Consider the following 71,875-nt stretch of genomic DNA (forward strand, 5'->3'; position numbering starts at 1 on the left):
CAGTCCAGAAGCTTCCACTCCAATCACAGGGCAACATATATAAATAAACAGCCGCAGTCTAGAATGAGTTACATGCAGAGAGACCTATACAAATAATGGGCCCCGATCACCCCCAGAGAGAGTGGCAGCTCTCCTGAATAATGACTGAGTCATACCCTGTAAGGGACATCATTGGCCCCTGGGGCCTGCATCTTGGCCACAGTATCCGGCAGGTTGGCATCAGTGTCTCTGAATAGCTTCAGATCCACGGACCATCCGAAAGGCCCAGAGGAAGAACATGCCGTGTGGAGGCGAGCTACAGTGTCAACCAGCTGCCTGTGCCCGGGCAGCCCTGGTGCTCTGAGTGAGCTCAGAGAGAGGAACCCCAGCCAGGGCTGGACAAAGCCTGTGAACTGATGACCCAAAGGCTGGAATGTTTGCAAGAATCTATTTTTGTTTCAGATAAAACTGGAAATGGAGCCACATGGGGAGCCAACCTCCCAGAGATTAATGGTGAAGGAGTGAGCTGCAGCTCACCGGGGAAGTATGAGTGTGAGCTCACCAATATATTTCCTTGCAAAACAAAGCTGGGCAATGGAGATGGGAAAGAAAACTCCAGTCTGGGCCGAGGCAAGGTCTGCAGAGACTGGGCCCCCTTTCCATCCATCTGTCTGTGTCTGCCCATCCTGTCCCTTGGACTGCAATGAGATCCAACCAGTCCATCCTAAAGGAAATCAGTCCTGAATATTCATTGGAAGGACTGATGCTAAAGCTGAAACGCCAATACTTTGGCCACCTGATGCGAACAGCTGACTCATTTGAAAAGACTGTGATACTGGGAAAAATTGAAGGCGAGAGGAGAAGGGGACGACAGAGGAGAGGGTTGGATGGTATCACTGACTCAATGGACATGAGTTTGAGTAAACTCTGGGAGTTGTTGATGGACAGGGAGGCCTGGCATGCTGCAGTCCATGGGGTTGCAAAGAGTCGGACACGACTGAGCAACTGAACTGAACTGAACTGATCCTTCCTTCCATCCTTCACAAAGCCCCCAGCTGGTGTCTGGTCCTGTTCTCAGCTAGGAGGGTTGGGTAGGGGAAGGAATAGGCCCTGTTCTCTGGTCTAGAGAAAACCCACTGGCAGAACGTGATTGAGGAAAGCACCTGGCCTGTTTCAGATGGTTCAGGGTTCAGGACCCTGGGATTTTGTCAGGTTGTTAGCCCACCAGTCAATGAAAAAAACACGTTTTTCTCTTTGGAAACCTTTTCCTAGTTGGTCAATTTATGGTGAGATCTGGGTGCCCGGTCCTAGGCTTAGTTTGCACTCTTGGGGTGGGTGGGGATGGGGAGTGAGACAGAACACCCAGTCCTCTGATGAGAATAAGAGAACTGCTTCTCCGGGATCCTGGAAGCTGAGACCAGGCACCATTTAATCATTGGAGGGCTGTCTCTGTCTATCACGACACAGACTAGGAGATCCAGAGTCCCAGTCGAAAGTCTCCCAGCTGACCGTAGGACCTGAGTCCAGATCTGCACTGCTTCCCTGCTCCAGTGAGGGGCAGTGCTTGCTCCTTCCATCATATCACATGAATCTGGAGGGTGGGGGGATATCCCTTCCCACTCAGGCTGTTTCCTCACCAGCTCCCTTTCCTTTTCTCCTTCCTGGACGCATGGCTCCTTCATCCTACATCCAATACTGCTCAAGTAACCTTGGGGCCTGGAGGTTTCAAGGCTCCCAGTAAAGAGGTCTGGACTCTGCTGGGGAAATTCAGTGTCTCCCTTCCATGAATGCCAGGTCTGTCTTCAGCCCCCCAAAAAGCAGACTGGGCTCTGGATGTCCCTGGCTGATGGCCACAGGGCTGCATGTGTCATGATCATGCTTCCCTCCCTGAGTCCGTCTGAGAATCAGGACATGAGGAGACCCGGCTCGCAGTGGGACCTGCTGGCACCGTGACCAGTGTCTGGGGAGGCTGGTCAGTGACTTGGCAGGGCTGGGAACTGTGGGAGCCCTGTGGGGAATGCCTCATTGCACCAGTCCCTTCCGAATGCAAGAGTGTGGTTTGGGAGACTAACCTGAATCTGTTTACTTTGCAGGAAGAAGTCAGCTTCAATCCTCAGAACCTGGACTGCAGTGAGAGTGAAAGGACTTCAACCACAGTGTCTAGACTCTAACTTACAAGGTGCTTTTAGCCAGTACACCTGTCCCTTCACAGTGACTCATGGAGTGACAATCAGCAGAAAGACCCACAGAAGTTTTTTCAAGGCAACAATTGTGATGTGGGCTTGGTGTTAAGCGAGGCTGATGCTTTTTAAACTGGTCTCATGTATGTCTTGTCTCCTCGTGAAGAAATCACACTGGGTCTCTCTTAAAACTCTGCTTTGTACATTCAAGTGTCTGTTGAAATGATGTTTTGAGAGAGCAAGACCCTGTGCAGAGAGAAGCGAGGATCAGTCCCTGGGCTATAAGCTCCTAGCTCTTGCAATGATCATTCACTCTTTCATTTCACAAACACTTACTGAGTAATCTCTGCTCATCTGGGGCTGGGCAGTAGGCTGCAAAGATGAAACAGAAGTACTTTTCTCTTTGAGGTGCTTGGAGGCTCAAAGTTGGTTAGATGTGACATGTTTGTAAAATACCCTAGCGCCCAGCAGGCCTGGGGATGCTACAAGGGAAAGGGAGAAAGGATACATTTTGAGGCAGCTCAGTGTGTCAGCACCTAGAAAGGCTTCCTCGAGGAGGTGTCGTGATGGCTAATTTTATGTGTCAACTTGGCCAGACCATGGTCCTCGAATGTTTAGTCAAACACTATTTTCGATATTTCTGCAAAGGTATTTTTGGATGAGATTAACATGTAAATCAGAAGACTTTGAGGAAAGCAGATTTCTTCCAGGATGTGGGTGGGCCTCATGCAATCATTCGAAGGCCTTAACAGAAAAAGACTGACCTCCGTGAAGCAAGAAGGAATTCTTCTTGCAGACGGTCTTTGGCCACAAACTGTAACTATTCCCTGGGTCTCCAGTTGTTGGCTTACCCCGTAGATTTCAGACTTGCCAAGCCTCCACAGTTGTGTGAGCCAATTCCTTAAAATAAATCTCTCTCTACGTATACACATATCTTGTTGGTTCTGCTTTTCTGGAGAACCCTGACTGCAGGTGGCAATGCCTGAGGATATTTTGGGGATTTCATTGCTAGTTTATGTGAATTCTTGTGCAGAGCGATTTCTACACAAGAGAAGAGAAACATTTTGGAGTATGGACCCAATTTGGGGTTTAGGAAGAGAGCTGAAAGACTTTTTTTCAGGGGATTAGTGGAAAGTGATTGTCAAAGATAAAAGCTTTTCTCTAAGAAGGTGAAGGCCTTGAAAGAACAAAGGCTGAAGAAGCTGCTGGAAATCCCCAAACTATGGACAAGCCAGCTGAGGGTCCAAGTGAAAATGATTAAAACACAAACCAAGAGCAAATGAGTATGTGACAGAGAACACCACTTTAAGATTTTAGAAAGCCAAGCCCTTCCTCTTCCTGAGATCCAAAGTAGCCTGAGATAAACATGTCAATTCATTTTTGTCTTTGCTTTCCTAAGTATGTAATACTGTCCTTTTAAGTATATAATATAAAAACAGCTCAGTATCTTTGCCCAGATTCCTAATTGTATTTCAATTTTTTAGTAGAAAAATCATAACCAAGAATGGAAAGTTTATTCATCTTTCACTGTTGAGCCTAGGTAGAAGGGAGATTTTTTTAGGCATTTCCCTGTCCAGATCTCTTTTGTGGTTTCCTGATTCCTACAACTTTCAGCCTCCCTGAAAACTAGTGGCATGCCTAACAGCTAATGGTCGTCTTTCTTGATCTTATTTCTTTCAGTCATTCTAACAGTTTTTATAAACATCTCTATTTTTGTATGAATTTGCATCCTACTTGACATACCTAGAGGGAGTTCTCTTTTCCTGATTGGATCCTGTCTGATTCAGCACTGACATCACGAGAGCTTATAGAAAACAGACCTCTGAAGATGGGAAGAATGGTTGGTTATCTGTTCAGGTTAGGTTTGGAGCTAGTGATGACTTTTTTGTGAATAGAAAGTGGAATACTGATAATGTAGGGCTTTATGCTGACAAGTGGTTTATTAAATCATCTGAAGTTGCCTGAAATTAAAGTACTATGGAGGGCAAAGCTTTGGCAGGTTAAATGGCTGCTGTTACAGAATCTTATGGTGGAAACACAGAGTGTGAAGGCTGCTGAGATGTGGAGTGGGTTGGCTGTTTCTGACTGTACTGGAAAGAAAAAAAAATGAATAATCTCAGGATTTTACCTTCTCGGAGCAATTCACGGCCGGAGAATCAGAGTGCTTCTGTAATGCTCTAAAGTACTGCTTTTCAACTGTCTTGTAGCTTGCTGCTGCTGCTGCTGCTAAGTCGCTTCAGTCGTGTCCGACTCTGTGTGACCCCAGAGACGGCAGCCCACCAAGCTCCCCCGTCCCTGGGATTCTCCAGGCAAGAACACTGGAGTGGGTTGCCATTTCCTTCTCCAATGCATGAAAGTGAAAAGTGAAAGTGAAGTCGCTCAGTCGTGTCCGACTCTTAGTGACCCCATGGACTGCAGCCTACCAGGCTCCTCCGTCCGTGGGATTTTCCAGGCAAGAGTACTGGAGTGGGGTGCCATTGCCTTCTCCGGTCTTGTAGCTTAATGTATCATAAAGTTTGATTGTACCGTTATAGGTGCTAGCACAAGATAATACACAGCTGCACCAGGTTTCTTATGGGGACGTGAGGACATTGTTCAAGAAAGAGTGAGATGTGAGAGCTGGATGTGGACATTTGGGTAGATTGGCTGAATCAGAGGAGCTTGACCCACTCCGTCAATCTCTCTGGGTCTACTTTGCCATTAGAGGCAGCCTTCTCCATCGCTGACTAAGGGGACTTCTTTCTACTTGATTGAAGACCACGTGGTGCTAAATCTCCTTAAGAAACGTTTCCACCACTCCTCATTTCTCCCATCACCACCAGATCCAAGACTAAGGCAGATCCTAGGATGCTTAAGAGGGATGAGAATGAAGTATGACCTGCGAGGAGAAAGCATACATACCAGAAGAATTACAAGGTGACAGACAAGGGCGGATGCTACGTAATGTTGGTTTGGGCCAAATTTATCGAGCTGTATGTACTAACCAGAGATTCTTGATTTAATACGCTAGCTTGAGTCTCTCGCATTGACACCAAAAATTTGCTTTCTCTTTGACTTAAACCTGGACTCAGTGGCCTGTGCAAAATGAAACTGAAATGTCAGAACTTCCTTGGTACAAAGAAATCTGAAAGCTTAAAGAGACTGGAATATTGGAACGGATTTATCATTTGCAAACCTAGTCATGTGTCCCCTTATAGGAGGGATCACCCAGATGCCACTCTTTTTACAAAGTCATTGAGAAATACCCTGGGGACTGATGCACCAAGTAGCCTTGAAAGGTTTTGTGATGACTAATCTCTTCAGGCAAGGGCTGATGGAGTTAGAGACTGCCATTGCAAAGATTTTCTTCATTTCACTGGGGATGATGGCATTCCAGAGTGGCACATGCCAATGGTCAGTATTTAACCTTGAGAAAGAAGGCTATTGTGGTTAATGAAGCCCACAGCAGGATAATCAAAATCCCATTGTCTAATAGTCATGGAATCCCTAGGGGAGGACAGGTGGGTGGCCAATGAGAGCTTTACTTGATCTGTGTAATTGGAAGAGATTTTCAGATCTAGTCAACAAAGTCCTAAATTTGGGCATCACAAATGAAAAGGTATTGTCTCTCTCATTTCCAGACCTTTAGGAACTATAGTTTTTTAAGTGAATGGGGCTTCCCAGGTGGCACTATGGTAAAGAATCTGCCTGCTAATGCGGCAGACGCAGGAGACGTGGGTTCGTTCCCTTTGTGGGGAAGATCCCCTGGAGAAGAGAATGGCTACCCACTCCAGTATTCTTGCCTGGAAAATCCCATGGACAGAGGAGCCTGGTGGACTACAGTCCATGGGGTTGCAAAGAGTCAGACACAACTGAGCCCTCATGCCTCATTCACTCAGTGATGTAACTTGGGCACCACTCTCCCACCCAGGAGCATCCCACCTCAACTGCTGGTGGAACATGGGTAGCTCACTCACTTTAGATTTGCAAAGCCAGTCCTTTAGAGCAGGGGTCCTCAACCTCTGGGATCTAATGCCTGATGATCTGAGGTGGAGTTGATATAATAATAATAGAAATAAAGTATGCAACTAATATAATGTGCTTGAAGCATCCCCAGACCACCCCCCACCACCTCCCTGCCACCCTGGTTCATGCAAAAATTGTTTTCCACCAAAGTGAGCCCTGGTAGCAAAACTGTTGGGATCTACCGCTGTAGAGTCCCTCTGACCCTGTAGAGGTGGTGTGGGGCACAGATGAGTGCTTACTGATGCTCAAAGCCTAAACTTTGATTCATTTACGGATCCATGAGAATTGTTGTCAACTCTTGGAAGGTACTTGGTGGCAATGTCATCCACAGGTTGTTAACTTTTGAAGTTTATAGACCCTTTGAGCATTTGATGAAAGCAATGAAGACATTCTGAGAAATGAAGGCACACTTACTCACACAACATTTATATTCAATTTTTGGAGGTTTATGGACCCTCTGAAGTTGCAGGTTAAAATTCCTGTGACTCAATCCAGTGACTCAATAAAACAAAGGGCAAAGATTACAAACAGATAGAAGAGGAAATACACACAGCCAAAAAATTATGAAAAGGTCTTCATATCCACTACAAACAAGAGTAATGCAAATCATACTGAGATACTATTTTTCACCAGCATTTGGCAATGATCAAAATCTTATATTTCAAATTGTGTTTTTGAGTCTTGCCCAAATCTCACAACTGGTGAGTGGTGGAGCTGGGGCTTGACCCTAAAGCCTCTGACTTCAAATCTCCCTTTCCTCTCATTTAATGACAGGGCCCTTGTGATATATGCCTTGCATCATTGCTTGGGTGTGTGTGGAATGCAGCCTGATCAAACTCTAATACCTTGCTCTGGATTTTTCTGGAGGAGACCACGAGGAGTAATAGCATCAAATGGAAAGGAAAATGAAATCCTCTATGGCCAGCAAGCAGTTCAGGTCATCTTTTGTTTTCCAGAAGGAGCCTTGGGCATCTGATAGCCAGTTCCAGGTACTTGGCCTGTGGCCAGAGGCCTGGCTAGATTGGGGTCTGCAGGAGAATGGGGCTGGGACTACTTTCCACGTGGGGAATTCATGTGCCTAAGAGGAAGGTCCAGTAGTCATTACTTCAGGCTTCAGTGTCCTGTCTTTGATTCTGGAACCCTGAGCCCGAGGGAGGCAAAGTCAGGCGCAGAAGAAAGAGGGAGACAGAGAGAAGTCAGAGGCGTAAGTGCTTTGGGTCATAGTCATGATCCCACATCAGCATAGGTACCTGTGTGTGTGAGCCAAGTCACTTCAGTCATGTCTGACTCTTTGCAACCCCAGGGACTATAGCCCGCCAGGCTCCTCTGTCCATGGGATTCTCCAGGCAAGGATACTGGAGAGGGTTGCCATGCCCTTCACCAGGAGATCTTCCCAACCCAGGCATTGAACCTACATCTCTTGGGAAAGTAAAGAATGATGAGGGGGTGTGAGAACAAGGAAAGGAGAGAGACAGAAAGAGGCAGATGGAGCCAGAGAAGGAGAGGAGGCAGGGGAGATCAGGGGGATGAAGAGGGAGCAGGGAAGGGAGGGAGAGAGACCACAAATCTGCGTATGTGAAGCAAGGGAGTTCACCCTGGAGACCACTCTTCTAGGTCAGGGCAGAAACAGATGGAACATTCTCCCGAGTTCCTCTAGTACAGAATGGAGTGTATAATCATTTCACCGTGTGTACAGGATTCCTAGTTACATAATGACTAAAAGCAGATAAAGATCCAGCCAAGAGAACAGCAAACCATGGACATGATGCTCATAAAAGTCCTTAGCCAGTCTCAGGGCTTGGCTGCCAACCTGCTCTGGGGCAATCAGGGTGGACAGAGCCAGGCGTGAGGAGCCCTCCAAGAGCCCCAGGGAGGAGGAGGAGGTGGTGGGGGAGCAGCAAGGAAGGCCAGCCCTCGACTGCCAAGAACAGCAGGTTGCAATGCTTAATGTCCACACTCATGCCAGCGTGCTTAGGAACTGTTGTTATTTTTATGAGAAAAATGCAGAAAGGCTAATCTGTCTATTTATGTCTGTCTGGAACCATGTAATTACTAAAGGGATGTTCTAGTGCCAGGATCCAGTCGTGGCTCTTCCTCTCCCATGATGTCTTTGGGAGGCTGGGCCCGATGTCCCAGCTCAGCTCTCGTGAGGAGCCTGCCAAGAGTTTTGGTCACCAATGGGATAGATAGACAGATAGACAGACAGAAGGGGACCTGGAAAAACTAATTGGGTCAAATACTTTTATGTATTTAGAGTTTTGGCAAGTGGTAATTTTAGGATATGTTTATGGAGTCTATGTTGGTTGAGAAACAAAGGTCTATTCCATAAAAGCCTATTCAGATCATGCTCTACCAACCATCCATCCATCCATCTGTCCATCCATCCATCCATTCTTTGAGCAAGCATGCCATGGCAGTCATTTTGCTGGGCTCTAGAGATACAAATGGCACCCCACTCCAGTACTCTTGCCTGGAAAATCCCATGGACGGAGGAGCCTGGTAGGCTGCAGTCCATGGGGTGGCTAAGAGTCGGACACGACCGAGCGACTTCACTTTCACTTTTCACTTTCAGGCATTGGAGAAGGAAATGGCAACCCACTCCACTGTTCTTGCCTGGAGAATCCCAGGGATGGGGGAGCCTGGTGGGTTGCCGTCTCCGGGGTCGCACAGAGTCGGACACGACTGAAGTGACTTAGCAGCAGCAGCAGCAGCAGAGATACAAAGGTAAACAAGACATAGTCTTTTCATATGAAAGACTCAAAGTGTGGGAGGAGGTAGAAATACCAACTATCAAGCACAGTGAAGTGTCACAGGTGCTATAACAGACCCTACAAGGAAGAGTAGGATCAAGGAAGTATCAAGAGTGGATCAAGGAGGGATCTTGGTAGTCAACAAAACTTCAAAGAGCAGGTGACCTTTGAGCTGAGGTCTGCAAGCTGAGTATATGTTTGTCATACAGGCCTTGAACCTTGGGCCACAGTCATGACTCAGGACTCTAGAGGGCGATGTCAGTGCACTCCTACCCTCTGAGTGTATCTTGAGTTCTAACCAAGCCTGTACTTTGCAAGGGTTGGAGTGGGTGGTTCTCAGCCTGGTATTGGGGACTCTGGTAACCTGACCTAAAGTTGTTATTTTCATTTCCTCTCTGCTGCTTCCCCATACCCTATTACACTAGACAGGTCATGCTGTTTCCTGAGCATCTCCTTGCCTGTGATCAGGTTGGTCTGTCTTCATTTTCCCTTCTTGATTCCTTTCAAGACCTAAGGTACTGCTTTTCTGGGAGGCTCAAGGAATATATGGAATTTTGAAGGGCTTCCTTGGTGGCTCAGACAGTAAAGAATCTGCGTGCAATGCAGGAGACCTGGGTTCGATCCCTGGGTCATGAAGATCCCCTGGAAAAGGGAATGGCTATCCACTCCAGTATTCTTCCCTGGAGAATTCCATGGACAGAGGAGCCTAGTGGGCTACAGTTCATGGGGTCACAAAGAGTCAGACATGACTGAGTGACGAACACTTCACTTTCAGGCCGGGGACTGAGTAGTGAGGAGACTGTTCTGAGTACAGCAGTGTGTGTTTGGGGAGCTGTGTGTGACAGGGCTGGGAGATTTTGGAGGTAGGTGTTGGCTGAGAAGAGGGTTGTGTTTTGGAAAAGTACGGAGGCCTGGGCTGATTGATTCGAGGAAGAAGGTGGTCTGCATGTTTGTTGTTCTTGTTGTTTAGTGGCTCAGTCGTGTCTAACTCTTTGCAGCCCCCACGGACTGTAGCCCACCAGGCTCCTCTGTCCATGGGATTTCCCTGGCAAGAATACTGTGGTGTCCTGTTCTCCAGGGGATCTTCCCAAAACAGGAATCGAACCTGCGTCTTCTGCTTGACAGGTGGATTCTTTACCACTGATCGACTTGGGGAGCCCAGGTCCTTATGTTACCCACCCCCTTATACCCTAGTTCTGATGTCCCTCCACCCAGTTGAAAGAATCATCAGCACAGGAAGGGAGGCCTAGAAAGTCATGTGACTTCTGCCTCCACATTCTTGGATTTCTAAATTTGTAGTTCTGATATTTCCCCAAGTTTTAGAGGAATTGCTTCTGCTGTTTCACAAGGTCACGTCGTAAGGGAAGTAGGTGCTAATGTTCTGAGGGGGTGCTCATGGATGGGGCTAATTTCTTGATAATGCAGGACTGTGCCCCAGGAGGGGACAGGCATTGGCTCTGGTGGGCTTTGGGGCCAGCTGGGTTGCAATGAACAATCCTGGAAGGCTTGGCTCCATCCAGCTCAGTGAGCCTAAGTTGAAGCTGGTAGTGGCAGGGGATTGTCTAGAACTGCAGGTGCATGGTGGCTGCAGCTACCATGGATGTTCTTGGTGCCACTGGCACTGAGCAGAGGGGAGCAAGACAGAGCCGTGGGGGCAGGAGAGCCAAGGGGACATTTACTCCAGTGAGTACCTGGAGTAAACTGGGTGAAGCCCTCACCCGCCGGGGCCTCTGCTCCTCTGGCTTCAAAGTGATGAGGTTGGACCAGCTGCCCTCTGAGTATCTTTCCCGCTCTGCTGTTCTTTGGCCTCAGGCCTCCGTGAAGCGGACGGTCCACACACAGTGCTGGGGCCAACTCAGGGACAATAAGACGTGGAGAAGTTAGAACAGCTCGGCTATTACCACTGAGTCCGGCCTCTGGAAGTGCCAGATCTAGAAGTTGGTGGGCCTACGGCTCAGAGGCAGAGGAAAGCAGGTGGGGCACTCCATGAATGTTGTGCTTCTCTGGGGGCACCATACGCCTCTCTTGAGCATGTGTTCATCTGCTCACGTCCCTGTGCCAGCCATGCAGAGTGGGGACAAGGTTCTGTATCGAGAAGGGGCAGACCAGTTATTGTCTCTGTGGCCTGGGACTGAGGTGAGTTGGGCTCTGACCATTGCGGGGCAGGGTCGGGGGATAGGTACAGTGGCAGGAGGGGTTGGTGAAGTAGGCTGAGAAAGCTTCCTGGAGGAGCTTGGACCAGAGCAGGAGGTGGAGGCTTTGGCCAGGTAAAGGGCTGTGGGTCTAGGGAGGCCAGAGTGATCTGTTATAGGAAAGAAAGAGCTGGACTGCTTTATATATTTGTTCCTCTGTGGACCTGGGGTAGCTAGAGATCCATCTGGGAATGTGTTCTCATTGGTTCTCTTAGAGGTTTGCAAGGGAAGACTGTGGGTAATACGCCAGCCAGCCCAAAGCCAGCATCAGAGTCCTGAATTCTCAGGCCCTGCCACCTTACAGATGAGGGTGCTGAGACCTGGGGGGACGAGGAGGGCAGTAGATGAGGTCATACAGAAGTGGTGGCTGAGTGGGGGTTGGGATTTAGAATCTGGTTAAGCTCCTTGAGGCTTCCCTGTAACTCATGTGGTAAAGAATCTGCCAGCAATGCAGGATGCTGCTGCTGCTGCTAAGTCGCTTCAGTCGTGTCTGACTCTGTGTGACCCCATGGACTGCAGCCTACAAGGCTTCTCCGTCCATGGGATTCTCCAGGCAAGAACACTGGAGTGGGTTGCCATTTCATTCTCCAATGTATGAAAGTGGAAAGTGAAAGTGAAGTCGCTCAGTTGTGTCCGACTCTTAGCGACCCCATGAACTGCAGCCTACCAGGCTCCTCCATCCATGGGATTTTCCAGGCAACAGTACTGGAGTGGGGTGCCATTGCCTTCTCCGAAATGTAGGATACTTGGGTTCAATTACTGGGTCTGGATCTCTTGGAGGAGGGCATGGCAACCCACACCAGTATTCTTGCCTGGAAAATCCTATGGACAGAGGAGCCTGGCGGGCTATAGTCTATGGGGTTGCAAAGAGTGGGACACAATTGAGTGACTAACATATACATGTGTGTACAGGTACCTATGCTCTTTGAGCCTTTCAGGATCACCCTGGACCACCCCTCTCAGCTTTCTGGGCCTCATCTCTTCCTCATCCGCACCCCAAAGTGTGCTGGTCCCCATGGCCCATGCAGCTCCTTTCCCAACACCACGCCTGCTGCCCACTTGCAGCTCTTGGCCTGGCCTGGCCTCTCTTCTCCCTGGGACTCCCCTTCATCCTTGCTACCACTTTACCACTTCCGTAGTTGCCCCCCAGCTTCGACCTCTCCCCCAGGGCTCACCTGACCCCAGGTACGAAGAAGCCTCCTTTCCTAGTCTGGGCGCCCAGCAGACAGGCCCTGGGTCTTATTCATCTCTCTATTCCTGGGGCGCACGTGGTGCCTTGTGAATGTACGGGACACACACGTGACTGCAACCATCTTGGCCTTATAACCTGTGTCCCTGCTTTGGTCTTCTTCTGGCCTTGCCCTTCCCCAGGGGACAAGGGACAAGCATCACGTCAAAGTGATGCTCCTAATGGGAGCCTGGTCCCAGGAACTTGCCTCCCTCCTTCCAGCTGCTGGTCCCAGGGACTCTGGAATTCTTAGACCAGATGACTCTGAGGCCTGCTTGGGAACTTTGGCAGAGGGATCCCCAGTCCCAGTGTGGGCAGTCCTAGGCCTGGGGCCTCAAAATGGCTTTTGTGCTGTGGGACAGAACTGGAGCTGGAATAGGGGGAGATGGGGGTTCACAGGCTTTCCCTTGTCCCAGGCTCTGCTCATGTCAGAGGGAGCCTGAATGAGTGGTTTCTTTCTGAGCAGAGCTGCATGTGTTGGGGACCTGAGAGCCAGTCTGAGGCTGGGAGGGGGTTTCAGGATGGCTGGGGACACATGGGCAGAAAATGGTGTGGTCTGGAACAGACAGTCCTTGACCTTCTGGTGAGCTGAATCTTTGCATTTAATCATTCTCGTATCAATAGATATCAATAGGGTGCTCCCTAGGTGGCTCAGTGACTTTCCTTGTGACTCAGCCAGTAAGGAGTCTGCCTGCAATGCAGGAGACCAGGGTTCGATCCCTGGGTTGGGAAGATCCCCTGGAGAAGGAAATGGAAACCCACTCCAGTATTCTTGCCTGGAAAATCCTATGGACAGAGGAGCCTGACAGGCTACAGTTCATGGTATTGCAAAGAGTCAGACACGACTGAGCCACTTCACTTCACTTTTAGGTGGCTCAGTGGTAAAGAATCTGCCTGCCAATATAGAAGACACAGGAGACTCCAGTTCGATCCCTAGATCAGGAAGATCCCCTGGAGGAGGAAATGACAATCCACTCTAGTATTCTTGCCTGGAGAATCCCACGGACAGAGGAGCCTGGTGGACTGCAGTCCAAGGGGTTGCAAAGAGTTGGACACAACTGAGCGACTGAGCACACATGCATGCATGTGTCAATAGGTAGAATTCAATGAGCACCAGCTGTGGCCCAGATCCCATGTTGAGAGTTCTGAGGTCTTTTATGTTCAAATCTTCACAGTGTTTCTAGTGAGGGGACCCACTGTTGTTCCCAACTTACAGGAAAAGAAACTGAGGCTCAGAGTTGCACAACAAGGATGCAGACCCCTGTCTGTGACACTGACTCTGAACTTTGGGCCATGCCAGAGGGAGGCCTGCAGTGGGTGTACTTAGTATTGGGTGCCTCCAAGTCCACCACCTGCCCTCGGACAGGAAACCTGCAGCTTGCATGGCCATCTGCCCTGGCTCTGGGGGCCTGTTTGGCTCCCAAGGGGACAGCTGGAGGAATTTGGAGGAGGGGGGCTCTGGTCCCCTAAGGGGTGAGGGCCTGGTGGATCTATGATGTGGGTCTGGCGGGGTGGGGTGGAGAGTGCTCTACCTGTTTAGTGCATCTCACCTGGGAGTTCAGTTCAGTCGTTCCGTTGTGTGTCTGACTCTTTGAGACCCCATGGACCACAGCACACCAGGCCTCCCTGTCCATCACCAACTCCTGGAGCTTGCTCAAACTCATGTCCATTGAGTCGGTGATGCCATCTAACCATCTCATCCTCTGTTGTCCTCTTCTCCTCCTGCCCTCAGTCTTTCCCAGCATCAGGGTCTTTTCAGATGAGCCAGTTCTTCTCATAGGTGGGCCAAACTATTGGAGCTTTAATTTCAGCATCAGTCCTTCCAATGAATATTCAGGACTGATTCGCTTTAGGATTGACTGGTTTGATCTCCTTGCAGTCCAAGGGACTCTCAAGAGTCTTTCCCAACACCACGACTCAAAAGCATCAATTCTTCAGTACTCACCTTTCTTTATGGTCCAACTCTCACATCCATGCATGACTACTGGAAAAACCATAGCTTTGACTAGACGGACCTTTGTCGGCAAAGCAATATCTCTGCTTTTTAATATGCTGTATAGGTTGGTCATAACTTTTCTTCCAAGGAGCAAGGGTCTTTTAATTTCATGGCTGCAGTCACAATCTGCAGTGATTTTGGAGCCCAAGAAAATAAAGTCTGTCACTGTTTCCACTGTTTCCCCATCTATTTGCCATGAAGTGATGGGACCGGATGCCATGATCTTCATTGTTTTGAATGTTGAGTTTCAAGCTGGCTTAAAACTTTCATCAAGAGGCTCTTTAGTTCCTCTTCGCTTTCTGCCATAAGAGTGGTGTCATCAGTATATCTGAGCTTACTGATATTTCTCCCAGAAATCTTGATTCCAGCTTGTGCCTCATCCAGCCCAGCATTTCACATGATGTACTCTGCCTATAAGCTAAATAAGCAGGGTGACAATACACAGAAGTCAGCACTAAAATGAAGCAGCCTACCTTCCCCTCAGTGTGAGTTGGAACCTCAATATTGGTTTTGTATTCCCTCTATATGGGAATACCCCCTTGTAGCTCAGCTGGTAAAGGATCTGCCTGCAATGCAGGAGACGTGGGTTTGATCCCTGGGTTGGGAAGATCCCCTGGAGAAGGGAATAGCTACCCACTCCAGTATTCTGGCCTGGAGAATTCCATGGACTGTATAGTCCATGGGACCGCAAAGAGTCAGACATGACTGAGCCACTTTCACTTTCACAGGAGCCCAGCATTATTGCTGCACCAAGGAAGACTTCATAGTAACAATAATATACTGTTATTATTATATCATCATGATTCTCACCTCTAGAGTGGCCACTGGATTAAATCAGCTCCACTTCCGGGTATATCCATGCTATTTCTCTGTGTTTCCTAGACATTAGGGCTATGTCTACAGCCTCTGCACTTTGGGAGCTCACTCCTGTTCAGGGCCAGAATTTATTGAGATCAAGAAGAATGAGGGGCAGGGAAGTGGCAGGGGAGTGGCTTTTAGATGGAGATTTGCATGTGTGAATTTCACTGTGGCTGCTGCCTGGGACTGGGCAGTCAGTCTCTCAGAGCCTCAGCATTCTCATCTGTTAAATGGGAATTCTTCCCGGAGGGGTTGCTGTCGGCTTAAGTTGTGGCACATGATTGATATTTAATAGTAACTTAGTTGTGGTCATTCTCACTTTCTGGAACAGTTTCTTGAACTGTTAAGGGGAAACTGTCCTTAGAAATCCAGGCACCTTCTCCCATACGGGTTTTCTTCCCAGAGGGACAGGCATGTGGGGAACAGAATAGGACGACTTCTGCCACTCCCGCCCCAGCCTGAGTCCTGCGCTCATTTCACGAAGGAGATGGGGGCTTCCGCAGGCAGTGACTGGAGGCCTTGTTGGAAAGCCTGCATTCGTCTTCGGGAATGAGAGTGGGAAGTAGCACCAAACTTGCCTGATAATCTTCCGATTGTGGGGATTGTTATTTGTTACAGCTCTTTTTTTCCCTCACAGAGGAAAAGAATGCTGGGCCAGCCAGAGTGCTGTCACGGCAGGCTGAGATTTATTGCCCTCTCTGTTTTCTGGGTTTCCTCCTGTCCTCAGCCAGCCTTGGAGAGGAGCGTGGGGCCCCAGAGCCGCCTGCAGCTGGCGGGGCTGGAAAGGATGGAGGCAACCCTCCTGGCTTCGGGGCCGGCGCAGCCCGGGTGTTTTGGACCGTCTTTTCCCCAGACTCTCTTTCAATATCCACCGAGCTCAGCTGGCCTGGCACTCGGAAGCAGCCATTGTGTCCGTGGTGACTCACTTGCACCAAACTCCCCTGGAAATTCTGGATAAAGTGGGTTCCAGGGACATTTGCAGTTTTATTCCAGTGGTAAAGCATTTGCTGTTTGTTCATGGTTCCCTCAAATCTCTGGCTCCCCAGTGGAAAAGGCCTTCTGCTGGCCGGGCATGGGGCAGATAGCACTCCACACTCCCCTCCCTGACTCCCATCAACCCACGGACCAGGGGTTTCTCGAGGGCTGGCAGTGTCCCACTCACCATGTTCCGCACCCACGAGGCGCTCAGTGGCCAGATGGGACTTTAACAGAAAAAAGTCCAGGCAGAGCCCACGGAGCTCCAGGGCTCTTCCCATCCTCCTGGTTGGACCCCAGAGGAAGGACAAAGTGGGCGAGGTTCTCAGGCAGACAGACATGGGGCATGAAGAGCAGAATGTGATAGGGGTTGCAGGGAGGGGGGTGGTGGAGAAAACAGAGGGTGCAGGAGATCCAAGGAAGACCAGGACCCTGTGTCCTGTCCCTGGAGTGTTTGCTATCTTTTCTGTGCCCCATCTCACCTGTGTTCCCACAACTTGGGAGGAGTGGGTGGCTGGAGCCCACTCTGGGCTTCCTGCTGGCTTCTTCCTGGGAGCCTGCCTTGCTGGCCCTTTCTTCTCTCTCACTGGCTCAGCCCCAGTAGCCAGAAGGGCCTCTGGACCTTGGGTCAGTGCTGCTCTGAGTCTGAGCCTGTCCTGGTCATCTCTGCCTCAACTCCCCAGCTAGTCTGAGCACTGCTCTGGTGCAGGGCCATCAGCTTCTCCCTCCCTACCCCACTGCATGATTCTTTATTTCAGACCCCTTTTTGCTAAAATCAGGCCCTAGGGAGAAAGGAGGTTATGAGGTAAGAATAGAGTTGGGTGGACCAGTGAGGGAATTGGGAAGGCAGCCATCTGCTATGTTGGTGACTCTGACAGGTAGAAAGTTCTTCCTTTTGCTTTCCAGATGTCTGACTCCAGGAAATACCCACGTGTGACTCAGGCTCAGTCCTCTGAGGCCCTGAAGGATGGGTGGACCATCCATCACTTTACCCAAGCAGCTGTCAGCCAACAGTTCCTGGGAAGGGTGGCACCCAGGATGATTTCCTTGTTCTTGGGGGTCTGGGGTGGACACAACCTCAGCTTCTTGGAAGCTTGGGATCAGCTTGTTTCATAAGCTGGGAACTTACAAGCTCTGGAGCTATCTTCCTGGGCCAGCAGAAGATAGTACCCTCTGATCGGATTTGGAAGCAGCCGGTAGAGTGGGGTTCCTCCCTCTGGTTGGGTCCAGTCAGGGCTCTCTTTGAGATGCCCCCGTGACCTCACATAGAGTAGGGCCTAGCCCCTGGACACCAACTTCCAGTGTTCCTCTGCATTTCATTCATTCTGTCCTTCCCACCTCATTTCAATGACAGCCTCAGGAACTGAGGACACCCAGCCAGGGGTGGGGCCAGCAAGTACAAGACCACAGAGGCATAGAGTGTGGAAGAGAGATCAGACCTCTGCTGTCTGGATTCCCAGCCTGGGGTGCTTTCTTTCTTCCTTCCCACGATGACCTCGCTTACTCCATTCCCCTGGTTTCTCACCTTGCCAGGTTGAGAGGTGACACCCTAAAACCCCTTGCTACCACCATAGAGCGGTATGGGGAGGGGTAGGGCTCTTCCCTGGCCACACATATATTGGAACAAGGCAGATACTTCCAGTTTCACCTTGGTTTCTCTTCTTGCTGAGCTTCCTTTCTGATCTTCATCTCTCTTTTAATTTAGGTTTCCTGTTTGTCCCTCCAGCATCACTCCATCAGGTTTCAAGTTCGCAGAGTTAAAACCATTTACTAGGTTGTTTGAAAGTGCTGTAGGACGTGTGTGGCTGGAGTCCCGGCCCTCCTTCCAGCCAGTACTGAAATCCGTGTGCATTTGGGGTGGCATCGTCTATGACCTTGCCGGCTGAGATGAGGTGTGGGGAGGGCATGTCTCAAGGGTTGGCAGATGAGAGCACCCGCCCTCCCCAGAGGCCTCCGTCTTGGGTCAGTCTGTCCTCCCTAAGCCCCTTCTTCTCAGGAAGCTCCTGTTAATACGTTCCATTTCTTGTATCAAGCAACTGTCTTGCAAACAGCCTTGTTGGTAATTCGTAGGAATGGCTGTTATTCTTGGAGACTGGCGCCTGCAAAGACCAGCCTAACACCGGCGACTGCTTTTTTTTCTTTTTCAGCTTTCCTCATATTATTGTAGAAATTACAGAAAAATATTTGGCTCGTCTTATTCAAGAATATATATGGCTGATTCCTTGTCATTGTGTTAATCCTAGAAAAATAAACCTCTTGGCATCTTGCAGATTTTCCCTGGGTGGAGAGGAACGTGGGCTCCCATGTGTATTGAAAGCTGTTTAATGTCTCTCTGTGTAGCGTTATGCCCAGGAAGATGCGGGTATGATGAATTGGGGCTCTCTGTTACACTTTGTTATGTCTCTGTAGTGGCCTAGTGTTGGGGTGTGCTGACACTGTATACAGTCCTCCGGGACTGGACACTGGGACAGCTGATGACCTGAAGGCCCACATTCATAGCAGGTAATGGGGGAATCAGGCAATGCCAGGAGTGCAGCTGGACTTACTGGAGCAGGAAGAGAGGGGTCTGGCTTGTTATGCCAGAGATGCAGGGAAGTCAATGATAACAAGATCCCTTGGATGGTTCTCCTGTTCTGGAACATGCTACCAAGTGGTTTTTGCTGAAACCTAAGGCCATTTCAACCCACTCCAGTGTTTTTGCCTGGTGAATCCCAGGGATGGGGGAGCCTGGTGGGCTGCCATCTATGGGGTTGCACAGAGTCGGACACGACTGAAGTGACTTAGCAGCAGCAGCAGCAAGGCCATCTCACATTCTTTCTCGGGAGTTGCTAAGATAAGCAGGGTAGATGTGCATGTGTCCATTTTATGGATGAGGAAACGGAGGCCCAGGCTGGCAGAATGACTTGGCAAAATGATGTAGGAACTTAGCGGTCAAGCAGAGACTTGAATGGGGGCCTCATGACTTCGAGGGTTGCCTTCCAAGCTGCTCACATGGCTGCCTTTTCACTCTGCTTCCACTTCTCTGTATAACTGACCATTCCTTCCTCAGTGTTTTGCCCCATTTTCTCTGTTCTTAGAGGCACCAGCGGGCTTCCCAGGTGGTGCTAGTGGTAAAGAACCCACCTGCCAATGCAGGAGACATAAGAGATGCTGGTTTGATCCCTGGGTCAGAAGGATCCCCTGGAGGAGGGCATGGCAACTCTCTCCAGTATTCTTGCCTGCAGAATCCCCTGGGTAGAGAAGCCTGGTGGACTACAGTCCATGGGGTCGCACAGAGTCAGAGATGACTAAAGTGACTTTGCACTAAATGCAGAGGTACCAGCAGACAGCTGTGTCCTGGTTCAGATGATTCTCCCCGCAGGAACTGTTCTCTTCTCAGGGTCTGTTCTGACCACGAATGAGCTCTTGTCTTCTGTATGTGACAGGTGCCCACTATCTCCAGAGCCTGGGCCATCCCCAGCCATCCCCTGGACTTGGGGGGAACTTGGCCCTTCAAAGCCTGCAGCCCAGCCTTCCCCCAGTGTAGCCGGAAACATAACTCTTATTTCCTGGCTCCAGGCTCTGTCCCTTTGAAGGCAAAATTGCTGTTTTCCTCTTTGAGAATCATCTGAACCCAAGCTATATTTCAGTTTATTGACTTGGCTTGAACACAAAACCGCAGGTGGGGAAAATATAACCTTCCCAGCTCACGGCCCATTCCTTTGGGAAAATGGGGAGAGGAAAAACTGGTCTTTTCATGACCACTGTCCTCCTGCCATGAAGGAAGGTATTGCCAGGTCTGAAAGTTGAACCAGACTTTCCTTGGAGCCATTTGTGGCTCACAAAATTGCAAGAGTTTCCTTCAATTGGTTGTAATATTCCTTGGAATTTACAGTCTGGGATGTTCCCCAGAACACTGTTCTCTCTCAGGATCCCCACATGTGATCCCCACATTGTCCAGGGGAGTGGGTCCATCAAGAGGTGAAGATGGGCACACTGGTCCTCTCCCCAGCTTCCTGTGGGACTGTGCTGGGGTCAGCACTGAGTGTTCTCAAGGCTCTGGGAGTTCTGAACTTGGCCTCCAACTCAGCCCATCATTCCCAAATTATTTTTGCTTTTGTAGCAGCAGGCAACTCTCATTCATTGAGTTAGGAAGAAGCTTGATTGTAGGGAAAGGGGAGCTCATGAATGCTTTGGGAACATCTATTTATCTTTAACCTCTCTGTCATTTATGTATTTATATCATTTATGTATGAATTCATTTTATCTCAACCATGTTTCTCCTCTTTCTTTTTCTCTTTCTCTCTCCCTTCCTTCCTTCCATCCATCCATATCTCCATCTTGAAGAGCTGTTTCTGACCACCTGGCACGGATACACACTAGTTCATGGACTATGTGTGCTTAACAAGGTCTAGCATTTAAACAACTTCCAATATGTGACCTGCGTTATTTTACTTTCCAGGTCTAATTTTTCTGGAGCATTCATTCGTGCCCAGAAATGAGTTGGCCATGGAGCGCTTTGTAGTTAAGAGGCCATTTTGTCTTTTAGCAGCGCCTCACACATGGGTCTTTGCTGACACAGTCATTTCTCATTTGGTTTACGGGTGCTTTCTTACTTCCTTCTGAATTATGAGCATGATTGCAAGGCCTTGGACTCACTCTTCAGTTTGATGACTATCAATTCCCCAACACACGCTGAGCATTAGTCATAATGCCCTGGTTATTTTGCCTAGAACCCAGCCTCCTCTTCCTCACTTCCGCACTTTTACCAAGCTTTTCCCACTGCCTGGAGGGCCCCATTCATCTGATTCACCTGGGGAGCTCCTTTTCCACCTTTTAAAACTCATTTGGGTCCCATCTTCAATGTGCATCTTTTCCTGCTACCTCCAGGCAGTGTTAGGACCACCTTTGTGTTCTTATAGCTCGTAACACAATATATTTTTTTATCTGCAATCTCCTGGAGGGTAGGAAGTGGGTCTTGGGCAGCTTTACCTCTCCCATCAAAAATCAACCTGTACAGACTAAAAGAAGGTCAGTGCTATTGGACACAGAGAAGATAACAGACTTTAGTAAAAATGTTACACTCACGTCCAAAGCATGCCATGTGCAGCGTGTCACCCTGGCTCACGATGTTACCTGGCATGTGTAGTGGATGTGAGCATGCCCATCTGTAGTTCCTGGGAAGGCCACAAGGCCAAGGTCTCTCTCTCTTTAGTCTTCATGGAATTTGCTGCCAGGGGATTGAGGATGTGGCTAGCAGGTATGTAGGTACTTCCAGATTATATCCAATCATTTAAATGAACAGCAAATGCACTAAGAGAAGCAATGTAAAATGTCCAGACTCTGATGGTGAGAAAAGCCAAAGAAAAACCACAGAAGTAGCCCTTGCTTATCCCACACTCTTATTCTACACAGGTCAGCGCCTCTGCCCTAAATGGCTTTGAATGAGTTAGGGACCTGATGAAGGAAACAGATGGCGGTAACTGGGGAAGATTTAATGAAGTGACATTTGACAAAGTGTGAGATGGACAAGGCCCACGAAAGGGATGATGAAGTGCCCTGGGGCAAGTAACACTGGGGAGAATGGTGGGGGAGGGGGCTGCAGCTGAAAGTATAGATTTCCTCTGTTCTGGCACTAGTACCTTCCACAGGCCAAACCCAGCTGGAAGCCAGAGGGCAAGGGAGCCCATTTTTCCCAGCCAGCTCCCAGGGCACAGAGGAGGTTGTAGGGGGGCTCTGCAGGGGCAAACCCAACACCCAACACAGGCTGGCTGCACCTGGGAAGTGCCCAACTGGCCACCTGCATGTTGGTTCATCCATCAGCCAACACGTAGGTGAACTCCCAAGGACCAGCCATGTCCCTGCATGCGTCTTTATGTAGAAGGCTTTGCTTTGTGTCCAGGTGGGTTCACGCAGGGATCTGAGGAGTAGAGTCTTACACAGTCAGTAGAGGTCAGTAATTTCCCAGGAGGTCACGATGCCTGACCAGGTGGCAGAGTCTCTTTCAGTGCCTGCCCCCAGTAGATGAGGCTGGGGGCTTTGCCCTCAAGAGTTGGAAGGGGCAGAAATGGTGGGAGCGGACAGCCTGGCTGCAAGGATGGAGATGGCCAGGGATTCCACTTGACAGAACACTTTGGCATACCTGTAGGTGTGTGTGAACTGTAGGAGAATGGGCTGTTCTCCACCTGGACAGAGAGAAATCACGTGATTTAGTCAAGGCATGGAAGCTTTGGGAACTGAGACTGAATTCTGGCTCTACCACTTAACTTTAGGGTAGTTTCTTAAGTTCTCTGAGCCTCAGTTTCCATGACTTTAAAATGGAGGTAATTACTCTGACTTTTTAAGCTTACTGTATATTAAGTATCAGAGCGGATCTGGCTACCTGACCTTATGCTTACGTTTGTCCATGGCCACTCGGAAACATTTTTGTCTTGTGCTTCCCCCAGATGGATGACCTTGGAAGAAGCTAAGGCAGCTCAAAAGTTATGAAAACGTTGAGGCCCTAAAATGGACTTGTTTTTCACTTTCCCACAAGGCATACTTCCTAGGAAAAGTTGAGGAAAATTCGAAGCTCAGTTTACAGTCACAAGAACATGAAAAAGTTCTTCTGCCAGTTTTTTTTTTTTTTTTTTTAAAGATGGATGTTGTTTCTGGGAGAAAGAATGTCGTACAGTGGCTCAGGCAGGAGACGGTGAGTCAGATGTGCTGAGAGCCGGGCCAGGCTGGCCCCTCAGGCCCCCCGTGAGTCAGTGCTGCCCATGAAGCCAGGCGGGCGGGGGCCCAGCAGGCTGCAGAGTCAGGTGAGGCCTCATCCTCCTGGGACTGGCTCTGGTACCTCTCGGCATGCCTTCTTCCCTGGGTGGTGTCAGTCAGGGCCCATGTGGGTAGTTTGCTGATGTGGTTGCAGCCCCTTTCCTTTTCTCTGTCAAGTCTATCTGCCTCTCGATGAACCTCTCAATTTCCTGTCCTCCTCCCTCCATCGTTTATCTCCAGGAATCTGTTGGTGGAGTGCTTGGTCTGGCCAAGGTGGAAGATAATGTTCTATTTGGGGGGCTTTAGTATCCCTGGAGCCAGAGGACTGTCCCCTTTAGCTGCCCCAGAAGGACCCAGGCTACAGGAAATCAGGACACAGGAAACTAGGCATTGAAGTCACAAGAAACAGAAAACCTTCATGAGTGACAAGAGGTTGTGGGCAGCCTTAACGGGAAGTTTATCCCATGGAGGTGAGTCCAGCCAATGAACCCCAGAGAGCAGATGTTGAGGCAAGGAAAACCAGCTGACCGAGAAGATGACAGGTTAGCGCCTCAAAGTAGCCATCTTATTAGGGTGCCAGGTTCTTTTATAAATCAGGGATGGGGGCGGGAGTGAGAAAGCAAAGTAAAAAGGCCATTAATCTTGCAAACATCTCCTAGAATGGCAAGCCTCAGGCAGGGGATGTGTTAATTTCTTCCTTCTTGACAGCTATAGGTGGACAGGGTTCTGAACAAAGGCACTTTCATTTAACAGTCAGGCAGAGAGGCAGGGTCCTTTTAGGCAAGCCATTATGTATGATTATAATAAAAGCAACAAAAAGCAAGTCAAAGAAACAGTGTCCAACATGGAGTCAGAATTGGCTTCTCTGCAACAAGCAAGACTGAAAAGCCCACTTCGGGCTTTTAGGATTCTAGACCAGACTCCAGCCCTTACTTTAAGAAACGTTGACCTCTCTGATCCCATTTTCTCTCATCTGGGAAATAAAGGAGACAGCTTGTGTCTCAGAGGGGTTTGTGAGAATTAAATCAATATAGCTAATGTAAAAGTACATTGTGATCCATACATTTCAAAAATAAATATATGCTGTTACTACATATTGTTAGGAGCTTCCCTGGTGGCTCAGTGGTAGAGAATCTTCCTGCCAAAGCAGGAGACATGGGTTCGATCCCTGGGTTGAGAAGATCCCCTGGAGAAGGGAACGTCAACCCACTCCATTACTCTTGCCTGGAGAATCCCACCGACAGAGGAACCTGACAGGCTACAGTCCATGGGGTTGCAAAGAATAGGACCTGACTTAGCGACTAGATGGAGAAGGCAATGGCACCCCACTCCAGTACTCTTGCCTGGAAAATCCCATGGACGGAGGAGCCTGGTAGGCTGCAGTCCATGGGGTTGCTAAGAGTCGGACAGGACTGAGCGACTTCACTTTCACTTTTCACTTTCATGCATTGGAGAAGGAAATGGCAACCCACTCCAGTATTCTTGCCTGGAGAATCCCAGGGACGGGGGAGCCTGGTGGGCTGCCATCTATGGGGTCGCACAGAGTCGGACACGACTGAAGCGACTTAGCAGCAGCAGCAGTAGTGACTAGAACAACAGCAACATATTATTAGACAAGGAAGGAAAGGATCAGAAAGGTTAAAAGACTTGCCTGAGGTCACACAGCTAGTATAAGCAGGACCCAAACACCAGTTTCCTTTTTGTTTTAATTAGTTGGTTGTTTTCAACTCAGCTAGTGGGGTCCTTTGCAGATCAGCCGGCCCTCGGACTCTCTGGGTGGGGTGTTCCTGAGGGCTCATTACAGGCAGAGGGCGCTGTGGCTCCCGGAGTAGAGGCGCCCCCCGGGGTGGATTTCAGCCATGAACACCGCTTGCACCTTATTGCTCCTGCCCTGACTCCTCTGTGGCACTTTGCCTGTCTGCTCCCTTGTCCCCAGCCCTGCTATTCTGTTCCATCACAGAACAAACACACCACGCTCTGCTGGGCTCCTTGGTTCTTGTCTGCTCCCCTCCTCAGCCTGTGAGCTCTAAGGGGACTGGGCTAGGTCTTCCTTGTCTTGTCCTCCCTGCTGCTGTGGAGGTACACCTGACTCAGGGCTTGGGCTGCAGGAGGTGCTGGGGTGGCTGGCTGAGTCGTGTGGAGGGCCTGCCCAGGTGAGGAGGGTGGCTTTTAGGGTGGATGTCTGGGGTGGAGGTGGCAACCTTGTTTGGTGCAGAAATCATCTATTATTGTGCATAGTTTATGCATTTTCTGGAAGGGTGTAGATGTGGGAGTGACTTCTTTCATGCCAGTGGGGTTATCTGGGTGGGTCAGGAGAGGCTGAGTTGACAGTCCCTGTTTGCTGTGAAAATACATCTTCCCTGGAGATGAGCTGATGACCAGCCCCTGGGTCATGTATGATCGCAGTCCCCATTGGGCAGAGCAGAAGCTGGCTCATCCTTGTCCTCAGGACCTTCAGAGGGAGAGGGGCGGCTGAGTTGGGGGGTCACCAGCCCCAACCCCATTCCTGTTTCGCAGAGGTCACCTCTAGTTTGTACTGGGAATTGAGGCTCCAGGTGACTGAAGGCAGAGATCCATGAAGCCATGAGTCAGAGAGAGACGGGACCAGTGTAAGAAAATTCACAGAAAATTAGCACAGAGCCAGGGCTACGATCCAGGTTCCTGGTTGTCCAGCTCAGATATTTTCTATCGTCTTTTCATTTCTCCAACCCTTGGATCCTTGAGATTCTCTTCCTAGTAAGTCTGGGTTGAATGGATCTATGTCCAAGTGACCGGATGCATGAAGGGGCCTGTAGGTGACACAGGTTGGCAGTCAAGGAGGCTCAGGTGTTGCGAGACAGAGCCATTCCCATGGGCCACAGATGGAGATCCCTGTTTTCTATCTTCACACTGTTTTATTTTATTCAATTCTAGGAACTAGGAGTGGGGTGGGAGCATGGAGCCAGGGAAGTAAGGTGGTTGGACTTGTGTTTGAGAAGCATCACTTGCGTACAGCAGGTGGCTGGAGCAGGACTGAGGAAGGGGCTCTTATGGGAACGTACAGCAGGTGGCTGGAGCAGGACTGAGGAGGGGGCTGCAGCTGGGGTGCTTGCTCAAGCCCTATCTGGGTGCTGTTGGCTGGCTCCCCAGGTGGCGGGAGGCTCAGCCAGACTCGCCAGTGCTGGCCATCAGGGAGAGACTTCCTTGGCTTCGTTTCCAGAAGCAAGGCACAGCCAAGGCCAACATGCTGTTACCAGCTGGGATCTTGGCGTTGTTGTCCTCGGACCTCGAGGGGCTGTCAGCATTTCCCACAGCCTCCTTTCCTGCCTGGACAGAGCTTGGCCTGCAGTGACCTCTCCATTCTACCATGAGATGGTCTCCAGAGGGGATGGCAATGGTCCTGGAACAGGGTTTGGACATGGGGTGCAAGCGGTCAATGATAGTCCCACTTTTACTTTTGATGGACCCCGGAAAGGCCTCCAGTCCTATTTCCTTACCTGTTAAATTCATGTTGACCTGGATTCGGTGACAGATACACATTCCGGCTAGCACCAAGATGGTAAAAAGGGCTGTCTCTGCCCTCAAAGAGCTTTTGGTCTCATGAGACAGATTTAAAGAGGACCCTGGTTTCTATGATGAGGCAGAATTGCCTGCGGGGTAGGAAGGTGGCATTATGGGTTCTCAGAGGAGACGACCACCCCTTGTCTTGCTAACCAAGGAAGATGTCACACAGCTGATGGCTTCAGAAGATGGCTTGATTATGGCAGACAGGGGACCTGTGATTCAGGCAGAGGGTCCTGCGTGAACAGAAGTCAGATTGGGTGGTATATGTGTGTGTGTGTGTGTGTGTGTGTGTGTGTGTGTAGCAGGGAGCGGGGGTGAGGGGAGTGAATGAGACGGCATGGATGCCCTTTCAACTCCCTGGTTCCAAGCTATCATTTCTAAAATAGCTGGAGTTTATTGAGAGCTTCCTGGGATAGGAGAACGTGTTCCACATTATCCCCATAGATTCTCACAACTGCTCTATGAGGCATTCATAGCATTGCCTCTATTTTGCAGACAAGGAAACTGAGGTTCAATTAGCTTGACTTGCCCAACATCCCCTGACTGCTAATCTGCAAAATGTGGATTCTAACCCAGGTTGCTTTGATCCAAGGCTACCTTCTTAACCACTCTGCTGAAAGTCCTCTGTAGCTTTAAAATGCTTTCTTCTTTTCTTCTTCCTGTATCCAAGGGCCTTTGAAACCTCTTCCTTGACAGGTTTTTAAGATGCCTGCCTTTGCTTTACTCCACACACACTGTTCTTGGATTGCCTCTGTGACCACCCCGCTCTCAGGTTTCTGCTCATCCCTGCGGCAAAACACATGGACATGACAAAGAAAGAAATCAAAGGGACACATGTCTCTGCATTGTGTTTTGGCTGGAGGTTCAGCTCCTGCAGGACGGCTGGGCTCTGGGCTTTTCTGCCAGCTCCCTAGCCTTCAGCTAAGTTGGAAATCCATTCAGCACTCTAAAGATCATTGTACATGGATGGGTTCAAGATGCCACTTCCATCAGTGGTGCTCCAGTCATTTCTATGGTTCCCATCCTGACCCAAGCACACACTGTGTGCTCGGTTGATAAGTGCTGGATGAATGAATGATGGTGTACCTTGACCATCCACAATTGCTGCCTTCGGCACTGTTACTGTTCTGGAAATAGAGAAGTATTTCTGTTTGCTTTCTGCGCAGTGGGTTCTAAGTATTTGATAGGGCTCAGATTTCCTAGAACAGCTGGGGGCCCCCTAAGGCAATACTCTTTTCAATCATGAAGTTTAATTAATCATCGAATCCATCTAACAGATATTTATCGGCACGTACCATGTGCCCTTCCTTCTCTTTAGAGATAGCAGATAGACAGATGGGCAAAATCACATCCCTGCCCTCATGGAGCTTACATTCCAGGAAAGTAAAGGCCCATTGAGGAGCTCCCTGCCTAGGAATCGAACATGCATCTCTTAAGTCTCCTGCATTGGCCGGTGGGTTCTTTACCGCTAGCACTACCTAGGAAGCCCCTTGAGGAGCTCCATGGACCCAAACACGTCTGCTGGCTGAAGCGGCCTTCTGTAATGGATGCTTTAGAAAATATTTAAAGCTCTATTGTACTCATAACCTTTCAGCTATCAGGTTACTGCTCCATTTTTAGGGAGAACATTTCCCCAGCTATGAAATCAGCAAAACTCTGCAGGGAGACATATTCAGAAATACCCCCCTAACATCTGTGATTCAGACCACTTGTTTCATGTAAAGCAGGGATTCCTGCTGAAGATTCCAAGCGGGTTAGATTTGGCATCAATTGAAGTACAAGCTGGGGTTGAAACCTCAATACCGCAAGGCCGGAGCGGAGAAAGCCATTAGCATATTCATGACTCCCCTGTCTTCTATTTCTAGGCTTATTGTCAAAGTGAATGGTCTTTCACTTTCCTGAAATCTACCTTGTAGAGGGTTCCTGCTGCAAAGTATGTCTGAAATCTGAACAAATCCTCAGGATTCTTCCATACCGACGGCTTCAGAAAAGGTAGGCATTCTTAAAATGGGGAAAAGACTGCCAGACACAGAAATCCCAGTTCACGCATCTGCTCATTGATCTTCCCCTACTTTTCACAACTGCCAGCACTAGGTCCTTCATCATGAAGTCCAGAGGCATGACTGTGAAATTAGGATTCTGCTTTTCAAGCGTGGCATGGGTAAACTTGCTCCTGATGTAAAGCCATTACATTTTAAATTTAATTACACCCCCTCCCTGCCCCAGGCAGCTAACAGGCAGAATGGTGTTCAAGTTTCCCTCTGGTTTGGTTGGCTTTGCACTCTGGAGGTGTGAACTGCTTTGGGTCACGGTAGCAGTGAAGGGTCCAAACAGCTCAGTGCATTCCAAGCCTTGATTTGAGCAATGAAATATTTCATGAAGCTTAATATTTAACATGGGGGATCCTTTTTTTAAAAAAAGAATAAAATAATCCCCTCCCCTCCTCTTGATTTACTGGTTTGATTTTGCCTGTGAAGTGCATGTGCCCACCCAGGCGCTGAGTAGCTAGCTTGCTCAGAGTAGGGTCTCCACTCCCACCCCCTTGGCTGTTGGCTGAAAGTGTATCTGGCCTTACTGTTCTTTTGTTGAGTAGGGCTCCAACATTTTGCAGCTGATATGTTTGGAGTAAAAATGTTTACAGGCCCAGAGGAGCCTTAGTAACATTGCAAATACTTTTTATTAAGACTAAAAATGGAGTTGAATTATAACTGTGTGAATAAAAGAGTGTGAGAGTCTTTTATCATTATGGTCTGAAGAACTCAGATCTGTCTGTTTTGCTGTCTATGTGACCAGAAGCAGGAGTTTAGACACTAACTAAGGAAACCGGTGATGTTAATATAATTTGATGTTTATGAGCATCAGAGCCATACAAAAGATTCAGAAGACATTCTTTGGGAGTTTTGAGAAGATGATAATTACTCATCAGGAGATTCACAAGGCTTCCTGGAAGAAGCTTCCAATGAGTCTGGAGGATGAGTGAAAGCTCAGCCATCAGCCAAGAGAGGTGGTTGTGGTGGAGGAAGAAAACTCCTGGCAGAATGACAAGGGAGGAAGGCCTGGTGTGACTGTAGCACAGAGTAAATGATGGAGAGCAGGCAGGACATAGGTTGAAAAAGTGGGTTGAGCTGAGACTGTAGAAAGATTTACAAATGAACATATATGACATTTGTCATGATCACGGAGAGCCTTTAGAATTTTGTATGAGTCTTTGCTTGGAAGGGACAATCTGTTAGTCATCTCTAGATGCTGTTGCCCTGTGGCTTAGCTCTCTGTTGGAATCAGTAGAATAAAGTGCACATCAGACCTGTCAGACTCAGCATTAAGGGTCCCTGCTGGGACTGACGTTGAGCCCACTTTGTCTAAGTTCTCCTGCATTGAAGACAATATCTGAATGGCGTTCTTCAATGAGTGACTTTGGGCAAGCTCCCCAAAGGATGAGATAATCAAACCAAGCCAGTCGCATGGATGGAATGGATTCAGTCATTCGATAATGACATTAACATCTTTGTAGTTTCCTGTGATGTGCAGGTAGAGCATGTAACACAGAGGTGGCTGTAAACCCTCCCAGCCTGGGGAGTGTGGATGCTGAGTCTCAGCGTTGTCACATTCTGGAGCATAAGTCTGCCACATCTCTGACTGAAATTGTTCCCTGACTCCGTATACTTTTCTCTGGGTCTTCTCTAGTGTCTTGTTCTTCCATGGTGTTTGAGTAAATACAGGAAGTGACAGAAAGGCTTGTAGGACAGACAGACAGATGTGCTGGCTGTTTAGAGACTCACAGGAGAGCCTTTCAGCTTTAGCTGTCCTAAGGCCTCCCAGAGACCATGCAGTGGCCCCAGGGGCATGCCGCCACCTCTGCCAATGATGGAAAAGCTGACTGTGCTCCTGGCTCCAGCACCACTGGGAGGCTGCTTGGTGTGAGACTAAGTCAGTGGGCTGCCACCCCATCACTCCCAGGCCATAAAGGCTCTGCAGCCTCGTCATTTGCATTCCCACATCAACAGCAGTTATATTACTGAGCCATAATCCCAATGTGTACAGTTTATCTTATGGATTCCAGGCCCAGATCTGGGCGTGCGCTACTCAGGGAAGGGGAAGCTAAGAATGGTTGGGGTATGATATTCCAAGTGGTGCTGGTTCCAACTTGGGTTTAGTTTGGTTAAACTGTGAGATGTATGGTGATTAAATCAGAAACAGTTCATAGTACGTGTACTATTTGTATGTGAAAATGCCTGTGTGGGATTTTTATGCTCCAACCTAAAAGGAGTACATTAAGGCTGTATATTGTCACCCTGCTTATTTAACTTATATGCAGAGTACATCATGAGAAATGCTGGGCTGGATGAAGCACAAGCTGGAATCAAGATTGCTGGGAGAAATATCAATAACCTCAGATATGCAGATGACACCACCCTTATGGCAGAAAGTGAAGAAGAACTAAAGAGTCTCTTGATGAATGTGAAAGAGGAGAGTGAAAATGTTGGCCTAAAGCTCAGCATTCAGAAAGTGAAGATCATGGCATCTGGTCCCATCACTTCATGGCAAGTAGATGGGGAAACAACGGAAACAGTGTCAGATTTTATTTTTTTGGGCTCCAAAATCACTGCAGATGGTGACTGCAGTCATGAAATTAAAAGACGCTTACTCCTTGGAAGGAAAGTTATGACCAACCTAAACAGCATATTAAAAAGCAGAGACATTACTTTGCCAACAAAGATCCGTCTAGTCAAGGCTATGGTTTTTCCAGTAGTCATGTATGGATGTGAGAGTTGGACTATAAAGAAAGCTGAGCATGGAAGAATTGATGATTTAGAACTGTGGTGTTAGAGAAGACTCCTGAGAATCCCTTGGACTGCAAGGAGATCCAATCAGTCCATCCTAAAATAGATCAGTCCTGAGTGTTCATTGGAGGGACTGATGTTGAAGCTGAAGCTTCAATACTTTGGCCACCTGGTATGAAGAGCTGACTCATTTGAAAAGACCCTGATGCTGGGAAAGACTGAAGGCAGGAGAAGGGGACAAGAGAGGATGGGGTTGGATGGCATCACCAACTCAATGGACATGAGTTTGAGTGAACTCCGGGAGTTGGTGATGGACAGGGAGGCCTGGTGTGCTGCAGTTCATGTGGTCACAAAGAGTTGGACACGACTGAGCAACTGAACTGAACTGAACCTACTTATAACAGAGAAATGGTTGTTTGCTTTGTGATACCATCAACTGTGATGTAGTAGAAAGGTTACTAGAGTGGGGGTCCAAACTCTCAGCTTCCCATCTCTCTGTCACTTACTTACTGTGTGACCTTGGATGCGTCTTGTCCCAGTGGGTTTCTGTTTTCACACTGTAGAATGAGGTAGTTGGATGGGATGAGCTTTGAGGTCCCCCTCACCTTTGGGAGGTGACAACAAAGAACTTTCTTAGATAAACTCAGAAAAGGCAGGAGGACATCTTAGAAAATGGATATAAAATGTCTTGATGGAAAACTTTCCTATACAAACCTCAAGATTAAGTGTTGGACCGACCAGGTTTTGGGTGGGCTGAAGGTCAGTGAATCAGAACCAGAAACCTAAGTGTGTCCTGGGAATTCTTGCTGGTCAGGATCTCGTTAGTCTGGCCCGAAGTTGAGAAGAGATCAGAAAGGCTGAGGGACAGGCTTTCTGGGACAACTGTCAGTTTTTTAAGGAGCACATGCTCTGTCACCTGCCTGCTGGCAGACAGCTGAAGATGGGCCTGGCCTCACGGGGTGTGGACAAGCTGTAGTGGGCCATGACGAGGCTCTGGCGGCCTGGGTGTGTGGTGAGGGACTGGGCAGCCTGGGGAGCGGTGTCTCCACCGGCTCTGGTGTGTGTTTCATGGCAGCTGTGAGGGTTGCTCCCTGTCTGAATGTCAGAGGGCCCTTCTGCAGCCATGGTGACTGACTGTCCCCATTTGCTTGGGAATAAGCATTTTTTTGGGCTTCCCAAGTGGTGTTAGTGGTAAAGAACCCACCTGCTAATGCAGGAGACATTAAGAGTTCAATCCCTGTGTTGGGAAGATCCCCTGGAGGAGGGCATGGCAACCCACTCCAACATTCTTGCCTGGACAAGAATCCCATGGACAGGGCAGCTTTGCGGGCTACAGTCCATGGGGTCGCAGAGAGTCTAACACGACTGAAATGACTCAGCACACATACATGGTTTTTCTTGGGATGTGAGATTTTCAGTGTCAAAACCAGAGAGTCCCCGGCCAATTGGGGTGGTTGGTCACCCTACCTGCCACTGATTTGGCTTACAAGGAGCTGTGATAATGGGCCTGCAGTAGCATTCATTTCATCCATGATCTCCCCCAGGGCTTGTTAATCAGTGGGAAAGAAGCCGGAAACCATTCTGGCGTGGGTTTCTGGGTTCTTGACTCAAAGGCAATCCCTGTGGCAAATGCCTGTAAGTAAACAGACTCTCAGTTCCCTGCTCCAGCTGGTAGTGGTCTCAAAGCATGGTTGATGGTGGAGCTAAGTGGCCCCCGCCTCTCCAGAAGTGTTTCATTGTCTCCCATGGAATGGGAGCTGGGCTCTGATTGCCACAGGGGGACAATATCTGTGCTGCTGTCAAATACAGTGACTTCCTGGGTCTTGGCCCGTTAATGGGCAAACATCCCTGAATCAACTGCCTATCAAAGGCCATGCCAGGATTGGGACAGAATTGGGGTGCTGCCCTGAGTAAGATCTGGAGGAAACTGGGTTCAGAACACTGACATGTAGGAGATATCTTCCACAGTCAGGGAATGCATGAGGCTAGAGGGAGCTGGGGTGGGGTCTGCTCTCTCCTGCCCCTCTCACCCCCCGTTTGATATTTTCTCTTCTTCTTGATTTTTGTTCAAGGTGCATTTACTGGGGACCCACTGTGAGCCAGGTGTAACAGGAAGAGAATGGTTGATTTAAGGAAATAGGGCTTGTTTTCCTCAATTAAACAGGAAGCCCACAGGTAGAGTCCAGAGCCACTGCAGGGGTGTTGATACGCTCAGCGTTCCAGGCGCTTTCCCTACCTGCATAGAACGTGGCTTTCTTCCTCAGGGTTCTTTCATAGTTAGAGAGTGGCAGCTGCAACCTGGCCTCCCATCACATCACAGGCAAGAAGAAGCCTAAGGAAGCTTGTTTGAGATACAGGTAGCTCTTCTCAGGAAAGGAAACTTTGTCCTCGGAGGGCAAATGGCCTCTACTGGTGTCTCCTGGTCAGAACTACACCCCGTGGCCCCTGAGCTGTAGAGAGTGCTGGGAAGGTAGGCTTTGAGCTGGCCGCCTCCCTCTGCTGACCACCACTGAGTTTCTTAGTTAAGGAAAAGTGGATAATGGATATCCAGCACATAGAGGGGCCTGCCAAGCCAGGCTGGCTAGGCTATGCTGAAGGTGTGAGGGGAGGGAAGTTAAATGGTCACAGAGGCTGTTTCAGGGGCCTTGATTCTGGGATTGTGTGTGTGTGTATGTGTGTGTGTGTGCACTCATATGCACATGCCTGTGTGTATATGTACAACTCTTGCCTTCTCAGAACTCACATTTGATTGCGGATTGTCTCGCTCTGGGAAATTGCATTTGCCCAGTTGCAACCCACTCTCCTTTCCGACTGCTGGACCCCACATTGACCCCAAGTTTCACTCTGCACATGGCTGTCATAATGCGCCTCTCACCTCTCGCTCTGGGACTAGTGTGCTGCCCCTCCTATCTGTCCTGCTAACAGTCTAGCGCCATGGGTCAGACTTGAGCTCTACCCCAGCTATGGAAGTGCTGCCCTACCTATTGGCTGTGTCTGCTCACTCCCTCGCTCATGCACTCACACACACTCATTCATTCATTCTTTTTTTTTTTTTTTTAAACTTCTTCCCCCTCCTGCCTTTTTGATCACATCTTGCAACATGTGGAACTTCCCCAAGCAGGATCAAACCTGTGCCCCCTGCAGTGGAAGCATGGAGTCTCAAACACTGGACCACCCAGGAAGTCTGTTTTATATTTCTCATTCATTTATTCTTGAGAGCTGGGCTCTGAGCAGGTTTGGGGAAAGAGGGGAATCAAGGGTCAGGCTGACACGACCCTTTGCCCTCCAGGGCCTCCCAGTCCAGGCTGACTTTGCCTGGACCTAAGTGAGAGTTCCCACAGGATCTGGTCTCAGGCGTACAGCTCTGGTCTGCTCAGGGAGAGGATGACAGCGCAGCAGAGGAGGGTTCAGGCATTCTTAGCCACTGGGAGCAAACCAGCCACTCAGAGTAAAGCCACTCCTCATAATAGGAGTCCAGGGCAGGTCAGATGGGCCCCAGAGGGCTGGAATAACCTTTTCTTATTCCAACCAGGGACAAGGGAAGAAGACATCTAATGTTGAATGTTGAAGTCTAATGTTGAAGACAGCTTATTTTGCTTGTTGAAACAGGTGATCATGACCCAGTCCACAGGAGGCACTCGTCGTAGCTCAGAAAGTGCAACCTCATCCCAACCAAGTGAGGAAATGCCTTTTTCCTCCCTCCCAGACTCTGACCGATGTGTCAGGGCCCACTCAAATAAACCCTTCTCTACGAAGCTTCTTTTCCCACCACAGCTAGAATGAATCTCTTCCTTTTCTGTGTTTTCACTGCATTTCTGAAAATGATACCTCTATTATAACTCTCTATCTTCTGTAACAATTGGGTTTGCTTGCTGATATGTCCTCCAACTAGCAGGACTCCCTGAGGTCAAGGCTGTGTCTTTCTCACCCTGGGCCTAGCAGAGGTGCTCAGTGTAAGATGTGGCCTGTAGCAAAATCTCTTGTGACTGTCAGAGCCTGTCAACTCTCTCTTCACCTGCAGCTCTGGGGCTGCACTGGAGCTGGCAGCTACCCTGACCACTTCCCTACTGACGGCCCAGAGCCTGGACAGGCCTTCACCCCAATGCAAAGCTCTGAGTTGCTTACAGCCCTGCCCCCAGCCAGGCCATTAGCAGATGCCCTTGGGGGCAGAGGACCAGGAGCCCAGCTCCAGAGGCCTGGAGGCCCCATTGCTGTGCAGGGATGTGTTTACCCAGCCTCCATAGCCCACATGTGCTGTTCCCAGCTGCCCTCTGTGTGAACCTGGCACAGTATTTTAGTGTGTCCTGCAGAATAATATTGAGAGAACGAACAAATCAGTGGCAGAACCTTCTGAGATTTGCCTAATTGCAACTCAAATTGTTCCCATATTGGAAATTACATGGCTAAGATGCCTTTTGGGGAACTGAATATTAGGAGCCCAGGAAGGTCGGCCAACAATGAGTTGCTGATTTTTTTTTTTTCCCCTCCATGAACTCTTACCGAGACATTTTCCTGCAATGAAACATGTATAGGTTGACTCAAAACAGATTTCACAATCGCTTTATCCAATTTTGGACGACTTAATTCGGCAATTCACCTAACCCTCTTTAATCAGCCTCACGTCCAGGGGCGGTTGTGGTCTCAGATACGCTGACGTAGATGTCACTCAGCGCAGTCCCCTGAGTGCAGAGGCTGTGGTCAGGCCCTGCTGTGGCTCTGGGGTCTGGGGCTGTGGTTAGGAGGACTCTTGGGGGCCCTGGATCTCCGTGAAGGTTCCAGCAAAGCCGGAACCCTGTGATTCAGATTCCTGAGTGTGCAAGTGCCTTGTGCCCCGTGCAGGGTCACGTTCAGGGACAGTGGAAGTAAAAGTGATTGCGTGCTAAGATTGTTCTAATTTTGACACTGTGGGGAAGAGTGTGGAGGTCTTGGAATTTTTGACTCTGACATTAAATACAAATGTATTGGCTGCATGCCTAGCTCCAAGTCCTTAGGGAAGTAATTTCCTTTCTTTCCCTCTCTCTTCGGCACTGGGGGAGCTATGTCTCTGGAATGAGATGGGGAAATAGGTCCAGTTGGTGGCACCGACACTGTCATCTCCCAGGGATTGAGGAAGATGCAGGGTCTCTCCTAGACTCCTAACTGTCTGACGCTTTGGTTTGCAGCCCTTAGTTGTTGACTCACCCTCATCCTGAGACGGGCTCTGGGTTAAGATGACCTGGGTTTTCCTGGGGGTGCAGCTGAGGGCTGGAGCCTCAAGTGACTCTTTCAGGGTCTTTCAGGGAGTTACTGGCCAAGCCAGGTTGGAGCCAGTCTCCCACTCCCAATCCTGGAGTTTGTTTCATTTTGTGTTTTATTAGTGAATCTGCCTCTCCTTTGTTCTTGCTGTTCAGTAGCTCAGTCGTGTCCGACTCTGGACTGCAGTACACCAGGATTCCCTGTCTTTCACTGTCACCCAGAGTGTGCTCAAGCTCATTGTGTTGGTGACGCCACCCAACCATCTCGTCCTCTGCCACCCTCTTCTCCTCTTGCCCTCAATCTTTCCCAGCATCAGGGTCTTTTCCAATGAGTCGACTCTCTGTCCTAGTCTAGTTCTAGCTGCCGTCATCTCTCCCTTGAACTTCTCTGCAGTTCACGGATCCCCTTGATGCCATTCCAGAGCCTCATTCGATCCACAGTCTCCAGGCAACCAGACTGCTCTTTATCAAAATGGATCGGATTGTGGGACCTCACTGGGCACGTCTCTTTGTTGGCTTCACTTTGCACCAGGACAGGATCTGCAATCCTTCTGGGGCCTCGGAGGCACTGTGCATCCCATTTGCCTCCTCCTCGGCCTCACCCTTGCCTACTTGCCCTCTGCTCATCTCTCATCCGGCTGGGGCTCGGTGCCCTGCCATCTGGTCCAAGGCTTTTGCAGGACTCCTCTTTCTCCCACACCAGCCCTACCTATCTTCCATGTCAGGTTAGGTGCGTTTCTTCAGGGTGCTTCCATGATCCTCCAGCCTACAGTGACCTCTCCCCGCCCTGCCCTCTTCCACAGAGGCCTGTTCTTTTCTCTGGAAGTCCTCATCGTGTTAATTCCAATGGGTTCCTACTAGCATGTAAGCTCCCCTAGGGCAGGGACTGTGTCTGTCTTGCTCACCGGGCTGTGCTCAGCACCCAGCACAGTGTCTGATGCACAGGGGTGTTTGCTGACTGCTGAAGGATGGACTAGAATGTCCCCGTTCTGCTCCTTATTTATCTGCGATAATGTTTTGGTCCCCTCCTCTCCCAGGATTTTGTGGGCGGGGGAAGGAGGAGCCAAAGGATGACAGCAGGGGCTTCAGAGACAGTGCTCATAAGTGCCTGGCCCCTGCTCTGCAGGTAGGCTGGGGCTCTGGCTCCCACTGGTCCCTGAAGACCCCTCTGGTGTTCTGGGATGAAGCTGGCAGCCAGGGACTCTCACCCCAAACCCCCCTCATCCATTGAATCCCCTGAGTGACTCAGAGGTTCACTCACAGTGCCTTATGGAGAAGTGGCTCTGCCTGGACTCACAGGTTTCCAACAGCAATTCTTGTATTGCGATCAGGAACATAAAGTCACAGGAGGCTGATCTGGGACTTCAAAAGGAGCAGCCACACCCTGGCTTTTTCTTTCACCCAGGCTTTTTTGGAGAGGTTCTAGCAGCTCTCCAACCTATGCATTCAAATAAAGTCACACTAAGAGCAATAATCTGAATGTATTGCTCCCTTTTCTCACGATTTATAATGTCACGTCGCCCTTGCCAGGTTCCCACTGAATCTTTCTGGATCCCCCGGCATGTCTGGTGTGTGCCCATGAGCTTATCCAGCTGCCACTTTGTGGCTGTACTTCTAGGAGCTGTGGCCCCTCTCCCTGTGTGTCCCTCTCACCACGAGGCCTTGGCATGATGCCTAAATGTGGCTTCTGGCCACTGTCATCTGTGGGTCACCACAGCCTCCTCTGGTCACCACTGCTGCCCTGCCCTCTCCCGTCAGGAACTGTGGTCAGGAACCAGCCACGCAGGGCAATGAGGCGCAGGGTCCTCGTGGTGTGGAAACTGAGTTCTGGTCTGTGCCCTTTTCTACTAGCACTTTATCCTGACAAGTTAAAAGTCTATAGACAAGAATCCATAGGATTAGACAGGGGAGAGACACAACCATTCAGAATCCCTCTTTGCTCAGGTGGAAACCTTACATTGAGGTCTATATCATTGAGTCTTGCTTTAGGACAAATTCTCTCCCTGAAAACAGTTCATTATCTTGCGCTGTTAGGTTTCTGGAACTTTGCCCCAGGCGTGTCTGCATCTCCAGTAGGCTTGAGCTATTTACCACTGTGGTCTGGGAGGAGCTGAACTCTGGGGTCCTGGGGCATTGAAAGCAATATCCATCATACAGCCTGAGAAATTGGCCCTGCTTGCCCACTGTCTGGGGGAAGACACCAAGTGGGTGAGGCAAACACTGGTTCCTCTGTAGATCTCTCTGCACTTGGCTTGTGCTGCCAGAACCCATGCGAGGAAGGGGACTCCACGATCCCTGTTTCTTGCCTTTGCAAATAGATGTTTTACATTTTTGTGGGTCCGGCCATCTTCTGGCTTACCTTGTAGATTTCTCACCTGGGCACACAACATGCAGGAAAATCAAATATCCCAAAGTTCAGATTGCAATGCCCCCTGGGAACTTCCTGGATTCCAAGGAGACGTCATGGATTTTTGTCTTAAGTAGATTACAGCCTGAGAGCCCTCCAAGTTGTCTCTGGAACTTGAGCTATAAACATCTCTGAACAAGACGCATACAGCTTGGCATCTGTAGGGGAGCCCAGGACTGGAGTAATGATTGGCAGAAAGCTTTGGGGCTGGTGGGAATTGGGGGATCTGGCTCCTGTAGTCAAGTGGGGAGGACTTGTTTCTGTTGTCGGTTCAATGGGGCAGGTGGCTTGGCTGTGACAAGGTGCACAGTCACACCTGAGGGCGAATCACCTGCTGCAGCTGGCGCCTTGTCCCCAAGTCCCTTCTACAGGCTGGAGGCACCTATGCTAGGCTCACTTTCATTTGAAAAATTGATGCACATGGAATGTTTCTTTCAGAGTTCAAGGCTGTTATCTTGCTAGGAAGGAGCCAAGAGTTTCCTCTGGGTTTCTTGCCCAAGAGGGAGAGTTCTTCAAGGCATCGCTCACATGCTGTTGAAATCATACTGGGCCGTAGCTAGTAATTCAGTTCAACATGCGTGGAACTTCCTCCTCTGTGCCAGACGCCAAAGAAAATGATGGGGAAACAGAGATGGTTCAGACACGGTTCCTGCACACAAGGTCATCTTGATCAGAACACAGAGTGATGATGCAGAAAAATCATTCTGGCAGCATGGTAGACAGTGTCTGTCCACTTTTGTTGGAGCATAAATTGTTTGAGATTCCGATGAAAGTAGTGGAGTCGTTTGTACAAATACACCCTTCCCAACCACGTCTTATCTGCTAGTTCATGGATCCCTTAAGTCAGAACTTCAGTTTGAAAAGTTTATTCATGAGGATAGATTGAGGAGGTGGCTGGAGAGATGACTGCCTGTGGGCTCTTGTCTCTTTGAAGGCAAGGGAGAAGCTGGTCCAGGAAGATAGTGTTGTTGGGATGGAAGAGACACAAACAGAATCACGGGACCTGAGGATGAAGAGGAGAAGAAGAAAAGACTCTGAGCTTTCTCAGCTGGATGGTGGGATAGAACTTGGTGCCGTCAATGTGGAAGACAGACATATTCCTTTTCATCACTGAGTGACCAGGAGAGGTGACATGGCCACAGCCAGTCCAGTGGGATGGGGCAAGGAGAGAACAGGGGACCTTCGGAGCCATGGCAGGGGGATAAGTGAAGGACACCTTTGTTTTTAGCCTAGTTGTGTGGGCCTGGGTGGAGGTGGCCGTGGTCCTACTGGATGGCCAGTGATGGTCATGCTCGGACTTGGGGTACGGTTTTATCTCTGATGTGTGGGCTGGCCTGGGGATATAGCCAAGCACCTCAACCAGGCTGGAGTCAGGAAACAGGCTTGTCTAGAACATCATGCTCTGGCTACATTTTCACCCGGGCTAGTGTGAGTTTCTGTTCGTGGGACTCTAGGTTACTGGGATACTGGAGAGCCAGCTGGAGACCTTCTCTTGCTCACTGTACCTAGGACGATCTGATGATTGGTATCATCTGGGGTGGGATCAGGTATGTACATATTTATGAAAAGTTCACGAGTTGATTCTGGTACATGCTCTGGTTAAGAACCACCCATTTGGACCATCCTCCCCTTTCATAACTGAAGAAGTGGGATCTTGGAGGGAAAGGGTCTTGGCTCAGGTTCTCAGCAGGTGGCAGGCCTGGACCCAGCATTCCCAAATCCTGAGACAGTACTGTCGTCCCTCTTCTAAACGCTCTTCCTAGAGGTCAGACCATGGTCTCGGGCTCCACCAATGAGGCTGAAATATCAGACATTGTTGTGGATGAAGTCTTGCAATCTGCTTTCTGTTCTTCTCTGGAGGGCTTAGTGGGTGCGTGTCCTCCATCCTGGGTGACTGTGATGGAAACAGTACATAGATAGCTTCCATGAGGCCCTCCCAGGAAGTAGGGAGTGAGTTGTTTCTTTTCACAGTCCCTAGAGGACGCTGGGGCTCCATCATGGCTCTTGACATGCTCAGGGCCCTCAGATCATTCCTGAAGACATCCTTGGACCTGGTCTGTACTGCTTTGGACTGAGGCAGCCTGGGTTCCCAGAGGGACCAATCTCCAGAGGGCCCCTTTCTGTCTTGTTCATGGTTTGGCTTGGCCATGAAACTGGGGTTGCCAATGCCCAGGTGGGCTCCTCTGGGGCTGGGAGGTGAGGACTGCTGGGGACGGGAGGGTTGGCTTTACCCTGAGGCTGTTTGGTTCCAAATTGGGAAAGGAGTACATCAAGGCTGTATATTGTCACCTGCTTATTTAGCTTATATGCAGAGTACATCATGAGAAATGCTGGGTTGGATGAAGCATAAGGTGGAATCAAGATTACCAGGAGAAATATCAATAACCTCAGGTATGCAGATGACACCACCCTTATGGCAGAAAGTGAAGAACTAAAGAGCCACTTGATGAAAATGAAAGCGGAGAGTGAAAAAGTTGGCTTAAAACTCAACATTCAGAAAACTAAGATCATGGCATCTGGTCCCATCACTTCATGGCAAATAGATGGGGAAACAATGGAAACAGTGACAGACTTTATTTTCTTGGGGTCCAAAATCACTGCAGATGGTGATTGCAGCCATGAAATTAAAAGAAGCTTGCTCTTTGGAAGAAAAGTTATGACCAACCCAGACAGTATATTAAAAAGCAGAGACATTACTTTGCCAACAAAGGTCTGTCTAGTCAAAGCTATGGTTTTTCCAGTAGTCATGTATGGATGTGAGAGTTGGACTATAAAGAAAGCTGAGCACTGAAGAATTGATGCTTTTGAACTGTGGTGTTGGAGAGGACTCTTGAGAGTCCCTTGGACTGCAAGGAAATCCAACCAGTCCATCCTAAAGGAAATAAATTCTGAATGTTCACTGGAAGGACTGATGCTGATGCTGAAACTCCAATACTTTGGCCACCTGATGCGAAGAACTGACTCATTTGAAAATACCCTGATGCTGGGAAAGATTGAAGGTGGGAGGAGAAGGGGACAACAGAGGATGAGATGGTTGTATGGCATCACCGACTCAATGGACATGAGTTTGACTAAACTCTGAGAGTTGGTGATAGACAGGGAAGCTTTGTGTACTGCAGTCCCTGGGGTCTCAAAGATTTGGACACGACTGAGTGACTGAACTGAACTGAAGCTATTTGGTACAGCTGACATTTGAGGGCCTGCAAGCCCAGCCTTATGCTCTGGTGGGTCCTCTCAAGGGGATTTTCTAAGCTGACCCAGTGCACATGGCTTTGGCCATCCACTTGGCCCTCAAGGGCAGCGTGCTTTGCACACCCTTGTATCAGGCTTCTGAAGTAGGAGGGTTGCCTGTGACATGTACAGATGGTGTTCATCTTTTCTTCAGCTTTCCTCTCCTACGAGTGAAGATTCCCTTCTTCAGGGGATCTTCCCACCCTGGGACTGAAACTGGGTCTCCTGTGTTGCAGGCAGATTCTTTATTGTTTGAGCCACAGGGAAGCCCATGAAGGAAGGGAGACTTTTTAATGGTGTAAATGGCATGATCATATAGAAAAACCTTTATGAGGCATCTTTTCAAAGCAATTTTGGAGTAATGGAATTCTGGATGGCAAGAGAGGGTGTTTCAGGCTATGTGATCAGAAGCTTTCCTTACAGGGAAAGCTTGTAGTACTCAAACATGCTTTGAGTAGAGCATGTTTGCACTGGAGGGGAGCCATGCCTGCAGAATCCCTTGCTTGGCATGGATGGGGACAGCAGTGGTCAGTACCTGGCTTCAGACTTGTGGACCAGTTGAGACACGGTGTGCAGGCTGGGTAGATGGGGCCGTAAGGTTTTGTGCTTCCAAAACTGAACTCGGAGCAATGACAGATGGACTGGGGATTCAGTCCAATAATTATATCAGTCATGTAGAGGGAAGTGAACAGGCTGGGCTAGTGCAGCCAACACGTGGACCATCACGAGACAGAGTAGAGAGGGACCAGGGCCTATGTGAGGGGATTACAGGAGACCAAAGATGGCAGAGAAGCAGCAGAACAAGAGCAGAATACCAGGATGGGGAGACACAGAAGGGGCACCTCCATCCTCCCTGGCCTTGGCTTTCATTGGTGCCCTAGCAAGGGGGAATTGGTGATTAACGCTAGAACTGCCTGGGATAACAGTGTGCTCTGGTAGATTTTACAGTTATAGTTTGCACTAGAGGTCCAAGGCACACAGTCATTTATAATTTTTTGGAGACATGAGTTTGAATGGGATGCACTGCAAGGCTGGAGTGGACCGTGAGCCATTGGAACCATGCAGTCAGACAGAGTTGAGCTGGCCACTCACCCATATGTTCAGGAAGTGTGGGGTCTACTCATATAATGCTGACTCTGGAGGAAGAGTATAAAAAAGAGTATATAAAAAAAGAGACAGACAGTGATGGTGACAAAGGTAAAAATCATTCACATTGCATTTTAACTGTACAGAGTTAGAATTGTACAGAGCAAAACCTGCCCAGCTGAACATATCATGTCTGACTTAGCCAAAAAAATGAATTCTTGAAAAACTCTGAAGAGTGCACTATTGAGCTTAATGCTGGCTCAGCTCTGTGATGTGGAAGAGTCCATTACACAATTGATCTGTGCCAATGGAAACGGAATTTGGGAGGCTCTTGCAAATAGTTCTCCAACTAGTGTGCAAAGCTGTCTCTCATGGAGTGAGAGATTAAAACTCCAGTGAAGGTCAAAAAGGCTCTTCTTTTCAGGGTTTGAAGAGACAGCATCGAGAGCATGAGCTCTTCTCACAAATAAAATACAGGAGAGAGGCAGGATCTTGTTCAAACAAGGTTTCTGAGGCTGTATTGAGAGCTTCCCTGGTGGCTCAACTAGTAAACGATCTGCCTGCCATGTGGGAGACCTGGGTTCGATTCCATGGACTGTGTAGTCCAAGGGGTCGCAAAGAGTCAACTGAGCGACTTTCACTTTCACTCACTTCACTGTGTGTGATGGGGCTTCCAGGTGGTGCTAGTGGTAAAGGACCTGTCCTTGCAGAAGATACAAGAGGCGTGGGTTCAATCCCTGGGTTGGGAAGATCCCCTGCATAAGAAATGGCAACCTACTCCAATATTCTTGCTAAAAAAATTCCATGGACAGAGGAGCCTGGCAGGCTACAGTCCATGGGGCTGCAAAAAGTCGGACATGACTGAGAGACTGAGCTCATAGAGCACTGTGTATGATATGTACAGACTGTGATAGGAACAAATTCAGTTGGCCTCACACTGTATATAGAAAACGCCCATTTTGTATACATTGATGTTAACCCTGACCTTAGAAATTAACCTGAAGATGCAACTTCGCTGTTGCCTTCAGACCTCACCACAACAAACCTATTGATACACATCAAAGTTCTAGTTAGAAGTTTAGTATAGTAACAGAATGGCAGGAACCCTTTAGAGGAGCAGGTGCTCACTATACAACTTGAAATTACCTGTAGGAATGTGATGGTAAACTGCATTGAGTAACACTGACGTTTAAGCAATATTGAGTCTTCCAACCCAGGAACACAAGTATCTTAACTTTTATTTAGGTTTCCTTTAGTTTCCATCAGCAATGTTTCATAGTTTGCTGTGTTCAAATCTTTCACTGTTAAATTTATTCCTAGGTATTTCATTTTTTTGGATGATATTGTAAATAAAACTGTTTCTTGTTTTTCATATTGTTCATTTCCAGTTATTGAAGCACAACCATTTTGTTTTGCATGCTGATCTTGCTTTTGGCAACTTGGCTGAATTTATTTATTAACCCTAATAGTTTTGTGTGTATGTGTGTGTGTGTGTGTGTGTGTGTGTGAAATCTTTGAGAGTTTCTATATATAAGATCATGCAATTTGTGATTAAAGATAGCTTTACTTCTTCCCAATTTGGATACCTTTTATTTCTTTTTCATGTGTATTTGGTCTAGACAGAACTTCCAGTAAGTACAAAACCACAGCATATCAAGCCTTATAGAATACTAGGAAGGCAGTACCTAGAGGGAAATTTATATAATTTATATAATTTATAAATTATAAAATTTATAAAAGTACCTAGAGGGAAATTTATAAAAAATTATAAATTTAAATTTATAAAATTTAAAAAACACTTACATTTAAAAAGAAAAAAGCTCCCAGATGAATAATCTAACCTCAAGGAAATAGAAAAAGAAGAGCAAACTAAAACCAAAGCTATTGTAAAGAAAGAAATAATAAAGATTAGAGCAGATATAAATGAAATATAAAATAGAGAAACAATAGAATCAATTATAGAAAAGTAATTTCTTTGAAGATACCAGAAAATTGACAGGCCTAAACTGATGGAAAAAAGGCAAGATTCAAGTAAACAAAACTAGAAATGGATGCGAGAACATTATTATTGACCTTTACAAAATGAAAATATTTGTAAGAGAATACAATGAACTATTGTATGTCAATAAATTAGATAACCTAGATGAAGTGAACAAGTCTCTAGACACACACAAATTACCAAACTTGACTGAAGAAAAAATGGAAAATCTGAACGGACCTGTAATAGATTTAATCAGTAATTTAAAAATCAGCCAACAAAGAAAATTCTAGGACCAGATGGCTTCACTGGTGAATTTTACCAAACATTTAAAGTGGAATTAACACCAATCTTTCTCAGACTTTTCCAAAAATAGAAGAGGACAGAATACTTCTCTAACTCATTCTATGAGGCAGTATTGCTCTGATACAAATGCTAGAGAGAGACATCACAAGAAAAGAAAATTACAGGCCAATATCCCTTATAAACATAGATGCAAAAAGCTCAACAAAATGTTAGTGAACTGAACAGCATATTAAAAAGATTATATACCATGACCGAGTGGGATTTATTCCAGGAATGCAAGAGTGGTTCAACATAAGAAAATCAATGTGATATACCACATTAATAGAACAAAGAAAAAAACTGCATTGTCATTTCAGTTGATTCAGAAAAGGCATTTGATAAAAATCTAACACTCTTTAATGATGAAAAACACTCAAAAAACTAAAAATAGAAAGGAACTTCCTCAACATGATAAAGGGCATTTATGAAAAACCTACTGCTAACATCTTGTGTGTGTGTGTGTGTGTGTGTGTGTGTGTGCGCTTAGTCACTCAGTTGTGTCTGACTCTTTGTGACCCCCACGTACCGTAGCCTGCTAGGCTCCTCTGTCCATGGGATTCTCCAGGCAAGAATACTGGAGTGGGTTGCCATTTCCTTCTCCAGAACATTTCCCAGAGCTCTGCAAAGTTGGTTCTAACAGTCCCTGGTTGATTTTTCAGTGTTTCTCTGAAGGGATAGATGTTGGGAGCCTGCGACTCTGCCATATGGCTGATGTCACCTACCACTTTTTTTTTTTTTAAGAGACTGATCTTTTAAAAAAATATATTTATTATTTATTTGGTTGCACTGGGTCTTAGTTGAGGCATGCAGAATCTTTAGTTGCTGCATGTGGGATCTTTAATTATGACATGTGAATTCTTGTGGCATGTGGGATCTAGTTCTCCAACCAGGGATTGAACCCAGGCACCCTGCATTGGGAGTTCAGAGTCTTAGCCACTGGACCACCGGGGAAGTCCTACTGACTACTTTATGAAGCTGTTCTGAATCCAACTAGAGAAACTGTCAACCTTCCTCTGATCCCCTAGTGATCTCTTCTTGTATTTTTCTAAGGATTTCTAATTTGCATTATAAACATAACATTCTCATGATCTCTAGTAGAATGTCAATGACTTTATAGATAGATCTCATTTTTTCCCAGAGGCTTCCACTGAACACTGTTTACAGGAGACATCTGGAAAAGTTGGCCAGTTAAACGGACTCATCCTTGTTCCTGGGCCTTGGTCTTCCCTGGATACCTGGCGGTGCTGGGCTTTGCCCCCATATTGGCCCGGACACATTTTCCTTGCAGGGACATGGGGCTTCAGGAAGGGATCTTCGGTCTTGCATCATAGGAGGAGGCAGGACAGAGGCTGCAGGGGAGGTAGTTGTGTAATGGTTTCCTTGTCCCCTCTTTCTGTCCTGTTCTGTTTCTCCTGCCAGAGTCTTCTTTTCCAGAGAACATTTGACTCAGAACGGTTGGGTGTTGGGCTCTGGCTGGACCTGAAACCCTCCACTTCCACAGTGATTCCAGCAGCACTTATGCTGCCTTGGTGTGTGCGCCAGTCAGTTTGTTTAATGCACAAGAAGCATAATGACTTTAATTAGGTTTTAGTGTAAATAATGAACACAATTACAGAGCAGGCCCTTTTGTCACCCTCATGGAATTTACGATTGTTTGAAAAGTCAACACCCACTTCTAGCCCCTCCTGTCCTTACTTCTTGGTCAATCCAGCATGCCCATTAATCAATGGCGTTGGGTTTTAATGCCTCAGTGGAAAATCTGAGCTGGTCTTTTCCCAAGTTGGAACAACAGCTCAGCCTTCCGTACCTCCATGTCCACCTGGGGCTCCAGCCTCAGCCTGGATGCCCACCACCCACGAGGGGCTGTGCTTTGAGAAAACACTGAGTCAGGAAGACTCTAGGGCCAGTGATGGTGGGGGTGGTAGTCACTGCCTGAGCATCTATTATATCCCAAGTACCTTGCTGGGCACAGAGGCCCCAGAGTATAGGGGAGGTCATAGCAAGCCAGGCTGGACCCACCCTAGCGAAGCCAAGGAGGATACCAGCCAGAAGCCAGCACTTGAGTAAGGTCTGGCATGGACCAGCAGCCTCGGGCCTTCCACAGGCCACAGCAGAATCCACAACCATTTGGGCTGTGGCTGCAAGGTGGGCCTTGTGGGGTGAGCTACTTCAACTCTAGGGCAGTAGGGGAGACCAAATCTTCTCCATCCTCCAAGGGCCAAGAGGGCAGTTTCCATGGTGTATAAACATCTTTTGCCTCCTAACAGGGCTCTCATTCCCCCGTTGTTAACATCTCATTTGCTAACCTAGTATCTCTGCCTTCAGAGCGGTCCCTCTTCCCCTGATCTCCCAGCCCCTCCACCCCCATGGCAGAGAAAGGACACAGCTAAGAAAGGACACAGCACCCCCTTTCTTTCATCAATTATGGTGTGGATTTATTTCCCTCTTCCGCACTGATGGAGGCATCCTGAGGGTGTGGGCCCCCGTTTTCTCCTGAGCCTCTCTGGGTGATGAGGATCAAGTTCCCCCTTCCCTATGCATTGCCTTCACTGTCCCTGCAAGAGAGCTGCTCTCGTTTCCCTGAGCCCCTCATGTTGATGTTCGAAACAATCAGAGCTGCTCAGCTCTGTTAGTTTCTTCCAGGAGGGTAAGGAGGATCTCTTTCTGCCCATGGACACGGGGGCCTGGTTTCCAGCTCCCAGTTTTCTTGGGGGGAGAGGTCACGTTCTGATAAACTCCTTGCCTTTCTTCCGAGCTGTCACCAGCCCAGCCCGGTGTGCAGTGCTGGCTTGGTCTGGTTTCCCTGGCATGGGCCATCTCCACTGGAGCTGGGCTTTGGCCAGGCTGGGGTGCCCGCGATGGAGGGGCAGGCAGCACCCAGTGGTTCAGAGGATGGCAGGAGCCTAGGCGGCCTGGGATCCACTGTGGTGCAGCAGCCTGGCGGTCATCTCCCAGTTATTTATTGTCATAACATTAATCACGCTGAACTCACTTGGCATTAATGAGGACGTAATGTGTACTTGGATGGGAATTTTTATTGTAGTGCAGCATTAACTAACCGGCCTATTATTTAAAGTGTTACCAGACCTGGTATGTACAAATGGTTTACTTTGCAGTCTCCAAGTGTTAAAACTTTGTATGGTTTGTGTCAAGAAAATATGAATATGGAACACAAAAGAGGCAGGGCTGAAATGTTGTGGGGCCATCCCCAGGCTGGCAGGGAGACAGCACACTCCTGAGTGGAGGGCCCCTGCTGCTCAGCCTGGGCAGCCTACGTCTGTCCGAGCCCACGCTCATCTCATGCCCGTGTTTGAGCCTCATGCTGGATGTGAAAAACTTAGGATGGTTCTTTAGGGCTTTCTGACTCACTATCTTGGGAACAAAAAGACACGGAATAGCAGGATTTAGACATGGCAAAAAAGCCAGAGCCCATGCTGAAGACTGTGTGTCCAAGGCTCTCTTCTCTCTTATGGGTCAGACCTTGCCCCCCGGGACCTGTCCACCTGTGGGATCCACCCTTCCTGACCATTAGCCCACCCTGGCTCTGGATACCCTCACCAAGGGTTATCCTCTGAGTAGTTTTCTGGCCTTTGAATACGCTGTTCACTTGTTTGGTTAATGTCTCTACTTTTTTTTTTTTTTTTTTTTGAGTCTGAAGTCAAGTAACACATCCTTCCTGAAGTCTCCTAGTTTCCTCTCACTCCAAAGGTGTGTGTAGGTGCCCTTTTTCTAGAAGTGAACCCCTGTTACATACAGGCTGTGTGTGCTGGCTTATAGGGGAAATCACTTAAGATGAGTATCACATAGTCGTTGGCAGTCTAGTGTAGAAGGAAAGCCCCTCCCCACCTCAACTAGCCAATAGTGTTTGAGAGCATATGAGATACATGCTATGCAATGCCAACAGCTAGAGAGAAGTAAACAAATGGTCAACAGGTAGAGGGAGAAATTAATCTGTGCTGGGCCTTAGAGAAGAGATGGGAGACAGAAGTAGCTGTGAGGATGTGGGTGGGGGATACACAAGGATTTGGAGGGGCCTAGTGAGACCCCTTGGAGAAGGAAATGGCAACCCACTCCAGTATTCTTGCATAGAGAATCCTGTGGACAGAGGAGCCTGGTGGGCCGCTGTCCATAGGGTTGCACAGAGTCGGACACGATTGAAGTGACTTAGCAGCAGCAGCAGCAGCATGCATGCATGCATGCATTGGAGACGAAAATGGCAACCCACTCCAGTATTCTTACCTGGAGAATTCCAGGGACAGAGGAGCCTGGTGGGCTGCCGTCTGTGGAGTCGCATAGAGTTGGAAATGACTGAAGCGACTTAGCAGCAGCAGCAGAATGAGACCCCTACACTGTCCCAACACACAGAGCTTCCTCTTCAGAGTTTACCCAGAGCTGCCTCTTCATCTTCCCTGATTGCCAAGGAACACAACTAAGCATGCAAGAAATACACTCATGTCTCCATTTTATAAACCAACACACAGCACAGGACATCCCCAAACTGAAAGCTCAGGCAGGTTAGCTGATCGGCCATGGTCTCCAGCTAGTAAATGGTAGAGGTGCTCCTAGTGCTGGAGAGAGAAGGGAAGGAAAGATGTCTATAGACTTACAATGAAACACACTGGGACCTAGCTAACCACACTCCCTGGTGAGGTGTGCCTACTCCCTGGTGTTGATCCATTCCTGTGTGTGTGATGACTCTGTCCACAGCTCTGCTTCTGGATCGCAGCCTGTGCTTCCAGGACCTAATGTCGTAACATGTGGCCTTGGCATTTTTCCTTTATATTTTGACTGACTTGGGATCTAGCATTCTTTTCATTACTTCCTGTTGCCTCCTATGAGCAAAGGCACAGATGGTCATTGTAACCCAGGAGCCAGCTAAGCCCAGTGTGTGTAGAGTTGGGTGGGTGGGATGCAGCAGTCTGCCTTTGAGTGGATGGCTCCTGGGTTGGCAGCAGATAAGATATCATGCCAAGAAGTCAATCCCAGTGGTAAAAGGACTATTGGCAGAGGTCTGTCCAGACCTCACAGGGACACTTCCGGGAACTAGACAGAAGGTCAAAGCTCCTTCAGAACTGGGAGTCAGAACCAGACTCCAGTCCTTGTGAAGTCTTCTCAGGAAACCAGGGGTAAGGTCTAGGCATTTTAGTTAGTATAAGTAATATTAATGCTTGTAACAAAGAAAGTGAAAGTCGCTCAGTCATGTCCGACTTTTTGCAAACCCATGGACTGTAGTCCATGAAATTCTCCAGGCCAGAATACTGGGGTGGGTAGCCGCTCCCTTCTCTAGGGGATCTTCCCAATTCAGGGATTGAACCCAGGTCTCCCACATTGTAGGCTTGTAACAAACCCATCCGCAAATCTCAGTGGCTTGGTAGAGTAGAAGGTTTATTTCTCATCACACAAAATCCAACGTGATGTTCTTGGTGTCTCTCCAAGGTGGCATCAGCCATGTTCGTTTAGAGACATTAGTTTCCCTGTCTGGTTTTGTCCTCCCTGAGGACCGTGGCTGGCTCTGCCAGGTTTTCTGTATCTGGCGGACAGATGGGGGAAAGGGATAATTGCGCACGGAAGGTTTTAACGGGCTGGGCCGAGAAGTGGAGCAGAGCACTTCCGCCCACGTTCCTTGGGCCGGAACTCAAACGTAGCCACGCCTAACTGCAAAGGAGGATGGAAGCAGGGTCTGTGTGTCCAGGGGAAAACGTTTTAGGACGTTGATCTCTGCCGTGCCTGGTATAGACTGTAAACAGCCATAACTACCACATAGTGAGCCCCTACTGTGTGCCAGGCAGTACCCTAGCCTCAGTACATACGTTATTCATATCCTGGTGCGTATTTGACTAGACCCACTGGATCCTGGGCATAGGACAGAATGACTTCACCTTCTGTGGGGCAGAGGGGCCTCATACAGGCCCAGCCTGTTCCTCATCAGTTCCGGGCCTGAGCATGGTGAGCCTGAAGTGGCTGGATCTTAGTGCTCGGGGACTGATAGGATGTGAGTGGGGCCGGTGGGGGCCAGTGGGTCTGCCACTGCTGGCCTTGAAGCATTGCTGCTGGGCCAGCCTCTTGCCAAGGCCCTCCCTCCAGGTTTACTGGTCCAGCTGCGATGGGGTCGGTTTGCGATTTCACTGTAAAAAGCCACTGGCTGGACTCCAGGCAGCCAGGTTATCATTGCGTGACAGTCTCTGAAGTCTTTTAGTTGCTATCTTTCCTCCTGCTGCTTCTCTGTTCCTTTTTCCTCACTGTTTCTCCTGACCTTCTTTTATTTTCCTCCTAATTAACTTTGTGGACAAGGTCCACTGGTAAGTTAAAAGAGTTTATCCAAACTGACACTCTGTTTATAATTTATAATTTACATTCCAGCTTTCGCAAGGTCCTTCCATTTCTTGACTGTGGCCAGGGTGTTCTCTCTGCGTGCTTGGCGTTGGCTTGCTTGAGGAGAGCAAAGGTCAGGCCTTCAATTGCCAGGATGCTGATGAAACCCGGGGTCTGAATGTGACAGATGTGTGGACACCACGTGAGGATGTTTGCTCATCGCCCACAAGTAGCAGCATCTCTATGGTGTTCATGGAAATTCCCATACTCAGGGGTTTGGGGCAGGCAGGAGTAGGGAGCTGGGCAATTTTTCCAGCCCCTTTGATAATAAATAGTCCTTTTCCTCCTATCCTTAAACTTGGCTTTGTTCAAGATGCCTCCAAACTATGATGGGGTTGGAGGCTGGAGTGCACACACAGCACTTTCTTCCAAGCTTTGTGCAAACTTGGGGAAGTCTGTTTTCCCCCGACCTCAGGTTTATGAACTGTATGGTAAGGAGATTGGGAAAGATTGTTTAAAGTTCCTTCTTAGCACTGAAATCTATGAATCCTAATTTTCATCATCTTTAATAAGCTCTGTAGCTCTCCTCTCACACTGGGAGGCCGTGTGGGGGAATGAAATGAGTATGTTCTCTCTTTTTTTTTTAATATATATGTGGAATTTATTAAAAAAATTTTTTTAATTATTATTATTATTTTTTTACTTTACAGTATTGTATTGGTTTTGCCATACATCAAGAGTATGTTCTCTGAGCCTCAGTTTTCTCATCTTTAAAATGGGGATAAGATCCATTACTGTGTAGGGATTTGTGAAGAGTAAATGAAACAATATACATGAAGTATTTAACTTGGTACCTGGCTCATGGGTGTTAACAAAGCAGATGTCTTTTGTGCCTTTCATCCCAGAACTCAGTAAGGTCCATGCTCTCTGGGGAAGCCCAGCCAACCCTCCGCATAGAGAAGCTACACATAGGAGATGATTGGTCAGGCTTGTGGAACAGTGATTTCCCAGATTCTGGGACCCGGAAACATGTTAAGTCAAGGGCCCTGGGAGGAGGGATGCTATACCTGTAACTCGTACTTGGCTTTGCCCTCTGAAACACAGGAGAAAACCCACATAGGCCACAGAGAGGGCAGGGTCTCCTTGCAGAAATACATGCAAATGTGTTTGTCATTAGGCCTTCCACGCCAATAATCCATATCTTCTCTTTCCTTTGTTGCGTTTTTCTCTGGTGGCCAGAAGCCAGAAAAAACACACGGTCTCATCAGCTTCACTAGCCTATTCTGCCTCCTCAAGCTGGAGTGGGGGCTGTGGGCAGGGGCCACCCGGGGCAGCTCTGGATCTACCCCGCGAGGGCTCTGGCAGTTGAGGCGCTTAGCAAAGTCAAACTGGGACTTCTGGCAAGTCTCAGTCATGCCTTCCGGATATCCTGCACCCAGCACATCACGGCCTTGGGATGTTCCAAAGTGCCCGCGGTCAGGCCTGGGAAAAGAGAGTAAACAGTGAGGGCAGGACAGACTTCAGATGCTGGAGGCCCAGGCAACGGGTGCTCAGAGGTGGATCTGTCCTGCGTAGGTTGGCACTGACAACCCCCACCAGGAGGCCCTGCCTCCCTTCTCCCATCTCTCCTTCGTACTTCCCTTATTCAAAATATTTGACCCCCTCCCCCCAGCACCTGATACCTGCCCCCTCTGGGTCTCGGCACACACCATCCCGACTCCTGGAATGTAGAGTCACCAGTCCTTCCCAAACACCCATCCAGGGACATGCTTTTGCTAGTTACTTCACTAAGAAAGATGTTGACCCATCCTCCCACTTCCTTCTCCACTTGTCTAAGGCCCATCCTTCTGTTGGATGAGGCTCAGCTCAGCTGAGCCTGACTGTGTTTCTCCTGGCTCTCCTACCCAGAGAGGTCTGCTCTGCCCCTTGGTTTCCCACTTGCTCCATCACCTCCTATTAAAAATAAGACCGGTTGATATGCTTATTCATTATCTTAAGTACAGGTACCAGGCTTACTAAAGAGTCACCACTCATTCCTTGGATGATGGTTTTTATTTTATTTTTTTCCAGTCTGGACTTTTCATGGAACCATCTGGAATCTTCTTTTCATCCCAGGTTGTGGCTCCTTTAACAAAATCTAATCCAGATGCCGTAACTTTTCGGTTACATTTGGTTATTAGAAGAATTTTATTTCTTGTTTTAAGGTTTATTCCTAATAATTAATGAAAAGGAAACATTTCCGTCTGAAACTTGACTCACAGCTCTTCCCATTCTGCTCAGCAATATCTAGTCCTACCATCTGGTGCCAGTGACTTCTAAAGAAAATGTGAATATGTGTGAGTGTGTGTGTGTGTGTATGTGTGTGTGTGTGTATGTGTGGTTGGCGTTTAGTGCCTTGAATGTTGAGGGGGAGGGGATTAAAAGACCCTGGGAGGGCAAGCATCTCCCTTACCCTTACTCCCTACCTTACTCCCTTAGAAATGTGGTCTTCTAGGTTGGCTGTAAGTGCTCTTCTGGCTTGTGAACTGTGAGTAGCTCCAGAGAGCCCTGCTGTCAAAGGCTTATTCCTATGAGACTTGATTAGGCATTGGAGGTCTCTCTGAGATCTGACCCCACCTCATGGTCCGTTCTCAGGAGGCAGTCTTTAAGCTACACCCAATCGATTATATATTTTCCTGCCTCCTATATTGGGTAGTTCTTGATCGTATCTACCCCAGGGCAGCAGGCATCTTCTATCCCTCTTGGAACCCAGGAAATCAGACAGACACTTCCGCCCCTCTCCTTTCCTCTTGGCATTTTCCCACCATACCACTCTCTCCAGTTTTCTAATGCCAAAGCAACATCAAACAAATGAATGAGAGGTAAGTCTCCTATTCCTGCAGATATCTCTGCATTAGGTTCCCAGGGTGACCCTAGCAACACACCACAAACTGGCTGTCTTAGAATATCAGAAATGTATCATCTCACTGTTTTGGAGACCAGAAGTCCAAAATCAGGGTGCTGGTGGCATGCCCCCTTTGAAGGTGTCAGGGAAGGATCTATTCCGGGCCTCTCTCCCACCTTCTGGTAGCTTCCTGACTTGTGGTGGAGTAGTTCTAACTTCCACATGGTGTTCTCCCTGTGTGTGTGTGTGTGTCTGTTTCTTCTCACAGGGCGTTCCTTATATAAGGACACCGCTCTTATTCAGTTAGGGACTGCCTTACACTCGGATGACCTCACTGTAACTAATTTTATCTGCAATGACCCTTCTTCCAAAAAAGGTCACATTTGAAGTACTAACTAATTGATGTTAGTTCTTCAATAGATGAATTTTTAGGGAGTTGGGGATACAATTCAACCCATAACAACTTTCAACTTTTACAAGTGATTCCTGGAACCTTTCTCTTCCCTAGCTTTGGCAGGAGGGAGTGGCATTGCCCCCTGAATTCTGGATCTTAATTATGCAGGCCACCCCATCTGTCTCTCTAATTCTCTTTTGTGTTGACTGAGGCCGGTGGTTGGTGATGGCAGAGCTGGTTCTGGTACCTCGAAGCAAATGGTGAGGGGAGATGGTTGCCTCTGCGTTTAGAATATGGGATGCTCTCACCCATCACTCTGGGCCTCAGCCACAATTCTGAGACAACCGATGGTGTCCCACATGCCCTCCTGTTCATGTATACTTTGCTGAACAAAATTGTGACTTTTTAAAAGTGAATATAGTACCTAATACGATAACAGAGGTGAGATACCTGATCTCTGCTCTGCAGTTGCCATTGGTTTTGTGGGGACAAAGAGACATGGAAAAAAACAAAACCAAGAAGATGACGGTAGGGAACACCCTGAGGCATGTGTGTTCACGGCGGTCTGAAGTAATAGCACCAATACAGCTGATGTGGGAAACGTCCAACTCCAGCCCCAATTCAAGCATTAAGGACACTGGGCCTCATCCTTCAGCCTTTGCACACACTAGTAACCACTGTCCTTTGGGGAGGGGGCCAGAGGAAAAGAGCACCCAGGGCCTTGGGCAGCGAAAGGCCCTGAATACCTTGTAAGTGATGCTGGCAAAGGTGCTTTGGGATTCAACATGGTGGTTGGGAGGGATCATTGCCCAGGAAAGCACTGAAAAGTGTGGTTAGAGGCGTAGGTTCTCTGACGGTGTTGCCCAGGGCGTGCCCCATGTAACCTAATTCACCTAATCAGCCCCATGATGGAGAAGTAGATGTGAACAGAAAAAGGGGGGAGCAGGGCATCAGAGGCCTGGGTTCTGGTGGGCGTGCTCTTCATCCACAGAGCTCCCTTTGGTGAGGCCTTTTGGAAAAGGTACCTGAGCAGAATTTTGGACAACGAAGACACCCCAGAAGCCCCCCAAGATCAGTGCCTGCAGATGAACAGAGCTCTAACTGTTGGGAATGCCATGCAAAGTGGCATTGAGAAAGAGAGAGAGCTCAGGGCAGGAATTCTTGGTGTGGTCCTCCTTTTGTAGAAAATAGTCCTGGGTGCCTTCAGTCATCAGCTATCTCTTTAACAAGGTTTTTTTTTTTCAACTTATTATTTTATTTTTGGCTGTGCTCAGTCTTCATTGCTTTGCCCAGGCTTTCTCCAGCTGCAGCGAGCAGGGGCTACTCCTTGCTGCAGTGGGCAGCCTTGACATTGCAGTGGCTCCTCTTGTCACCAAGCTCTAGGGTGCGTGGGCTTCAGTAGTTGTGGTGCATGGGCTGAGTTGCTCCATGGCATGTGGAATCTTCCTGGACCAAGAATGGAACCTGTGTCCCCTACGTTGGCAGGCATATTCTTGTCCATTGTGCCACAAGGGAAGTCCAAGTTTTTTTTCATCTCCTCTCAGAAGCTGGAATATTGGTCTGTGATCTCCTGGATTCTCCCATACTAAGTGCTATCTGTCATTCACCACAGTGTGCCCACTTGTGCTCTTTGAAATAATCTTAAGAGATTCTTGGGCGCTCACAAGACCGTAGGGTGTCTTCACAATGGCTTGTGTCTGGATAGCCTTGTTACAGCAATGACTCCTCAGCTGGCTTCACCCCTGCTTTTGGCAACCCCATTTCTGGGGTGCATCTTCTGAACACATGTGCAGAATCCAGGTATCCTGCCCATCAGGATGTTTCAGAACTTGTTGTTAGCAACATCCTAGAATGTGCATCTTCCAGACAAGACAGAATATGGAGTAGAAGGAAATGCATCAAACAAATGCAAGAATTGTAAATAAGATGCGTGTGTGCTCAGTTGCTCAGTCATGTCTGACTCTTTGCGACCCCATGGACTGTAGCACACTAGACTGCTCTGTCCCTGGGATTTGTCAGGCAAGAATACTGGCGTGGGGTGCCATTTCCTCCTCTAGGGGATCTTCCTGAGCTAGGCGTCAAACCCATGTTTCTCATGTCTCCTTCATTGGCAGGCGTATTCTTTATCACTGAGACACCAAGGAAGCCCCTTGTAAGTCACATAGTTCATGCTATTTTGTTATAGCAGCCCAAATGGACTAAGCCATAAGTATTCTCCAAGGTTGCAAGTCTAGTATAAAAGGCCACACTTGGAGTAAAAATCCATTTCTTTGTAAGTCTAGTGACTGTTCCTGACATGGTGTTTTCCTGATGCGTGTGTTCATTTAACTTGCCTGCTCAAATATTTATTGAACATTTACTACATGTAAAGGACCTATGTTCTCTCGAACTGCATTCTCTTTTCTCTGTTTCTTTTTGTAGTTCGTAAACTTTTCCTTCCCATCTTTCCTTCCAGACAACCCTATTACAACAGTTATTATAACTGCTATAAATTAAATTCCCATGAAAATCCCTTCATAGCACATATAAGAGGCATTAAATTATTGTGAATATGTAGTGTCTCTTCCCTGGTGGCACAGTGGTGAAGAATCCATCTGTCAATGCAGGAGACATGGCTTTGATCCCTGGGTTAGGAAGATCCCCTGGAGGAGGAAATGGCAACCCACTCCTGTATTCTTGCGTGGGAAATCCCATGGACAAAGGACCCTGGCAGGCTATAGTCCATGGGGTTGCAAAGAGTTGGAGACAACTTAGCGACTAAACAACAACAACAGCAGTGACTATTGCACATTGTTGGTGAGGTGGTTCAGGAACTGTTGCAGTAGGAGAGAGTGGTTAAACTTTGTTCTATCACAGCTTATACATTCCAGGAGGGACTGAGGGCTTTGGAGCATATAAGTAAATTCCGTTCTCCCAACCATTTCAGTGGCTTAGCAGTGCTAAAATGTTCATAACCCTAATAATATCTCTTATTATTGAGATAATAATAAGAGGTAAGGGGAGACTTCCAGCCATATTGAGTTCCCTTATTGAACACACACATCACTTTCCGTTTATTTGCTTTGATTCTCCTGAGCATCTGTGAGGCAGGTGTGGTTGTCTTCAATGCTTGGGTTGTCCCACCATCCCCCTTGGGTTACTTTGTGCACCCATGGAGTCCGCTGTGTTTTCCAGATCCTCAGAGACCCACATCCTAGAGGTGAGAAGATGGTTTGATAGAGTTTATGGCTTAGCAGAATTGTTCCCTCTTCGTTGGAACAATGAAACTTAAAACTTAAAAGGAGCTGGTCAGTTTGGAAGGATTAAGGAATTATATGTGATTAAGAAAAGGTTCCAAAACCAGAAGCCCCCAAATGGCACTGTCTGAGAAACAGGAGCCTATGACCAGTTTCTATTCATTTTTCAAACTGAGATGAAGACAAGCCTCATATTGACTTTTAATTTGACACCACTGTGGCCTCCCACACCAATCAATGCCTCCCCTGCTCGTGACCTGGGAGGGCTTCTGATTGGAGAGGCCATCCTGAGGGGTGCTGAGGGATTTGGCCAAACATATGGGGTTATAGCATCAGCCCCTTTCTTGAGATGTAATTCTGGCTTTACCCTGGTCCCCTATGTGTCCTATAAACTCTGTGTGTGAGAGTTTGTGAGTTGTATGTGTGTGATTGTATACTACCATATGTAGATACCTATGAGGATATCCTTTTAATCTGGAGTAAAATTGCCTTTCTTGGATGATGAAAATGACATGTGATGATAAAAGGGACAATCTTGAGGCTGTTTTTCCCAGCAGAAATTCTCTCCCGAGCCTTTTCAGCATCTGTCTGCCCCACCAAGCCTTGTGTGTGACCCCGGGGCGTGCTTGTTTTGCCTCATTCGGGCCTCTCCAGGTCTCCGGGAATTACTCAGTATCCACGCTCTCCATCAGCTCTGGAGTGGGGCCAATCTCATGCCTTCCTCTCTGCTGTCTTCATTAATACTGGGCTCGCGTCCCAGCATTCCTGAGAAATTGATAGAGACAGAACATCAATTGTAGTTTAGCTCTACAACAGGGAAACTCACGGTGACAGGCTGGGGGATTTTTTTGCCAGAGAAGTCGATGGGCCCTTTCCTGGAGCAGCCCTGTGTGGAGACGCGCTGGGCCTTCGTGAGGTCATAGTGTGGGACACACGACAAGAGCAACAAGCCGCTAATCTGCTAATTGCAGCTTGGCTAAGTGATATTACCTTTGTGCTTGGCTCTCCTGGACTTGATGAATGGCTCTGTGTGTGGAAGAGAACAAACAAGGAGGCGTCTCCTCTCAGGCTGGGGGAAAGCTGCGGTGTGCGATTTCTATCTCAGGAGACCCCGATGGGGGCAGCCGTGGTCTGACCTGGAACTCTCCTGTGAGCGAGGCCATAGCACTGGGGCCAGAGAGGGTCACCGGGGCAGTGTTGAGACTGGGTGGGCCCCCCATGGCCAACAGACACCTCCACTGGTTTCTCATGGTGTCTGAGAAAAATATATAGCTGCATTTTCCTGTCTAGGCCTTGCTGGGTCCCCTCCTGTCTGGTGACTTTCGAGGGCCAGGGTAGTGCCAAGATGGGAACACATGTGCCTTGTGTAACAGCCAGGGAGAGAGTCAGGTGAGTCTCTCTCAAACTCCCTGCTCCTCCTCCGTGTTCCCCGACTCAGCAAACACCACTGCCTGCCCTCTCACTTCCCAGTTCCGAGAACCCGGAGTTGTCCAGTACCACCCCCTTTATACTCCACATCAAGAGATGACAGCTCCCTTTCTCTCTCTTTTTTATAATTTTTTTTGGGATGTGGTTCATTTTTAAAGTCTTTATTGAATTTGTTACAATATTGCTTCTGTTTTATGTTTTGGTTCTTTGGCCCTGGGGCATGTGGGAATCTCAGCTCCCCGACCAAAGATTGATCCTGTGTCCCTTACACTGGAAGGCGAAGTCTTAACCACTGGACTGCCAGGGAAGTCCCTCCCTTTCTCTGGAAGTTGTTTCCCTCTCTTCCTTCCCACTAGAACTTCCCTTGTCCAGGCCACCGCCATCTTTCCCAAATGGACCACAGTCCTCACTTCCCACTGGTCTCTCCTTCCAGTCTTGATTCTTAATCACTGACTTCTCGTCCTTCAGCCACGGCTCATCATTCCAAAGTGCAAATCTGGCCTTGTCACTTTTCTGCTGGAAACCTCAATGGTTCCTCACTGCCTCCTGGATCAAGTCCAGACCTCTTTGTCTGACCAATAAGGTGAGCCTGACCCAGCCTCCCCACCCCACCACCCGCCAGCTCTCCAGCCCCATCCAGCAGGCCCTATCCCTTTCGGCCTCTGTGGACCTCTTGTGATGCCCAGAATGTGCCAAGCTCTCTCTTGCTTCTAGGACTTTGTTGTTCTCCTCAGCTTCTGCCTCTTTTCTTGGCTAATTCTACACTTTTCCCTGGTCTCAACTGGGATGGCATTTCCTTCGGGATACCTTTTCTGTCTCTTCAACCTAGGCTTTTCCTTCTCTGTGCCCTCAGAACATTCAATGCATTCCCATGCCATAGTCTGATCACAGTCTGTAGTCAATGCCTATGTTTTCAGTAGAAGACATCTTTTCTTCATAAATGGTATGGAATTTCTTTTGAGGAAGGTACTGAATTTATTTAGAAAAATGTCTTGACAAGCTCTTGGTTTAGAAGGTGGGACTCTGGGGACCTAGATTAGCAGGAGGCAAGGAAACCAAAGAGGTCACTAAACTGTTATGTTTAAGAACTAGGTGAGAATACTGGTATCAGTGAAGACAGTTTGGGGGAATCAGGTGGGGAGAGGCTGGTTGATCAGCATGGTGAACTGGCCAAGAATTTTTAAGAACAGTATAACTCATGTTCAATGGAAGTTATAGGCATTTTTGAGATATAAACACCGCTTACCTCCCCAAACCTCCTGTAAAATTTACCCTACATGTGTGAGTGTGTGGTATAAATCCAGGAAGGGAGGTGGGTTCATGTCTGGGTCTCTTCCATGGTGGAAATAAATAAACAGCTGTAACACACAGAGGAAAAAATTCAGAGGAGGAAGTACAGGTGGATGAACCAACATGAGGGGGTTCACTTTCCTTGGAATACACAGGAACTTCAGAGAAGCCACTGAACTTTCCAAAATGGGTGGATCAGTTGGCTATGTGCCAAATTCTATTTACAAGGAAGGAGACCCAGTCAATGTGTGTTTAGTCACTCAGTCATGTCTGACTCTTTGCCACCCCATGGACTGTAGCCCACCAGGCTCCTCTGTCCATGGGATTCTCCAGGCAAGGATACTGGAGTGGGTTGCCATTCCCTTCTCCCCACCCAGGGATTGAACCTGGCCAATACCCGGGTTCAGTTCCTTGTCTGTTTCCTCACTGGGATAGACCTATGAAGGTGGCAGGTGTCCATGACTCTGTTTCCACATTGAATTTTTAAAATAGCTGTGGAATAAATAAAGGAAGGAAAACAAAAGGAAAAATAAGAAGTAGGTGTAATTTGCAGGAGTTGTTAAAGCTTTCAGGAACATCCTGAACAAAACTGAGATCTCAGATCAAAGGGTCCATGCAGAAGGTTGGAATGAGAAGGCTTATGGGTCCCCTGTTGGCCCAGCTCCCTTTGGGTGCAGGGATTTCAGTTTTCCCTCTTCCAAGCACATCCCACCTGAAAATGTAACCGGGCTTAATGGGCACTGGGATGGTGGTACAGAGAGGAAGGCCTGGAACCAGGCAGAAGGGCTGGCAGAAGGAGCAGGGCTTGTCAAGTGTGTCCATGTGACATGTCTTTCTGAGATTCTAGGTCAGGACTAGATGGCTAGAAACCCACATTGACTCATTTCTTGGCATGGTCCCTGCTTTCATGGTATTCACTGTCCCTCTCAGAAGCAGGGCACAGATGTGTGACAAGAGAAGGAGTCTCAGAGGGGGCTAGGGTGTCACAGCGAGTGAGACTTCTGGAGCTCAGACAAGAAGGTGATTCTTTCTAATCCCATCAGAGCTGCTTGTCCTGGCATCTGCTGGAGACAATGATGGAACAGGGATCTGGCAACCACATGCCCTGGAAGCATCTGTTTTCTCTAGTAAATTAGTCTTCATTTTATATTAGTTTTTCTTTAATTTCTCTTAATTATTTATATCTTGCTCAGATTTATGGGCAAAATAGAATGGTCCCCCAAATATTAGATTTTATAAATACTTGTAAAATACTTAGGTGTCAGAGACATAGATAAATCTGCTTTTGCCTTTCCGTGTGTGAAATCGATGGGGTTTCCTTCACCTTCCCTCCAAACTCAGAACCTGCTTTGTGGTGGTCTTAATGAATTACGTTTCACCATCTCTGGAGGTTGTTTTTTCCCCCATTAAAAAAAATATAGGGTCTGCCAGTGGAATAACCTGAATGAACTGAGACGTTCCTGCCAAGAGCTCTTGCCCTGAGGACAACCTCGTAGTTGACAGCCTTTAACCAGATTGCTCTTCCCTGTTCCCTGGAAATCTTCCTTCAGTTACTTCTCCTAAGCCCGATCCCTGGGGGTCTCACCCCCTCCCAAGGCCAGCAGGGCAGGAGTTCTCTGGAAAACTGGACATGGAACGGCTCTGGGGAGGAGTGTTTGTCTTTTTCTCTCCAAGAAAGGTCATAGGAAAACCTTTGCTAAGAACAGGCTTTTTGGAGGGATGCTTGGCATGCTTGGCCCTGGGCCCTCCAGTGGGGGCTGCACCTCTAGGGAGCGGAGATTTCAGCAGCAGCAGGAGCAGTGACCTCAGCCTTGGGGGCCCAATGCCACTCCTCTTGGTCCCTCACCCCTATTAAGAGATGCCCACCTTTCTTTGGCCCTGGTGTGGGTTTCTCTTCTTTAGGAATAGATCTGGTGCAAACTTCCTATGTCCTCCATTGCTTCCCCATCTCCCTCTTTCTGGACTTTCCAGGTGGTACTAGTGGTACAGAACTTACCTGCTAATGCAGCAGACGTGAGACATGAGTTCGATCCTGGGTCAGGAAGATCCTTTGGAAGAGGGCATGACAACCCACTCCAGTATTCTTGCCTGGAGAATCCCATGGACAGAGGAGCCTGGCAGGCTACAGTCCACGGGATTGCAAAGAGTCAGACATCACTGAAGCGACTTAGTACGCAAACACACCCCCTCCTTCTAGCCTATTTCTACTGTTCAGGAGGGCAGCCCTCAGTGTTGGCTTCTCTCCAGCTGTCTTGACCTGTTTCTAGGTCGTTCTGTGCTTCTCATGGTTCTTAGTTGCCTTGCCTCGGCACATGCTGTTCCCTTGGTCTGGAGTATCCTTTTCTCTCTTTTCCTCAGTTGATTTCCCCTCTTCCTTTAAGACTCAATTCAGTTAGCAGCTTTTGGAGAAGTCTTTCCTGGCCCCCAAGTGAAGTTAGGTACCTCCTCTGAGCTTCCATCAAGTCTTGTACATACTCTGGTTTTAGCTCTGATCTAGTTCTATTAAAATGGAATTTGTACTTGCTCTTCTTTACTCAACTTTTGAGTATAGAAGTTGTATCTGATTCATTGCTGAATTCCAGCACTCTGCACAATACTAGTAGAGTTGGTATGGGGTAAATTTGTGTATATTAGAGTGGGCATGGGTGCATGCTAAGTCACTTCAGTCTTGTCTGACTCTTTGTGACGCTATGGACTATAGCCTGCTAGGCTCCTCTGTCCATGGGATTCTGCAGGTGAGAATACTGGAGTGGGTAGCCATTCCCTTTTCCAAGGGATCTCCAGGTCTCCTGCATTGCAGGCAGATTCTTTACCGTCTGACGCACCAGAGGGACTTATTTATTCATTTAGGGGCAGCTGTAGGAAGTGAGGGGCTTCCCACATGTCTCAGCGGGTAAAGAATCCGCCTGCCAAGCAGGAGACTGTGTTTGATCCCTGGGTCGGGAAGATCCCCTGGAGAAGAAAATGGCAACCCACTCCAATATGCTTGCCTGGGAAATCCCATGGATAAAGGAGCCTGGTGGGCTACAGTCCATGGGGTTGCACATGACTGAGCAACTAAACAACGGGAGCAGTAGGGAAGGGGGCCTGACCTCCACCTTATACCCCAATTCACTGCTTGCAGACCCTCTTCATGTCCTTTCTAAGAACTCAGTCCAGCTCCTATTTCTAGGAATTTTACACTTCCATAACCTCTCTGCCCACAAATTCCCTTCTTTGCTGATTTTTGGTGGTCCTAACTCTGACCTTTGACTTTGTTTCTTAGTACGCCCAACTTGTCATTGATAAATGTCCTCCTTGGGTTCCTGCATCCCCAGGAGAATGGCAAGTGAAATCCAGGACCCAAGTGTGTCCCACTGACTCCTCAGCCTGATTCCTGGCATGTGCTTTGGGAACATTGGGAGGTAGCTGGGGGGAGGCTGGGCCCAGAGCTGCACAGACAACAGGGATGGGGTGGGTCCCAGAAGAGAAGTAGGTGGGCATTGGTGTGGGGTGATTTCTGCTGCTGCTGCTGCTAAGTCGCTTCAGTCATGTCCGACTCTGCGACCCCATAGATGGCAGCCCACCAACTCTTGTGACCCCATGGACTGTATAGGCTGCCAGGCTCCTCTGTCCATGGGATTTTCCAGGCAAGAGTACTGGAGTGGGGTGCTATTGCCTTCTCCGGGGGTTATTTCAGGAATCTTCTATCCAATACCATCCCCTCCACCTGGAATGTCACCATCAATGAATCTTTTCCCCACAGACAAGGAGGAGCAGCCTAGAACAGAGGGTCATGCTGCTGCTTTGGGACTTGTCCACGGCTAGGAGAAACCCTGCTGTGCTAGCGAAGAACAAGTTGAGAGCCTCAAGGAAAGGAAAAGGCTTAGAGAGATCCCCGCCCCCCGCCCCCCCGCCGCCACCTCACCGCCTTTCCTGACTTCTCTACTTCTGTGATCTGGTCCAGCTGCCGTGGGCTGGCAGAGAAAACTCAGGTGACTGGGCCTCCCTCCCCTTCTGCTGCTGAAACTGGGACCACCCTTTCCAATCTGGAGAGGCCACTGCAAATGAAGTGCTTATTTGAAAGGTCCCCTGGAGCCATCCTTACGGGATCAAGATGCAGAAAATAGCTTAATGAGGACGCCTGCCTGCAGGTGCACCTGTGCTAATTCTGGAGACAAAGGCACTAACCTGCCAGCTCAGAGAGGAAGGAGCCGTTAAGCCTCTTTTGGGAAACGTCAGTCCTGCAGGGCAGTCAGAAGCCCCTCACTGAAGCAGGAAGCAGATGGAGAAGGCATACTTAGGGCTCTGCCCCAGCAGCCTGCTAGTTAGCTTGCCCCCAGGACAGGCTCGCAGTGCCCGTGGAACTTACTGGCTGTTCTTCAGCAAACCAGGGAAGCAGGGAGCCATGGGGGTGGCAAGGCAACCCCCGGAGTGTGCAGAGTGGGGAGAACCAGATAGAGAATTCAGAGGCTGGATGGAGAGTCTAGGACAACAGCTTTTAATGTTTTTCTTTTTTTTTATTGTGATCTACATTAAGAAATATGTTTAAAATCATACCCCACTGCAGCCTGTGTGTGTATGCATATACATCGATGTTTACACATGTGTAACTGGAACAGAAGTGTCCTATGAGAGTGTTCACCTTGACCATGTAAGATACATTTGGGGCATTCTACTTTTATTCTTTCATTTCAAAGTGTTTCTTGTGACCCACTACATTTATTTCCTAAGCTTGCTAATGAGTCACTTTTCACAGTTTAAAAAGAATGTAGGTCAGACACTGGTGAGCATGAAGAAGTTGGAATGGGGAGCAAGCAGGGCTGTGTTGCCTGGTGGTATTGGCATAGCCTTGCCCTCTCACCTGTTCAGTGGGAAAACTGTCAGACCTTCCTGGCTAGTTTGCTGTAAAATTTAAATTTGATAATCTGTGTAAAGCACTCAGCACAAGGCTTGACATCCATGAACATCAATAACCATTAGAGACAGTGATGATGATACTGATTTCTTAGATTATACGTGCACACTGCAGTCCTCTGTGTCTCTAGCCTCCTTTCTTACACCGTCTCTCCTGGTGTAAGGCCATCAGCAACTTTTATACCTATTTGAAAGCTTCAGCGCTCAAAGCAGTGAGAAAGGGGCAGTTGAGGACTCAGAGCTTTGCAAAGAGGCCAAGTTTGAACCATGATATCATCTGATGTATTTGCATCATGGAAACATTCTCATACATTTCCCATGATAGATACGTGGATGGAGAAAAGAAAGAGCAACCCAGAGAGGCAGAGAAGACTTATCTATCAGAAAAGGCACAGACTTGGAAGAGGTCAACTGGAAACGAGTGGAGGTGGTGGCCACTGGGTTGCTGAGTGTTGTGGGCAAATCTTTTTCACGCTCATCTTTGACTTTTTTCTGTGGTGGGATGCTCTGAGTCTCCGCTCTCCACACCAGACCCATCTTCCTCGGCTCTGACATCCTGCCGCTCTCATGGGAGGTGAGGGTAATAATGCTGTACTGTGGGAGTGCCTGGCCGGACTCCCACAGCGGCTGGAAGTGGAGAGGCCCAGGCCGGCAGCCTGCAAAGGGAGCTCTCAGGTCTGCAGGGGAGAGGCTGGCACCTGGCTTGGGGCTGGACATCCATGGCCATGCTGGACACAGCCAAGAGAAATCCTTCTTGGAGACTTTTGGTGTGTATGCTCAGTTCCATGTTGTGGATTTGACGTGTTGCCGAGACAACTGGCTCCTCTGCGGTGTCCACTTTTCCGCTCCACGTTGTGCAGATGCTTCTAGTTTCCCCCTTCCTCCTAAAGTGAGCCCAGGTTGAGGGTGAGGCAGGGAGAAGTCTGGGCCGCCGAGGGGTTGGGGGTTGGGGGGGTCCAGGGACAGGTCTTCAGACCTGGCCCGGTGTGCTGCTGGGGGTGGGGCTAGAGGATACCCAGCTCCGTACTGGTACAGATCTCCCTTTTCTATGATGCGGTCACGTCCCAATAAACCCATCATAAATTGAAAGCATCATAAATTGAAGATGCGTGTAATACACTTAACCCGTCAAGCATCGTCACTTAGTGTAGCCTACCTTAGACGTGCTCAGAACACATTACATTAGCCTACAGCTTGGGCAAAATCATCTAACACAAAGCCTATTTTATAATAAAGTGTTAAACATCTCTTCAAGGTATTTTATTGAATACTGTACTAAAAGTGAAACTGGAATGGCCGTGTGGGTGCAGAATGGTTATACATGTATTGGCTGTGTACTCTTGTGATCACATGGCTGCCTGGCAAAATTGTTAGGTTTAACCATTTGAAGTCAGGACCACATGAAGGAATGTAGCCAGAGATTGTGAGAGGGCAGTCAGGGCAGGGTGACTGTCCCGTGGTTCTCCAGCCACCCCTGTGGCTGGTGTCCTTGCTTTTCCATCCTTCAGGCATTTCAATGACAACTCCTTCTGGCCTGGGAGACCCAGCTGTGACTGGGCCACACATTTGGCTGGATGGTGCTCCGTGCTGTTTATGCTGCTGGTCGCAAGCAGCCAGCTGACCCGCGGGCACTTACCAGTGCCACAAATAACAGTGTGCCGTGTGGGGGCCCAGGGAGCTTTCTTTGATGAGGTTTAAGTCTCTCCCTGAGATCTCCCTCTTTTCCACTCTGACAACAGCCTCCTAGGGCAGTTGCTAGATTTGAGTTGCACACTCTTGGCTCGAGCACAGCGCCCTGCTCTGCAGACAAGCGTTCAGAGCAGGATTTCAGCAGGTCCTGGGTCTTCTCCTTCTCCCTCTCTCTCCCCAAAGTCCCCTGCAGTTTCTTTATGGAAAGAGCCAAGAAGCAGTTTCTCCTTTGTAAAGCATCTCCTTTTCATCCTGCCCAGGGCTGTGCTCAGTGTCCTTGGGGCAGGGGGCTCATCTCACTGGGGTCTCAGGGGAATCTTGCTGGGAGATGCCACCTGGTGTGGGTCCTTGAGGTGGGGGCATCCCTGTGGTGGGAAGGAGAGGGGTGGATTGGGTGCGCCTGGCCCAGCAGCAGGCAGAAAGCCCCAGATGGAGACTTGGAGGTATGACTAAAGCTCCCCTAGGTCTTTGCCCCTGGGGGACCCCAGGGAGCTTCAGGGCAGGCTCTTCCTGCCCGACTCTAGGCGGGTGGGCAGTGAGGAGTTGGAGCCTGGGGTCTCCAGGCACAGGAAAGGCACCGTCAGCTCGTGGGTCTGGCTGGGGGTGGGGCAGGGGGGGCATTGTCCACTGGAGGGCACTGCAGCACCACCTTGGGCCTCCTCTGCAGCCCCCTCGGCCCATAGCGAAGCGTCCACTTCCTGGAACGCCTGGTGTCTCTAGAGGGAGACAGAGCTCGGCCAGGCTGGGGGCGTTACCTGTGAGGCCTGAGCGTCCTGTGGTGGGCTCTCTCTTTCTCTCTCACCCCCACGTCTTCATTCATGTGGACACACACAGACTCACATGTTCCCCCTCACTCACACTCATCCATATTCGTGTTCATAACCACACACAGAGGCACTCCTGGTCGCACACGCCCTCACACACTCCTGCTCCCACTCACGTGGACTCTCACACCCATGTCACACACACCCCGGTCAGTGACTCACACACACACACACACACACACACACACTCTCCCCGCGTGGCCAGTGTGAGCCATGTGCCTCACATATGCCGGTGGGCCCAGAGCAGCTGTTTGTGTGGTGGGGCTGATGTAATGTCAAGAAATTTCATGTTATATTTAAAATGACACCTGTAAAAATAATCTTCAATTTGTAATTTAAATACTGTAATACTCAATTACGTGGACTGGCAGGAAGTGTCCCAGTGGCTTTGGAGAACAACATTCTTGTGTGCACTGTTCCCCTGTCCTGAGGTGGGGACCAGCCTGAGGAAGCCTGCTGCTGCCTGGGCTCCCTGGTGCCCCCGTCCTTCTGCGCCACCTCCTTGGATGCCTCCTGTGGGTTTACCCAGGTGCCCCCAAGACACAGTGTCCACTCTTGAGGGCAAGAGGGAGGCTCTTCAAGACTGTCCATGGCCCCTGGAGGGCGTGCGTCGGTGGCCCTAACCCTTTCTTCTCTGCTGCACACCCCATAGGCTTTGGATCCTTCGGGACACAGCCCAGTCAGACAGTTGACCTGCCCTTGACCCCCAGCCCTGGCCCCGCAGATCACAGTTCACGATACAACCAGTCTCTAAGCACAGCCTCAAGGCCCAGCCACCAGCGTCTCCCCCACACTAACCCGCAGCTCCCAGTCCAAGCTGCGGACGCACAGAAGCCACTTCTCTGGACCCAGCTTGTGGCCGGCATCTTGTAGGCACCTGAAGCTGAGCGGGTCCCAGACTGAGCACATCACCACTTTTCTCCCACACCTCCTCCTCCACTTGTCTCTCTGAGTGAGTACTACCCTCCCCCAGACCCTAGACAATCAGATTGTTATTGACCTGCCCAGATCTTTCTCCCACCCAAACCCGACTCCATTGTTTACCAAGTCCCATCCCTTCTCCCTTCAAATGTTTCTCCAACCTGGTTCTATCCAACCTCTACCTGAGTGCCAGGCTGGCATCATTTGCTCCTCATTACTAGCCCCCTTCCCTCGCATTCACTTTCTGGGCCAGGAACACAGAAGGACGGCTCTGGAGCAGTGCTGTCCAATGCTGGGATGATGGAAATGCCCTAGATCTGTACTGACCATTACGGTAGCCATAGCCACAGGTGGCCGTCGGTTGCTTGAAGTGTGGCTGGGGCCACTGAGGCACTGTGTTACATTCTAATTTTTTTTAACTAAATTGTTTTAAAGATATAGTTGACCCATAACATTATATTAGCTTTTTGATGTACAACACACTGATTCAATCTTTATGCTTATTGTGAAATGATTGCCATAATAAATCTAGTTAACATCCATCACCATTCACAGTTACAAAATTTTGTTTCCTTGTGAAGAGGACTTTTAAGATCTATCTTCTTAGCAACTTTCAAACATGCAAACAGTATTATTAGCTATAGTCACCATGATGTACATTACATTTTATTTAATTTTGATTAATTTAAACAGTGATATGTGGTGAGAGCCCTTTGCCTCCACGATCTTCCACTGCTCTGAGATTAAAATTTAGCCTCCATAGTACAACCTGGAGCTTCTCTGGTAGATCAGATGGTAAAGAATCTGCCTGCGATACAGGAGACCCGGATTCGATCCCTGGGTTAGGAAGATTCCCCTGGAGAAGGGAATGGCAATCCACTCCAGTATTCTTGCTTAGAGAATTCCAAGGACAGAGGAGCCTGGCAGGTTATAGTCCATAGGGTTGCAAAGAGTTGGACACAACTGAGCGACTAACACTTTCACTTTTAGTACAACCTACATAGCCCTGCCCATGTGTCCAGTTTCATGCTGTACAGCTTGCCCTTTGCTTTCGATGTTCAGTCCACTGGACTTCCAGAAGTTTCCTGAACCTACGTGTTCTTCCCCATACCGCTTGGACTCCCAGTGTTTCCTCTGCCTGGAAACCCTCCCTCACATCCAATCTTCTGTGCAGGCCTTGCCCACCCTGGACATCTACGCTGTTCCCCAGGGCTGACCCTGGCCCAGCTTTGTGCTCCCCGGGCACAGGCCGTGGGCCCTCCCACCCTGCTGTGTAGTTGCTGGCATCCACAGCAGTGTCCTCCCCTACAGGATGGTGACTTCCAGGAGGGGAGAACTGTCTTCTGCCTGTACCTGTGTCCTGCACCCGCCTCAGCATTTTGCATACAGTAGGTGCTCAGCTAGTGTCAGCTGAAGCATTAAATGGAAATACTGGGCTTCCTCAACAGCGAAGCAACTGAAATGGATGCAAAGCAGGGATGTTTCTGGATTCTTGGGCTCTCCTCTCCTATGGCATCACTCTACCAGGAAAAGAGGCGGTCCTGCCTTTTGATCAACAGTTCACTGCTTCCTCTTCTGTTTTTCTCCCTTTGCACAAGAGACAGAGTTGTGCCAGCCTGTGCCCTTGGATGCTGTTTCAGGCTGCAGTTCCAAAGACTACTTCTGGGGTTATTTGGGATGTAATACACCACCTCTCCTTCCTGCTGCCTAACACCACCTGTCCACCCCACCCATACCACTTCCCCCAAGGCTCAGCAAGTAGCCGAAGCATCAGGGACTATTCCTAGGTACCTGCTGGCCCATCCAGTGCGACGTGGATGGCCCTTGGCTGCCTTTGGTTGGCTGTACCCTCGCTAATATCTCCAGCAGAGTGGAAATGGGAGAGAAAGATGACACTCTTTCCAGAGGTCGGTGGAGAATGTAGGGGGTATGGATTGCAGACTCTGCCTGGCTTCCAAGACTGCCGTGTCCCCTGTGGTTGACTGGGGTTCCTCAGCTGACTGTAGGGTCGCATGTGGTCAGCATGCCAGCACACGGCAGCCCTGGAACATAGGCTCTGATCTCAGACAGTCTTGCATGTGTGTGCTGTTCCTGTCATCAGTGGGTCCTGCCCATGGCTGCTGCCTCTGCCGCTCTGACTGTGTGAACCTAAACACTAGGTTTCAGCACTCAGCTCTGGACACTAGAGCTGATGTCTCCTGCCTCCTTTGGTTTCCATGAGTGCCATCCTACAGGCTATAGCTCTGAGCACAGTGTCTGGCCCAGAGGAGGGGCTTAGCATATGGCACTTGCTCTTAATGTTTGCAGGATGCTTAACTAACTTTTCCAGAAAATTCTGAGCCATTGTGCATGATTTTTATCTGGCCAGCCCAAGCATTCTGTGACTTTCCTCCTTGAAAGACTGAAAGAGGCAGGAGTGGGTGAATCCCTTTTCACAGTAAGGATCCTAACAACTCCCAGCTGCTGACGGCTGACTTTGTACTCGATATTCTCTGAAAAGC

Source organism: Bos indicus x Bos taurus, chromosome 11 (genome assembly GCF_003369695.1).
Source record: "Bos indicus x Bos taurus breed Angus x Brahman F1 hybrid chromosome 11, Bos_hybrid_MaternalHap_v2.0, whole genome shotgun sequence".
NCBI lineage: Eukaryota > Metazoa > Chordata > Mammalia > Artiodactyla > Bovidae > Bos > Bos indicus x Bos taurus.